We start from the raw sequence: 72,089 nt of genomic DNA, 5'->3' as shown, positions 1-72,089 counted from the left end.
TAATATTTTAGACAATACAAGACTTGTGCTAAGCCAACACATCTGTATTTGAAAACAAGCTGTATTAGTCCATTCTCACTCTGCTATAAAGATAATGCTTGAGACTGGGGAATTTATAAACAAAGAAGGTTTAATTGTCTCATGGTTCCACATGCTGGGACGTCTCAGCAAACTTACAATCATGGCAGAAGGGGGAAGCAGGCACACCTTACATGCCAGTGTTACAGGTAGTTAGGTATGAACAGGACAGGAGAGGGCTCTCCTCACCACTCACTAGAAATGTCAGGCGATGGTTTGGCAATTATCGCATTGCCTCTCTAAAAGTGAAAAATTGGCAGCCAGTGCCAGGGATAAGTCATTTCCTGATGATCCACAAATGTTAACATCAAGGTGTTAATTGAAGGCAGGCCCCAGGGAGAAGCAACTTCCTGTGCATGAACTTTAAGAGACAAAAATGGCAAAGTATGATCTTCTGGGTACACTCCACCAGAAAAGGAAGAAAGCCTCAGACAGGCATGCATACAACTCCCTAAGCACACTGCATGTGCTCAATTCCCAAGGGTAAAAAGGGCACCAGGCATGCTGAAAGCACACCCTAAAGGAAAAATCATGGGAATGAGGCAAGCCTGTAACGTCCCAGGTTCAAGGTTAAATGCCCTGCTTTTTCTCTATTTGACCTTCAGGTGCCCACTTGGATCTCTTCCAAGGGTTCATTCCTTTCTTTCCTGTTATAAACTCTTTTAAATAAACTTCCACTCCTGCTCTGAAATGTGCTTCGGTCTCTTTTTCTGCTTTATGTCCCTTGGTCGAATACTTTCTTCTGAGAAGGCAAGAACTAAAGTTGCTGCAGATATATAGGAATTTTCTACCTGTACCTTGATGTAACTTGAATCTCTTCCACCAATAAAAGCAGTAGGCCAGATGTAGCATGTGTGAGAGCGTAGAAAAGCTACCATATATAAAACCATTAGATCCCCTGAGAATTCATTCAGTATCATGAGAACAGCATGGCGGGACTGTCCCCATAATACAATCACTTCCCTCCCTAGACATGTGGGGATTACAGTTCCCTCTCTTGACATGTGGAGATTACAATTTGAGATGAGATTTGGGTGGGGACACAGAGCCAAACCATATCATCTGTCCCAACCTCTCCCAAATCTCATGTCCTTTATACATTTTATAACTAATTTATAACCATTTTATAACCAATTATGGCTTCCCAACAATCCACCAAACTTCTCATTCCAGAATTAATTTAAAAGTCCAAGTCCAAAGTCTCATCTGAGATAAGTCAAGTTCCTTCTGCCTACGAGCCTATAAAACCAAAAAGCAAGTTAGTTACTTCCAAGATACAATGGGGTACAGGCATTGGGTCAATGTTCCCATTTCAAGTGGGAGAAATTGGCCAAAACAAAGAGGCTACAGGCCCTGTGTAAGTCCAAAATACAACAGGGCAGTCATTGAATCTTAAAGTTCCAAAATGATCTCCTTTAACTCCATGTCTCACATCCAGGGCATGCTGACACAAGGAGTGGGCTTCATGGCCTTGGACAGCTCCTTTGCGGGCTGTCATCAAGTGCCTGTGGCTTTTCCAGATGCATGGTGTAAGCTGCTGGTGGATCTACCATTCTGGGGTCTAGAGGACTGTGACTCTCTTGTCACAGCTCCACTAGGCTATGCTCCAGTGGGGACTCTGTGTGGGCGCTCCAACTCCACATTTCCCTTCCACACTGTCCTAGCATAGATTCTCCAGGAGGACCCCATCCCTGAAGCAGACTTCTGCCTGGACATCCATGAATTTCCATACATTCTCTGAAATCTAGGCAGAGGTTCCCAAACTTCAGTTATTGACTTCTGTGCACCTGCAGGGCCAACAGCATGTGGAAGCCACCAAGGCTTGGGGCTTGCACCCTCTGAAGCAATAGCCAGAGCTGTACCTTGGCCCCTTTAAGTCAAGGCTGGAACTGAAGCAGCTAGAACACAGAGCACCAAGTCTCAAGGCTGCACAGAGCAGGGGGGCCCTGGGCCTGGCACATTAAATCATTTTTCCCTCCTAGGTCCTGGGGCCTGTGATGAGAGGGGCTGCCATGAAGACCTCTGACATGCCCTGGAGACATTTTTCTCATTGTCACAGTAATTAACATTTGGCTTCTCGTTACTTAGGCAAATTTTCGCAGCTGGCTTGAATTTCTCCCCAGAAAATTGATGCTTCTTTTCTATTCCATCATCAGGCTGCTAATTTTCCAAACTTTTATGTTCTGCTCCCCTTTTAAACATAAGTTCCAATTTCAGATCATCTCTCTCAAGTTCAAAGTTCCACAGATCTCTATGGTAGGAGCAAAATGCTGCTAGTCACTTTGCTAAAGCATAGCAAGAATAACTTTTGCTCCATTTCCCAAGAAGTTCCTCATCTCCATCTGAGACCACCTCAGCCTGGACTTCATTGTCCACATCATTATCAGCATTTTGGTCAAAACCATTCAGCAAGTCTCTAGTAAGGTCCAAACTTTCCCACATCTTCCTGCCTTCTTCTAAGCCTGACAAACTCTTCCAACCTCTGCTTGTTACCCAGTTCTAAAGTTGTTTCCACATTTTTGGATATCTTTATAGCAGTACTACACTCTCTGCAGTACCAATTTACTGTATTAGTGTGTTCTTACACTGCTCTAAAGCTACTATCATCGACTGGGTAATTTACAAATAAAGGTGGTTTAATTGACTCACAGTTCCATATGGCTAGAGGGCCTTAGCAAACTTATAATCATGATAGAAGGGGAAGCAGGCATGTATTACATAGTGGCAGGCCAGAGAGAGTGTGTGAGAGAGCGCTAGAAAAACTATTTATAAAACCATCAGGTCTTGTGAGAATTCACTCACTCTCATGAGAACAGCATGGGGGAAACAACATCTGTAATCCAATCACTTCCCTCCCTTGAAGACACGTGAGAATTACAATTCCAGATGAGATTTGGGTGGGGGCACAGAGCCAAACCATATCACAAGCCCCCTCTTCCATCAGCTATTTTGTGGCTAGAACTCAAATTTTCCAAAGCAGAGTTATATTTTCAAGTCAGAATTAAATATTTTTTTCTAGAATTACCCTTACTCTATTTGAGTTAAACAAAATTTTTATCAAAGTATAACACATATACAGAAAAGTATAAAATAAGAAGTTATTTTTTTCAAAATAAAAGTTTATAAATGAATTTTGACTTACTGAAGTTAAGAAGTCATTTATTTAAAAATGTCTTCCCCATGTACAACATACAACTAGTGGGTGGTTTACTCAGGAAAAGTAAACAAGAAAACTTCTGTTGGATTTCTGTATATTGTACAGCAAATTTACTAGTAGAATTTCTCAATTTATCCATTTCCTTTTATGTGTACATATTGGCCAGAATGTCTTGCAAAGGCTTAACAAAGGCTATTAAAGAGATGAAGTTATGTTATGTCCTATTCATATTTTTGAAAGCTCAGTGACATACAACAATAATAGTATATGGGGAGCTCTGATTTATAAAAGTAAACCTGGACCTAAAAGTACCCCTTAAACATCTATGTATTCAGTTACTAAAGTTTGATAGAACAAATAAGAGAAGTCTTTTGAAGCACTGAAAACATACTCAGAAAGACTATACTTATAAAACTTGTAATATGAGTGGTAAATGAACTACAACTCAAGACAAATTACAATTAATGTGACTAGCAAAGAGAAGCATGTTGCCTATTAACAACAGTTAACTATTTGAAATTAATTTACATGAATAATAAACAAATTGGTAATTAAATGGGAGAGATGGGCACCATAATTTTAATTAGACAAATTAAAAATAGCTTGTATTTATATATTATAGTGCTTTACAAGCAAATAGTTCAATGGTTGATTTTGAATCACTTCAGAACATTGACCATGATTTTGAAAACTAGTTTCAAGGACTGCAAAAAATGGGAAATATAAATTGGACATTTTAACGGCTTACATGGTGATATCTAACTTTAATTTTTTGAGAATTAAATTCTAAAGATGTCTTTAGAATTCTTTTAGAATTAAATTCTAAGGATGTCTTTAGAATTCTTTTAGAATTAAATTCTAAGGATGTCTTTAGAATTCTTTTAGAATTAAATTCTAAGGATGTCTTTAGAATTCTTTTAGAATTAAATTTTAAGGATGTCTTTAGAATTTTTAGAATTAAATTCTAAGGATTTCTTTAGAATTCTTTTAGAATTAAATTCTAAGGATGTCTTTAGAATTCTTTTAGAATTAAAGTTAGATATCACCACGTAGCGATTAAAATAGAAAACAAAATTGCCAGCCAATTTTTGCAAATCCAAATGCAAAATTCAATGATACGCAGTAAGGACAACCAATCTGAGTTTAAATCAGGAAGGTAATGTGGAACTGGTTCTAGAATGCTACTGGATCTTATAGAAAGAGCTCTTGTAACCTCAGGCCATCATGTGCCAATCATGTGCTAGGTTCTGTCAGAACCATTAAGTCATGAGGTTAGGCAAGCCCTGCAGCAACATATTTAAAATTGAATTGGTACATATATTACTTGACATGAGCAGGGTCATAGCACAAGTAAATTACATGAAGAGGTGGACTGGATTCTAATGTCATCTACTACTATCATACCAGCATCTTTCACTCAACTTATACCTGTGGTTGCATGGGGGATTTTTTATGATCAGCCAACAGAAAATACAAATACAAATCTTGGTTCACAAAGGTTCAATATGGTATATGTCTTCAGGCCAAAAACCAACTGCTGTTTCACTTGAGCTCCACAGGAAGAGCTTAAAGATAGTGGGTATCTTTAAGCTCTCCACAGGAAGAGCTTAAAGATAGAAGGGAAATCTTCTTCATAAAGCACATCTCATCAGTTATTTGGTATGAAAGATAATTGGCTTGAAATAAGAATGTATAATTCCATGAGCAAGAGCAAATGGCTTGACTGGTTGTTCACTGGCCTGGAAGGAAAAATGTTGTGAGATTAGAGTCAAAGACCAGAGTAGGAAAGTCTAGATAAATATATGGGTTTGGTTATGAAGTGTGAGATTACTCCATGGAGAGGCACTGAAAAATCAAGTAGATAGAATGACTTTGCTAGTTGACATGAGCTAGCTGCAGTGTGGTAAACAGTCCGATTAATAGAGTAGCTAAGGTGGCAAGGATGGAAGTTATTTTGGGGGACATCTTTATGAGTTCCTGCTTCCCAAGGCTCCCAAAGCTTAAAGTCCAACTATCAGTTAAGAAAAACTCTGTGCTGAGTCCCTAATTTGGCCCTATCCCTGTAAGACAGTATTTGGTTCGTTACACTGGGTCCCTTTCTCCCTGAAAAAGGCAGAAATGCATCTTGAGTGGAATCAAATATATTTTTCAAATAACTTTTTGCTTTTTCTTCATGCAATATCTCCGCTTGCTTGATCTGACAAAATGTGTCATCCAATATCAGAAGAGACCAGGAGCCTCACTTTAAAACAACAGAGATGCTACTGTGGACATATGGCCAAAAGAATCTCTAGTTCCATTGAGACCCTTCAGTTCAGAAACTGCCTGCCTGGTAGATAAATGGAACAGTCATTTGCAGGCTCAGCTTGGACTTCAGCTTGGAGATGACATCCTATACGGATGGGACACCATTCTCTAGGAAATAATATGAATTGTAAATTGATAGATATTATTTTGTGTGTTGTTCCTGTGGGTGGAATACATATTGCTGGCAACTAAGGGTTAGAATTAGGAATGGCACCACTTAATGACTCACAGTGACCCAATTAGGAAACTTGGGCTTCCTTTGGTGTAGAGCTGTTTTGGTGTAGAGCTCCTGATCCTCAGAAGCAGAACACGTCCATTAGGGAGCACAGCAAGAATCTTACTAAACTTCAAGCTATGGCTGCTACTGCTCACTTCCGCGTCCTTGTGTTAAGAGACCAGCAGGAAAGAAATGGAGTCACCATCTTGATGAGGAAATTAACTATAATTATCAAATCAATTACTTGATCCTGTTACATACATGTAATATTTAGGCAGGCAATATATTTGGCTCCCACTGTCCAATTCTACTTCTTTACTCCCATGTAGCTTAATACTTAAGTACACTTCCCATTAAACTTCCTGCATGCAAATTTTTATCTAAGTCTGTTTTCTGGAAAACCTGTCCTAGGCCTAACAGGACTTGGTGTATCAGTAGAGCATGCCATTATATGTGTTGAATAAAAAGTGAATATGTGAGTAAATTAATTAGCTAACATTAGAATGTATTTAAGTTCTTTATATATTATTTGATCCCACAACAATCCTATAAAGCCAAATACATTGTTTTCTCTATTTTATAATAGAAGAAATGAAGGATTAGAGAAATTAAATAACTTGCTCAGCACTGTACATAAGTTACAGAAGGCGTTTTTCCTCAGTTATGCATTGTTTCCCCACCCATTTTAAAGGCTATGAAGGATTTAAAGCCTTTTTTACAATTGTTTCTATTCTTCTCCTTCATAAAATTAAAATGGAGAAAATTAAACAAAAAATTAATTAATCCAAGGTCTTCTTTAATGGTAAAAAAGTATTACTTCCAAGCTTACTTCTGCTCATTTTCCCTCTTCCTCACTTCAGCTTCCTCATACCACCCCTGCCTCCCCTTTGGACTTTGTCTTGGAGATCTTGTCAGCAATGGCCTTTCCCTTACTTAATATGTAGGCCATTCTAATAAGAAAATATTTAGATGCCCCAGAACAAACATTGCTCTTATGCTATCTATAAAAGGCAAAGGGGCAGACCTAAGATTCAATACAAGCAACCATTTTCCCGTAGTTTCTCGGCTCGCTGGACATTCCCAGGACTACGTGCTATAGATTAAGATCAGGCAGCCAATAATATTAGTTGATGCCTGTTTTGTAGTCAGGAAAGATGACTTTACTTTCTACTCCTTGTGTATTAGTCAGGATTCTTGAGAGAAACGGAACCCACAGGGTGTGTGTGTGTTTGCGTGTGTGTCTAGATGTTTTTATAAGGTATTGGCTCAAGCAGTTTTGTTGGTGGAGAAGTCCCACATTTTACCATCTGCAAACTGGAGACTTCAGAAAGCTTATGGTGTAGTTTGAAGGCCTAAGAGCTGGAAGACTGTACTTTCCATTCTGAGTCTGAATGCTTGAGAACCAAGAACACCAAGGCCAGAAGAAGATTGATGTCTTCGGTCAGACAGTCAGGTGGAGTAACAGCAAATCCTTCCTTCTTCCACCTTTCTGTTCTATTCAGGTTCTCAACGAATTTGAATAATGCCTACCCACATTGAGAAGGGCAATCCTCTTTACTCAGTCCTTCAGTTCAAGCATGAATCTCTTCTGGAAACACTCTCACAGACAGACCCAGAAATAATGTTTAAGTTAGAGAACTGGGTATCCTATGATCCAGTCAAGTTGACACATACAATTAAACATACCTTATTTGTTAGTCATCAGAAGAACATCTTTATGACATGCTCAAATCACCTAGTGCATGAATGGTAGGCCGAATTTTGCTCAAAGCAACGCTGCTGAAATGTAGAATTCATAAAAATACTTTCTGAATCAACTATGAAGAGAACTGAAATCCAGTTGTTCTTCAACCAAAAGACACATGATGTCTCATTTTCAATTGATTGACCACAACAGGGATAATGAGACAAATGCAGACCTTAGTATTCAAAAGTAATGAAAAATAGATATTCAGAAAAATAGACAGGAATAATTAGAATACTATGATTTTAACTAGTACACTGTATATTTGATATTGTGATATGCTATTTTGATCATCCTAATAAGTCTCTTGTTTTTAAAGTTGGCTCTGTGGGATTGTTTCATTTACTTTAAAAAATCCAAAAGGAGGAAAAAGAAGGAAATACATCAACCTGAAAATTTTAAGAACATAAGGGAGAGGCTTAAAAATAGAGACCTACAAACAACAGAGGGCTGGGAGAGCCTTTCATCCTCAAACAGTAAATACTTTGAGTTGCCTTTAGTGGTTTCCTTTTTCCATTGAGATATAACATCAATAGGATCTCGTATCTTGTTAACCATGCATCATTCATCAAATGCTTTTAAAGCACTTACTAATATAAATTAATATTGATTAATCTATAGCTATTCAAACCTATATTTTATTCCTTTAATTTATGTTTTTCATATTTATTTTTGGGTTTTCCCCTCCAAACTTCATTGACTTCCTTCTTCCTTCAATGAAGGAAGTTCCTTCATTGACTTCCTTTTTAATTCTACACATTCAGCCTTGTATCTTTTGCCCTTCTCAAATATATTATTTATTGATGAGTATGTTTTTGACACGTTTACCAGATTATCCCATTATTTTTTCATTTGCATACTTCTACTTATCAATATTTTATTATATAAAAATTATGTGATCTGCTCAGGCTTTTTTAATATACTTACATGAGCCATATTGACTGAATGCTGTGTTCTCAACCAATCTTCACAACAATCCTGGCAGTATATGTTATGTAGACTTTAGGTTCAAGATATGTAGCTATTTTTATCAAACATTAAATATTATTTGAACATTTGTTTAATGTTTGGGGCAAGAATATGCATTAAACTAATTTACATTAATCACTGATCACTAAAAACTTGTAGTGGTATATTAGTAAAAACATTACTACCCTGTGATGTCAATTTTTAGATACAGATTTACATAAATGATTTCCTATATCTGTTCCTGGAGAATTAAATGAGATAGCTAGAGAAAGGTACAGCTCAATCTGGCAGTTCATTGTCTAATAAGATTAAAAATCCACATGGAATAATCTTAATATATTGAAAATCCATTTTTTCAACAGCTGATTTCCCCAAAAAGGACACAAATGGTTTAAGAGCAAAAGACTCTTTGCTTATATAGATTGTGGTGTATACATGACATATATATAGAAGGAAAGAAACAAGCTTTTGAAAAATCTGAGTAGAGAATTTAGCTCCCATGTTCTTTTTGATATGAAATATATTTTAGAACCAAAACATCTTGTAGCTAATAAATTCTAGTGTGAAAATGTATAAGGATGCCTGAAACTGGTAATGCTTTTTTAATCTCTCTATCACTTTGGGGAAAATTGATGAGCAGAATGCACGAAAAGTGCAATCTGCATTTTGAAATATCTAAAAATTACAAGTTAATCATTTATCATCATAATTCTTTTACTTATAATGGCCCCAAAGCCTCAAAATGTCTATTTCAATGAATCAGTTGAGAACTATAAATAAAATATCTGAAATAATAGATATTCCTTCTGTCTTCTGGGGAATTTCAGCGGTGGTAATAGAATATTTTCTATGACAAAGCCACCTATCAATTTAGTTTTGTGACACTGTATCCCCTTGGTACATCTTTTGCAGTAAGCTTTACAATAAATATTTTTAAACCCAGAATTAAAAAAAAATCTATTACAATTGTGTTTCTCAATCTTGATTGTGCATCAGGATCACCTAAAGGGCTCTCTAAAATATATATATTTTTGGGCCCCACTCCCAGTTCACTGATTTAGTAGGTTTGAGGTGCTACTTCAGAATTTGTATTTTAGCACACTGATTTAGTAGGTTTGAGGTGCTACCTCAGAATTTGTATTTTAGCAAATTCCATATTATATTGATGTTTATAGTGCTGCACTTTGAGAACCACTGTCTAACAGAAATAGCATTCACAAATGAACAAAAAAAAATCAAGAATTAGGCTGTACGTGTGTGTGTGTGTTAGCACTTCCAGCACCTGGATGAGCCAAAGTCTGAACGAAAAAATAATGAAAATCCTTACCACCAACAAGCTTATCTTCACCACATCCTAACATCTGGTCAGCAGAAATACATGCCTTTGGTATTTGCTTTCCTTCTAGTCAGAAGAATAGAGGCAGCATATAAAAGGACTATTAAATATCTAGGACCAAATTAAAGCCTTTATCTTTTAGCAAGTAAAATTATGTAAAACAATATATATATATAGTCACTGATATAATTATTAAGATGACTGTGGGAAATACACATAGTATATATAAAATAAATTTTTTAAATCATGACATGGAAGGGGAGGAGGCACTGAAGTGTTTTGCAGCAGAACAAGCTGTTTTGAAACGAAAGAGTTTGGCAGATTATTCAGTTATCCATTTTGTAGGGTAAGAAAACCAGTAAATTCCTCGGGAACAAAACTTAGTTTTATGTTGCTCTAGAAATAGTAAATAAACAGTAGGAAAAAAACCATATTTAAATTATACTAAGCCTGTACAAACTAGAGTATATAGTAAAATTAGCCATCCACTCTCTGATATTTAAAAGCTTGATACAGTTTGAGGTCTCTGAGTTATTAGGATTGTTTATGGAAACTTTTCAAATTTCCTCCGTTTCTTAAAGTATGTATGGTGTATGCCTTCCCCAGTAGCTCTACAACTATGTTAATTTTTAGTGGATTTTTCCTCAAAAAAAGAAAATTATTGATATCATAATTCAACACATATTCCAATTTATAAAAACTAAATGTAAAAAGTTACATTGTGCACAAGAGTACACTAATTAGTTGTTTTCTAAAACTAACATATACTTCGCACAAACACTATATCTAATTATTTAGGAGCGTTTTAGCTCCTTTAAAATTAACAAAAAAGAATTATGTTCAATTGTGAAGGAACCCTACCTGCTACTATGCTGAAATATGAAAGGTCTAAATCAGAGAAATTAAAAATGCATATTGCTTCGTAAAAATTGGGAAGTTAGTAGGCACAACCTTACAGTATATTGCTGGTTGTCAGAAGAATAGAGATGACCTGGATGAGAATGGAAGATAGATGTCAATGGATTGACCAACCAGTCATTGCATCAGACTGATTTTCTATCATTTTTTCCTACCCTTTTCTATTTTAATTATGGAGAAAGACCGAGGAATAGGACCTAGATTGGAGGCTATGTGTAAAGACACACACATACACACACACACACGCACACACATACACACAGACTCACTCTCTCTCTCTCTCTCTGTCCTGGGTCATGCCACGAGTAACACTCATAAGGAAGTTTCTTTAGCTGTTTCATTTTGTGCGTAATTACTGCAGACAGGAAGCAGAGAAATAAGCTGGTATTCACAACTTTTATACAATGCAACATCAAGTTCAGTCTTAAAAAGTCAAAGAAGTCTAAATTCATCTGCAATCAAAGGCCTTGGAGCTGTCGGAGGTTGTTTTGAGGCTTGTTCCCTGAGTAAGAACTCTAGGATCTAGACTTTGAATAAAAGAGGGCAGTTGTGTTGTAACATGGCTTAGTGTATAACAGGGGATAAATTTGAAATATTACATAAGGCTTTCGACCAAGAAAAGCATTTCATTCTGTTGGCTTATATATCCAAGAGAAAGCAGATTTGTTTTGAGAGAGCACTAGAAAGCAAATCCCGGCTGTTTTCAGCATATGTTTTAAATTTAATAATAAAAAAAAAAAGATAGCTCCACATTGTTATTTCTTTGTCTGGTAACTATTACAAACCAGTTATGTAAGTTTAAAAACCTATAATTTTCCAATAAATTATTTTAGTTTGCCTAAAAACGCCCTTTATTTCTGAAGTTAGAAGTAATTAATCAATACTTTTGGTGCAAAATTGAGATCACTTGACCAATTTTTCTAACTGAATACTGTTTCAGTTACAAAGACATAATGAAAGAAATTAAACAAATATATAAAAGTTCAGTGAATGAATATTAGGAATGAGCTAAACTAGCCACGGTGTGTTCCAAGGAATATGCTTTTGTTAATATTAGTTAATAGGGAATTTTTGCAACAGATGATGTTAACCACAGCTCCACAGAGTCCTCAATTTCTCTAAGAAATTAAAAACATCTAAAAATGAGGTGCTCTGTGCAGTGTTTGTTTTCCAAATTTATTTGAGAATAAAATGTATGTTCTTGGCTGAGAATATTTAGGAAAAATTGGATCAACTAAATTAGTGTGATTCAATTATTTCATAAGAACCTGAGAAAAAAGAGATCTATAAATATAATTATATAAAAATAATTATTTTAACTATAATTATAATTTAATTGCAAATTTTATAATTATATATATTTACATATATTATATATACACTATATATTTTATATATATATTAATATATTTATATATATATATATATATATAATTTATTCAATCCAAACTATAAATGAGGGGAGGACAGGAACACAAAGTGACTACATTTTTCCGTATGAACTTACATTTTATGAGGGGCTGGTCACATTTTCTTATCCAGGGGACAAAACCTGGTAGGCCTAACAGGAAGAAAAATATGTTAAAGGAATTTAGCCTTTGAAGACAGAGTTGATCTGCTGAGAATGGCAGAAAGGACAGATAGTATGTTTTGGGGCCATTGAATTTATAAACTCTGGGAATTTTTCTACCCAAGGATTTACTGCTGTGTGAGAAAATAAATATCATTATTAATAAACAGTTTAGTAGGAGGTTTTCCTTACTTGCAGGTCAACACATCCTAATAAAATACTTAATTGTATTTGCCTATTCAAATTATTACATTAAAATCCATAATCTCAAGGGAGAATATTTTTAGTCAATCCAGTGATTATTAAAAGCAAAAAAACAAAAAAACAAAAAAACAATTGATTTAAAACTGACATTCATTCCTGATAATAAACTTTATAAACTGATGAAATTTATGGCCTACATACTCTATATTGAGAGGGTAGATGTGAATTTTGATGGGGTTCTTACTCTAGAGTGATATCAAACCCAGGGTCATTATTTTCTGTCACAGTAAATTTTACCTTGTGCAGTTGTTATTTTATTTTGGTTTTTAATTTGTAAAACTATACCATTGGTGGAAAACATTTGATTCAAGTAGGATTAATATAATTTTGGAGTTTCTTGATATTAAAAGGTCCCCAAAGCAGCATTCCAAAATTTTATTTTATGACCAAAAATGAATTCTTATTATACTTTTATAATCTAATAAATTGAATTACTTTCATTCAATAAACATGCATTGATCACATCACTCTTCTAGTACTTATAGACATGTGAATAAAATATAATACATAAATAAAATTTAATCTTTGATTCTTAGGGGTCCTAACTTCTGAATCTTAAACTTGGATATTGGATTATCTGTTGATTGTCTATTCTTCTTCAAGGCCTTTTGATTTTTTTTATTCTCATTAGATACACTCTTTGACTACATCAAAATTTCAGTTCTCACTGTTCTTCATTTTCTTTCAGCTTAGGAGTTCCTTAGTTGGCCTTGCTTTCTTCTTTATTCTACTCGTACCTTTTAGGTGAGCCCATAATTATTTATTCCTTTCCAAATCGCCTTAATTCCTATATAATTGTGCTGAATGTACTCTATAAATTCTGTAGTCTAAATAATCAAATTTTCTTTTCTCTGCTCCTATCCTTGAACTGTTACATTTAAGAGAAAGCTAACTAGTGACTTCTAAATAGAAATAGTGAGTCCTGTCTCTCAAAAAGCCCTTCTTTCTTTCTTTTACTCTCTAATACTACTGTCTTCCTTTAATCTATGTAATATTTTCAAGTTTCTCATATCCTCAAAGCAAAGCAGCAGCAGCAGCAGCAACAACAACAACAACAAAAACAACAAAATAGCCTTGAATAAAAACCTTTCCCTAAGAGCTGCTGCTAAATCTATGTATTTTCTAAGTCAAGCTTCCTGGAAATATAATGCAATTAGTTTTTATTTTTATTTTTTACTTTCTCCAGATGCTTTCACTGAAATCACAGCAATTTATCTTCTTCCTGTTACAGGAATTAAAAATATATATATATAAAATATATATAATATATAGGAATATATTATATATGTATATTATAGATGTACATAGTAAAATATATATTAATTTATATTTAATATATGAAATACAAATGCTTCATATGTATATATGTACATACAACATGTAAATTATATATATATGCTCCTTGTAGCAGTTTTTCCTAATGATGAGAAGCAGAGTTTAACTTTGAGTGATGACTGATCTTAATTTGAAAAATACATCATTGAACTTTTTTGTATATGTGAAGGTCAAGTTGATAATTCTAGTAACCATAAGTAACTATATAACTGTATAACCATAAGTAACATAGAAACCATCAAGTAACCATAAAAATAAAGAGGTGTTTCTCCTGGGTGTGTCACTGTTAAGGTGATAACTGATTCCTAGTTTTACCTGGTATTTGGCAACCTGGTCTCAGGGAAGGGGGAAGGTGAGGGAGAGGTTCTGAACTGAGAGGGAGCGGGGCTCAGTGTCCAAAGGCAAAGGGCTCAGTATCCGAAGGCAAAGTTTGATAGATAGTTGGGAACTCTGTTGAACTAGACTTGTCCTATAGATTTTAAGAGAAATTATGTCTGAGATCTAATTGTCTTGTTTTATAATTCCCCTTCACAACTTCTCTCCAAGCTTCAGTTATCAATCTGTTAAGGCTTGAATTGGGGTATCTAGTAGTACCTAGCCCCACTCCCATCTGTTCTCTAGAGAAACATAGAAGCAAATGTGGCATTTCAAGGCAAAGTAGAAAATCTCAGAGTAGGATTCTGAGCTTGGATGAAAAATAATTGGGAGATTTAAAGTACTTCTTAGAGAAATTTAAAAATGTTAAGCAAGGGGGTTGCAGATTTAGTCATTACTAATGTGGAGATTTGAAGTTTTTACTTTAGAAAAAGTATTGAACCAAGAAGGTTATAAAACTGTTTTTTAAAACTACTTAATTAAAAATTAATCTTAGATATTATCTTTTTTTAGCCTTTAGTGCTGTTTATTGCTTTCTTAAAACTTTCTCTTTGAATTACACTAGCTAATGTTGAGTTTTGATTACTGGCAAAAGCAAATCCTGACTGAAAAAGAAATTGATTTCTAGAATTAGAACATTTAAAGTGAGAGGCTCAAGATTATGGAAGTGATTAAGTCAGTATAAGTGGAAAGGAGTGAATACCTTCTATCCCATAAGAAATAGGGTAGTAGTCTTATTCTTGGCCTTTGCATTCAGTAAATCTGGGCTTAACTCTGTTTTACTGAAAATATAGCGACAAATCATCCCAGGTTGCCCAGGAAGGTCTCAGTTTTAGCACTGAAAGTCTCCTGTACAGGGAAACTCCTCAATCCTGCACAAACCAAGATGGTTGGCCACACTAGTTTTGGATAAGCCTAAGTTCCCTTCCTTGTAAATTGGCATAGTAATAGTTCCTATGTCCCATAGATATAAGAGAAACTAAATTACTTGAAACAATGTTATGTATACTTAATATATACAGCTGAGTGCTTTAAATATATGTTCATATGTATATAAATATATAATTCAGTATCAAGTCTGGCAGTCTAAATGTTAGCTAAGTTATCATTATAAATATTTATCCTTATTTTCATGGGTAGAACATAGTATTTCCTGTTGTGCAAGTTAAACAGTTGGTAAACTGGGCATTTTTGATATATATCATACACACTGAGATTGAAGCTATATGCCAAATGGCTACTTTGTGTGAGTTTTAATGGAGTTCAACAAAATAATAAAAAATGACATAAGCTAACCCATCTGAAAGAAGACAGAAAAGAGCAGCTTCAGTGGGCATATACCTTTGTTGAGAGATCTGTCTATGGCTGGGAATCCATGACTGTTGAAGGTCGAAAGAAATAATGTTTGCTGAGTTATGAAAGGTAAGTTTGTTGAACTATGCCACATTAGAAAATGCAATGTGACTGTCTTGGAAAAGTCAGAGGAATTGAGGATGTCTTCTGTTTTTCATATTCCAACTAAGCACCTCAACTTTGCACTCCTACCTGGTTACAGTCATGGGCAGACTTCCATGAAAAATCAGCTCTATTTTATATTGAAGTATCTAATTTTCCAATATTCCAAGATAAAATAAACTAATTTTAAACTAGAGTATTAAAAAATAAATAGAACTTCCATCATTGTTGCTCAATGCCAGAAGAGGAACAGAATCCAAATTTATATATCAATGTAATTTCTGATTTTAATTATCCAATAGAATTATCCAAAGAAAATTAATTCAACAACCTAGTAAGCTTTTGATAGAGTTGCATTTCCAGATAATCACCATGCTTGTTAAAGAAGAATTTTGTATTGCTCAACTTCTAAGGCATTCTCACCACCCTGTATACCTGCCTCAATATGAGAAGAATGAATACCGCTTGGCACCTTAATAGATGATATATAAGAGGGAGGCAATGAGGTGCTTCACCAGAAGCAGCAACTGGCAATGACCGGAACCTGCTTCACTTCCAAGTAAGTGAAAAAACAAAGTGATGTCTCAGGATCTTTCATGAAGTAAAGTACAATTTTCACCATGGCTAAGTGCATTTTTAAGATTTATCATGTACATATCTGGGGCCCGGTCTGTGAAGATTTGAACAGCTGGATATCCTTGGATCTCTCTCTAGCATGCCAAATGTTTCAAGCATTGCAGTTTCAGGGTAGCAAGACTTTTTACACGTTGGCTCAGAGTTCCTAAGGTACATGATGAGAAAGAAAGAGAAAGAGAGAAAGCAAAAGAAAGAGAAAGAGAGAATAGCACATGAAAGTCTTATGATCACTTATGATCTACCCTCTGTAATAACTGAGTGTCACGTTTGCTGCATTCTATTGGTCAAAGCAGCTGCAAAGGACCACCTATACTAAAATAGGAACATAGACTTGACCTTTTGATGGAAGAGTCTCAACTTCACATTATAAGACCACGTGGGTTGAAAGTTATATCGATATGGTTACCTTTGAAAAATACAATCTGCCACAGAAAGCTTTCACAGAATGATTTCAATACAAAGAGAAAAAGAGATGAAATAGGGATATGGAGAGCCCTATTGCATTTGTGTTTTGGATGCTGGTTGCTCATGAAGCATAGTTGTATTCCTGCCATTCTCCCATTGGGTCTTAAACTCGCTTCTCTTCCTTTCTTCCTCATCTTTGCGGAATTACCTTTATCAGGACTCCAGTAGTAGACAGCATGAACTGACTTATCATCCTGATACTACTCTCCATTTCCAGGAAGAGCATTTGTTACTATTCTTCCTATTCCACATTTGTAGGAGGTATCATATTTTCATAGTCCATGTTTTAGTCACATTTCGTTGGGCCCAGGTAAGTCTGATTTAAATTTGACATAGTGGTTTTCTTTTTTTCTGGAATTTTTAACATGGGAACCACATCAGCAAAATGAGGCAGTTCTTCTAAGATAGTCCATTTGAATGGCTGATGAAGAAAAAATTTCCAGAAGAAAATTTTGAAATTAGCTTTGAATTCATTGTGTTTAGGCATTTGTGTAATAACTATGAGGAAATATTTATGGGGGGGCAAACAACAAGAAAATATTTATCAGGGAGGAGGCGCAAACAACAACAAAAAAATGTAAAAGAGATGTAAGAGTGGTATTTAATTCATTGGCAGGAGTTAGAGTGATGTCTAATTGAGCAATATCACTTTCAGTAACAGCTTCCTTTTAATTAGTTTTCCAAGTGCAGATTTTAATCTTTTCAATGTGATGCTCCAGTAAATTCATAGATGGGCATCCTAAGAACAGTTAAAATTCAAAGTACATAAAGATAAATAGACAAATAACTTTGTGTTTTGATAAAAATAACTTTTATTGTAACTTAGGTCTACTTTTCCTGAGAGAGTGTTTCAGCTCAGCCTAATGGGTGGCTCATATTTGTTGAACAAGATGCTGCTTCTTAATGTTTGGAAACATAGACTGCATATGCTGTTTCCCATGTAACACATCTCATGCAGTACATTTATCTACAGCCCTTCATTGGCAGGAACTTTTAGAAGCTCCTGAATGTCACTTAATTCCTGAGAACAATGACCTCTTGCAGCTGTCTGAGGAGAGGGCAAGGAAATAGAAGCTCATGCTTTCACTCTGCCAAGCCAGGAATGTTGAAGCTAAAATACCATATTAGGGTAAATACAGATATGGAAACATGGCAAAATGTAAAGGAACATATAACTGAAAATAGAGGGAATATTTAAGAAACTGAACTAGAACTTAAGAGGCAGGTATTCAGAGTAGCACTTCTGAAGTTGAGCCTATTTGTAGGCTGTTTTAAGATGGACAGAGATCTTCTGATCTTTATTTGCTTCCTGTAATCTACTTAGACTTCAAAGAACAACTTTAAGGCCCTCAAATTTTGATTGCCTACTTCAATATGTTGCTGAAAATTGACTATCAATTTACTACCTTGCTGGGTTAAAGATTTGATAATGTACTTCAAAGGTTTCCTATGAAGTTACTTCACTCTTCTAAGTTCAAAAGAATACTACTATACCTCATCTGTGTAAATATTTCATAATTAGAAAAGCCCCTTACCACAAATAGTTAAAAAATAGGCACAAAACTACAGAATAGTTAAAAATCCAAAATAAGTATAAATTAAGCTCTTCATTTGTTTCTATAATCATATATTCGAGGAAATGAAAGAATTTTACCCATTTCATCTCTAAATTTAGTTTGTTTTCTTTTCTCAATGAATGGACTGTATTCTGTCAGTTGAGTATGCAAAATTATTCTATTTGGGAAATTTTCAGGAAGAGTAAGATTCTTAAATAAATAAATTTAATGGATATAGGAAAAGTACCAAGAAAGAATTTTACGGGATTAAGAAACAGAGAGAACAAGTTTTGAATCATGAGAAACTCTGAAAAATAAGAATGTTAAAAAGATGTCAAAGAAGGAGAAGAATTACATAGGCTTTTCAAACTCTGGTGTTTGATGTCATAAAAATAGAAATACAAAGGTGAATGAAATGAAAATAACTCTTCCTGAAAATCTTCACAAATAGAATATTTTTGTATACTCGAGTGACAGAATAGAGGCCATTCATTGTGATAAGAAAACAAACTAGATTTAGAGATGAAAGAAGTGGGACAAGAAGACAGGAGAGAATTGTCAGTACTGAATGTAAAACTCCTTAAAAAACATAAGTTTATGTACAATGTGTTGAGTCTTCCAGTACAAACCTGCATTTTTTTTCAAGCGGAAAAATAAAAACAAGGAAAAATCATTCAAATGAATTTTTTTTTTGTTAGTTTGTTAATAGTAGTGTTTGACATAAGTAAAAGAAAATCCCTCCTTGCCCAATTTATTTTCATTTGGCTACCAGAGTAGACAGTTCACTGTCCTCTTTTCCTCTTTCTTCAATGAATCTTCCTTTCCAGTCCACTGGATGGCTCCTCCTCCCATTACCTATTTCTATTCAGATTCCACAGGGCTCCATTCACAGTCCTAATCTTCTCTCTATCTCCATTCTTCTTAAGTAATCACAAGTTGCATGCATTTAAAAAGCAGTTGCAAACTAATGACCTTCAAATGTCTCTCCCCATCTTATATCTATTTCCAACAGCAAAACTGATACCTACCTCAAGATAGGCATCTTGAATTTAATATATCATAATCAGAACTGTTGATTTCTCACCCACATGTCCTTATTTCCTCAGTTTTTCATACATCAGAAAAGTACATCCCCATTCACTCTTATTCATTCAAAACCCTAAAAGAAACAGTTTTACTGTGAAACCAATGAAATCTAAGTTTCAAGGTCTTATGTTTGCAAAACCTCATTCCAATAATAAGGGTCTAGTTTATATTTGTAATGTTGTATTATTTGGTTAAGAGGGCCATTGAAACTATTTAAGCTTTGAATCTCACCAAATCCTGAGCAATCTTTGCTAGGGAGTCCTTCTTGTCTTCTTTAATTCCCTCAAACTTCACAATCTGTCCACCCTCAAATTCTATCAGCTCTATCATCAAAATGCATCCTTAATCTAATGAATTATCACCAGCTCCATCCAAAAACCCTAGTTAGGTCAATATCATCTCACCTTGATCATTGAAACTGCTTCCTTTCTGACTGCCTTGCTTTAATTCTTTCTATAGTTTTTCTCCAAAAATACTTTAAAAATATAAATTGATTGCATGCAATAATTCTGAACAAAATGCTAACACATCAAATCCAACAATGTATAAAAAGAATTATACACCATGACTGAGTGGTATTTATTATCATTGCATGACCAGTCATGCAATGACGATTCAGCATTCAGAAATCAATTGATGCAACCCATCTCATCAATGGAATAAAGAAGAAAAATCATATGATCATATCAATAGATGCAGAAACGGTGTCTGACAAAATGCAATATCAATTTATCATAAAAATGCTCAGGAAACTAGAAATAGAAAGAATCTTCCTCAACTTGATAAAGAACATATTTTAAAAACTTACAGCTAACATAATAGGGAGAAGCTAGAATCTTTTGCACTAAGATTGTGAACAAGGCAAGAGTGTCCTCTCTCATCACCTTTTTTCCACATTTTACCGAGAAAGAAAAAAGCATACTTATTTGAAGGAAGAAATAAAACTGCCTTTGTTCACAGTGATGTGACAGTCAGTGAAGAAAATCTGAAAGAATCAACAAGAACATCCTAAAACTAATAAGCTACTATATCAAGGTTGCAGGATACAAGGATAATAATACACAATCAATTTTGTACATGCCAGCAATGAACAAGAGGAATTTGAAATTAAAAACACAATACCATCCATATTAGCATCTCCCACAAAAGAAATTCCTAGGTATGAATCTAAGTCTCTCTCTCTGTCTCTCTCTCTCTCTCTCTATATATATATATATATACACACACACACACACACACACATACTATATATATATATATATATAATCTATTTGAGGAAAACTACAAAACTCTGATTTAAAAAATCAAAGTTGAACTAAATAAATGAAGAGATATTCTATGTTTATGGAATGAAAGACTCAATGGTATCAATCTATTCATTCTTTGCAAATTGAATTATGGATTCAAAGCAATCACAATGAACATCCCAGTCAAGTTGATCTTTGACTGGATAGCTGACAAACTGCAATTCTGAAAGGGTAATCTTATCAATAGAGTCTAAATGTGCAACAGCCAACACAAAGTTGGAGAAGAAAAAAGTTGGAGGACTGAATCTACTGACTTCAAGACTTACTATAAAGCTACGGTAATCAAGACAGTGTGGTACTGACAAAAGAATAGACGACATGGCAGGGTGCGGTGACTCACGCCTGTAATTCCAGCACTTTGGGAAGCTGAGGCAGGCAGTTCGCCTGATGACTGTCTAGGAGTTATGAGTTATCAGGCCTGGTCAACATGAAAGCAAAGACTCTGTCGTACTACTTAAAAATGACAAACAGTTAGCTGGGTGTGGTGGCATGCACCTGTAATCCCAGCTACTTGGGAGGCTGACGCAGGAGAATTGTTTGAACCTGGGAGATAGAGGTTGCAGTGAGTCAAGGACTAGTATCCAAAATCTACAAATAAGCCTTAAAGCTCAAAGCTCAACAGTAAGAAAATAAACAACCCAATTTAAAAAATGGGCTAAAGTCCTTCACTAATGCCTTGCCACAAAAGATATATAGATGGAAAGGAAGCATATAAAACCTGCTCCACATCATAATTCATCAGATAAATGCAAACTAAAACAACACTGAAATATTATTACATAACACTTAGAATGCTGAAAATTCAGAATACTGAAAAGACCAAATGCTGGCAAGGATGTGGAGCAGCAGAAACCCGCATTCATTGCTGGTAGAAGTACAAAATGGTAAAATCACTTCTTTGAAAGATTGTTTGGTGTTTTCTTATACAATTAAACATTCTTGCCATATGATCCAGTAGTTGTGATTTGGTATTCATCCAAAAGACTTGTAAACTTATATCCATATAAAAACTTGCCCACAGATACTTATAGCAGCTTTATTTCTAATTACTAAATCTTGGAAGCCATCAAAATGTCCTTCTCAAGGTAAATGGATATGTAAACTGTTATATCTAAACAAGGGAATACTAAAAAAAAAAAAAAAAAAAAGAGAATTTATCAAGTCAGGAAAAGGGATAAAGGAAATTTAAATGCCTTTCACTAAATGAAGAAAAGCTAAATATGGTATGATTTTAACTATGTGACATTCTAGCAAAGGCAAAGCTATAGAGACAGTAAAAGATCAATGATTGCCAGGGGTTATGGGAAAAGGGGGTATGAAAAGGCAAATCACAATAGGTTTTCAGGGTAGTGGAAATAGTCTATATGACATTATAATGGTGGATTCATGCCATTATACATTTGTCCAAACTCGCAGAAGCTACACCACCAAGAATAAACCTTAATGCTAAACTATAGGCTTTGAGTAAAAATGATTTGTCAATGTAGTTGTTCACTTGTATCCAATGCACCACTCTGATGGAGGATGTTCATAAAGTGGGAGGCTATTCATGTGCAGGAGCGAGATAGATGGACACATTTCGTACCTTCCTGTCAAGTTTGCTGTGAGCCTAAAACTTCTCTAAAAAAACAGAATATTTAAAAAGTAAGTAAAAATACTGAGCTTTTAGAAATTTTATAAAACAATGTATCAATAAATATAAATACATACATATAAATAATGTTGATGAAAACCTCTTGTTCAAAGCCCTCTAGTGATTTCCTACCATACTAACAGTAAATCCCAAATTCATGTACTCCAAGCCTACAGTCCATCATTTTTACCATCTTATATATCCAGAGGTAGTATAATATAAATTCGAGAGAGGAAATTTGTTTTTTGGTCTTCTATTTCTATATCCTAGATAACTATCTGGCATCTTAATAGGCATTAAGCAAATATTTGTTGAATTAAGAATATTGAAAAAAAAATTCTGTTTTGTAGCTGTTCTATTGGAATCTTATTTTGTCAGCATTTCTAGAAGTGACTACCTGTATCTCAGTTAACCTACTGATTCAATATTTTCCAAAATTATTGTTCTGTAAATTATTTTCCTTGCTTCTATGCAACTCTTTGACACTGCCCTAATTCATCTGGGCTGCATGTAATTTTTGTATTTATACATACGGTGTTCCTGGAAACAAGAATGGAAATTGAACATATAAAAGTACTTTTTTTTTTTTTTTTGTCACAAATCCTCTAGAGAAAAATGGGGGTTCATTTTCAGGTAATAGAAGTATATTATAAAGTGCTTATACTATTAGCTATGGATGCTTTCACATGTTTATGATATTTTAAAAAAGAAACAAAAAACAAAAGGCTTATATAAAAACAAATAGAATTAACTACCTCTGTATTAGGTATCATTGCCTTGTAACAAATTACCCCCCACAATTAGTGTCTCAAAACAACAAACATATACTGTTTCAACACTTCCTAGGGTAAGAAATTGGGAGTGGCTTGGGTGGTTCTAGTTCAAGGTCTCTCATGAGGTTGCTGTCAAATTGTCTGCCAGGGCTACCGCTGTCTCAAGGCTCAATGGAGGCTGGAAAGTGCACTTGGCAGATCACTCACTTGGTTGTTGCTAGGCTTTTAGTTCCTTGGTGGCTGTTGCCCAGAGGCCCCAGGACTCTCCATAGGGCTGCTTACAACATAACATCTAGCTTTCCAGAGTGAATAATACAAGAGAGAAAGAAAAAATAAGAGCAAGGATTTACCATGGCAAACCTCTTGTATACACTCCTCTAACGACTGAGGCTCTCGGGGGAAGCCCTGTTATTACAATCAGTGTTACCAGGAGTACAGACTAAAACTGAATTGTTGAAAAAAAATAACGAAATTATTTCTATTATTGTTGACCTTTTATGAAAGGAAAACATTAATTAAAGCCAGGTCAAATAAAAAAAAATGCCTCCCTGATCTCTGAATAAGAGATCCTAAAATTATAGGTAATATAGTATAAAAACTAAGTTCCGAAGAAAATGGGAGAGAATATATGAAAGAAAGTAAAATTCAATTATATTTTGTTAAAAATCACCAGAATCCACAATGATTGAGCTCAACATTACTGTGTGACATTATTCTATAATAACTGATTTGTAAAATTTTCTATTTTGGTTATTCTATTTTTAAAACTATCTAAAATCTTATAGACAGAGACAAGAAATAAGTTTTAAAAAATGATATCCTAAAAAAATATAAAAAGAAAAAACAATGAGTTCCTAAAAAGAAAGATGAAAAGAGGACAGGAAAAAAAGAAGAAATAATAGTTTATTAGAAATGAAGAGCAATCTCACTCATAAGTGGGAGCTGAAAATGAGAACATGTGGACACAGGGAGGGGAACATCACACAATGGGGCCTATTGGGGAGTGGGAGGCTAGAGGAGGGATAGCATTAGGAGAAATACCTAATGTAGGTGACAGGTTGACGGGTGCAGGAAACCACCATGGCATATGTATACCTATGTAGCAAACCTACATGTTCTGCACATGTATCCCAGAACTTAAAGTATAACAATAATAAATAAGAAATGAAGAGCAATGGAGGTTGCATATAAGTAAAGGGGTTTTCCCCCATTTTTAAGCCAAAAATCATTCAAATGGGGCACTCTGGTGGGTTCTGGAGTTTTTCTGCTTGAAGATATTCATAAAGAAACTAAGAAAATATTTTTACAAAGTATTTCACATGTTTACCTGCCTAAAGGCGGGCAGCTTGAACAGAAAATTTCTCAACGCCCTTATATATCTTTTATCTTATAATTCTATAATTTCATGGTAATTCAAACCACTTTATACTGTCACTATTCTCTATTTATGTGAACAGGCATCAACTCCTGCATCTTATTTCATTTATAATACAAGAGCTTGAAAAGCACCTTCAGACAGCAATTTGTACATGATCTGATATATTTTTACGGTTTTGTAAGCATGAAAGATTTAAAAGAACTGTACCAAGGGCTGCATTATTTATAAAGGGAAGGTACGAAACAGCATGTTGTAAAAGAAATTAAAACAGAAAAGCAGTAGAATGCTAGTAAAAGTCTCCATTTTTACTGTATTTTCAGACAAAAAACAAATCTAAACTTGGAGATGGCGATGAAGGATCATATGAACTTCCAGCAACCACTAAGAAAATTCCTTTGTTATCATAATGAAAAAGATCACATGATATACCCAAAAACTTTGCTTTATTTTCACGTAGGGACATACTGAGGCCTTGGCAAAGTAAACATCAATTGGTTGGTTTACTATGGCCTAGCCTTTTCCTTATGCTTCCTGTTAACAACAAATTGAGAAACAAATTAAGCAGCAAAAAGGAACTTTAACATTTACTAAAATACTAACCTATGTGTGTCTCCATTTCCTTATCTGTAAAGTAGGGAATAATAATGGAACTTACTGTATGAGGTTGTTGAGAGAATGAAATGAGTTGATCCATTTGAAGGCTCATAAGTGCTTATTTATGTTAATTATTACTATAGCAAAGACTTTCTTAACCGATCACTGATAATATATTAACAAAATTAACCAATGTTCTCCACATCCTATGTAAAACATAGTAATTAATACTATGACTAAATTAAACCAATTTAATAAACCAAAGCAAACTAAAGTGTATGTAGATAGAAGGCTCCCATTACACTCATTAGAAAAATCAAGTAGACTTCTTTTTTTATTTGATTTTGGAAAAAGCTTAAATGTTGTACACAGTGCTTTTGACTGTAGTTCATGCCAGAAAGAAGACACACAATGTCAAGTTCCCAATCTGATACATTAACATCTGACAAATTAATATGCAGTATATGTTTCAAGACTATAATGTTTAAGATACATGTATATATAATTTCCCATAATTTTTAAATTTAACTTTTTGCATTAGCTGATTGTATGCTGATGTACATTATCTAGTATAGAGGAAGATATTAATAACAAAGAAAGCAGAGAATAACCAAGGAAAGAAAATATTTGGCTAAGTTAGCATGATTAGGTTGCAGAACAAAAGTGCAAACTTTGTAATGCATGTAATACATTTGCAAATAAATAATTTGAATACTTAATAAATAAATTAATATCAATAAAGAGAATGCTATTTACTTGGAAATTTTGCTGAATACCTTTGATATTTTTACAAAAATGAATTGTGATATTCTAAAATATTGTTGCTTAAACCAGAGAATACATTTAGATGATTTAGATGAAAAAATTCTTTAAAAATAAAGATGCTTTCTGCTTTTAGATCACATTGAAAATTTCTTTAAGTTCTTATTCTACTTGAGTTTTTAAAAAAGCCTTAGACATTGTGCACAGTGCTTCTGATTGTAGTTCATGCCAGAAAGAAGACACAGAATGTCAATTTTCCAATTGTGGGACTCATCTGATACATTAACATCTGGTAAATTAACATGCATTATATGTTTTAAGATTATCATGTTTAAGGTATATGTACATATAATTTTCCATAATTTTTAATTTTTAATTTAGCTAACATTTTGCATTAGCTAATTAATTACTGATTTCAATTCTGTTTGAAAGAGGGCTTACAAAGTTTTCTTTCTTAAATTGGAGTAAAAAGCATATGAATTTCCTTTATATCATTATTTTCTCCTGCATTCATGTATTTGAATATTTCATAATATGTATGTGTGAATGGAAGACAGGGGAATGGAGACAGTGCTAAAGGAGAGGATTCTATGAACAGTGAAGTTAGCTGAGGGTTTATGATTGGCAAAGAGGGATTTGGGGGTTTTTATGGCTGTAGATCAGAAGACTCAGAGTGCTGAAAGTTTGTATGCTGATGTAGATTATCTAGTACGGAGGAAGACATTAATAACAGAGAAGAGAGAATAACTAAGGGAAGAAAATATTTGGCTTAGTGTGATTGAGTTGCAGAACAAAAGTGGATTGTGTATTTGACTTTGATAGAAGAAGGATACTCTTTGCTTTAACAAGAAATGTAAAAACAAAATTCCCAGAAACCTATCTATCTGTGTCTCTATCTACACACACACACGTTATTTATAAATAACACAATTTTTGGTTTCTATCTCCAGCTCCATCTGGAGCTCCAGCTCTAACTTATTTGAAAACAATTAAAATCTGCAACTGGATGAAATGTGAATTCCTACAAGATTCCAAATAGATCTAGTTTCCATAGTTCTCCACATTTTGGAGTGTTCTTTGTCAGAATTACATATGGATGAACAGAGTTAGAGATAAGTTTGACACATATTATCAGAAGATCTAAGGATATTTGAACTAATCATATTTTCTCATCATAAGTGGTTAAATGGTCAGTATATGTGAAAGCAACTCAGTAGAAACAATGGAATCCTCTTGCTTCCTCTCTACCTATGATTGGCCCAAGCCCTTTCAATGTTTTCTTCTAAATATCTTCAAATCTGTATTTACTTATCTAACTGCACTATCATGGCTTAGTTCAAGCTCTCATTTTATCTTACTTGGGTGATTGGTGTGGTTTTCTGACTGTGTTCTTGCTTCTAGTGTCTCCACTCTTGTGATCTTCTGAAAACATAAATATAATGGCATCATTTGCCTATCTAAAACCATTTTGTGACTCTGTGACATGTAGGCCTCACAGGACAAAACCCAAGACCCCAATATGGCATATATGGCTAACCATGATGTAGGTCTCACTCAGGACAAGCTATATAATTTTCCCAAAGCAATGAAAATTATATATGAAAATGTGGGCCGGGCGCGGTGGCTCCAGCCTGTAATCCTAGCACTTTGGGAGGCCAAGGCGGGCGGATCATGAGGTCAGGAGATGGATACCATCCTGGCTAACATGGTGAAACCCCGTCTCCACCAAAAAATACAAAAAATTAGCCGGGCATGGTGGCGAGCGCCTGTAGTCCCAGCTACTCAGGAGGCTGAGGTAGAGCTTGCAGTGAGCCAACATTGCGCCACTGCCCTCCAGCCTGGGCGACTGAGCGAAACTCCGTCTCAAAAGACAAAAAAAAAAAAAAAAGAAAGAAAACGTGGGGGGTGACATTATTAATAAATTCAGAATTTCAAGGTGGTGACAGAAAATCATTCAACCTAGCATGAGGTTTTCCAAGCACAAAACCCCGTGCTATCGAACATGGTATCATAACCATGAAGCTGGTCTTGATCTCACCACTTACCACATAATCTTTTAAAATTTCCTGACAAGTAGCCTCTGGTGTAGGAATTGCTGACAATCATGTGTCACTTTCATACGTGTTTATACTGCTTATGAAAGTTCTATGTGTCATAACTTAGTATGATTTTAGATCAAATTATATTTGTTTGGGTTGTAAATGTTAAAAGAATTTGAAACAATTTTGTATTTGAAGATAGTTAAAATGGTCAAATGGTGTTATTAAAATGTTTTATTACATAGAAAGCATGTAGTGTGAAACTCAGTTTGAAACCCACCCTAATTAAATTGAGAAATTAGAAAAATTTTCTGCCTCTAGCAAGGGACGATGAATCAAATTAGATTTTTATGTTTCTATTGATGTTTTCATCTCTACCATCTCTATCATTATTTATTCTTATATTAGAAGTTTTCCAGAGAGTGTATGGATAAGTTATTACTGTGAAGCATTAAATCAAGTCTAACCAGAAATAATAATTTTGAACATCAAATGGTTAAACAATATGAGATATTATAGGCCCTTTAATAGAAGGACATGTTATAGGAATTGGAAGGACTCATGACATCAAAGAAAACGTATCAAAATGGTGATGATAATGATTGAAGAGTTATAGTAGCATTAATTTTAAAATAGTCTAATTTAGAATCATGAGTAAGTTTGAATTCATGAAATAACACTTTTTTTGGGTAGTATATTAGGTAGACATTCTCCCTGCTTACATATAGTGTGAAGTGCATGGCAAATAAATTTTGCTTTGTGAACAAGTCTAACATAAGAAAAACTGTTTTGTTTCATAGTTTTGAAAAGCAAAAACAAACTAAAAATAGTTTGAAACAAAAATTGAAACAAAAATGTTTAAATTTTATACTTCCTCTAATAAGCCAATGAATGTTATTTTATTTTAATATCTCTAGTTAGGATTTACGCATCAGAAATCATTTTACTTAAAAATATTTGGCCCTTTAAAACTTGTTGTTATTGAAGATATTTTTATCTCCTTTTATGATACAAGGCCTTAATAAAGGAACTTGAAAAATTAATAGAAGAAAAATTTAGTTGTCTAAAATATACGTAAAATTAATTTATATAAATAAATTAGTAGGAAGTTAATATGAAAAAACAAAGGTTAGGGCAATTTGGTAGACGGTTATAGTAATTTCAAATAAAAAACTAAAACGATTCAATAATGCATGCTGAAATCCCCAGCTTCTTACGAGCTGGTATTTTTAATAACTGACTAAGGTGTCCTTGAGGTTCCTAGGAATGCTGGTCCAGTAATGGTCCCATTTTCCAAAGCCTGGAATAATTCCATTATAATACAAGGAGTTTTTCACAGTCTTATCCTGGAAAAAAAGATTGTTAAAAATAATTAATCCTATCATCCTAAAACTTTAAGGCTTATAATAGTATTATTAGCTTGAAATCTATATATAAAGAAATAGAAAAAAAAAACCCCCAAAATTCACAGAACTTCTAAGGATAGAATTTTCACCTTAGCAAAATATATAGAAAATACAATTTTTATATAATTTTTTATTTAAGAAACTATTTCAATGTTTATATCTATAAATTATTTCTGTATGAGGCTAATTTTTAAGTTTTAAAAACAAATATATGGAGAAATATGAATACAATTTTATGTTAATAAAGCATGCTTTTTTTCTGAGATCCTTAAACTCTACATGTGGTATTTGGTTTATCTTCCTGTTATTGATACTGAACAGATAACAAGAAATTATTTGCCTTATTTTTATATTTTGCCAAGATAATAAATTCTTTCAATTACTGGACTAGCTTGCATAATCAATTTAACATTTGATGCCTTCTCTTTGGGACTGCCATATGGGTACATCTCTATGGTGCCCCTGCATAGAAGAGGCTTAGACTTCTCTGCAACACTGATGCCAAGGGTAGCTGTGTAACTTGCTTTGGTCGATGCAATGAGAGGAGACAGGTGGTGTGCCATTTATATGAAGCAGCCAACAAGCCTTTCCTGCACTGTCTGTCTTTTCTCCCCATTAATGTAATACTCTGTATCCAAGCACGATGCAGTCAACCATCGTGCAAGTGACAAGTGAATGAGAAGTGAATCTTTGTTGTTGAAAGTAACTGAGGTTTTGGCAATCATTTGTACTATTGCAAAATTTAGCTTAATCTGAAGAATTACATTAATATTTTTGAAACATATCTTGTTCTATACTTGATTTTGTTCATATTTACTTTATTTGTAAAAACAGATAATAAAATAAAAGCCATAGGGAGTAAAACACATTTATAAATAAGCAGAAGAAATGAATTTGTATTGATTGCCTACTGTCTCAACCTCATAACCACCCTGAAACATGGGGAGTGTCTGACTGATTTTTAGATGAGGACGCTAAGGCAGTTTTTAATTAAAAAAAAACTCTAGCTGACTCCTGGGATAATAATAATTACAATGTCAAATGTATGTATATATAATTAATACATATGTAATATGTAATATATATAAAATTAGATTTTAATTTTTGGAACAGAAATATTTTGCAACGAATGCCGCATCAACAACTATGAAATCAATTATATTCATGTTAATATGAATTTAATTGAGGGATAATATAGTTAAGCTGAAGCTGTATCCAGCCTCATAATGAATATGGTACCTATTATTAGAGCACAGTTTTGTGTTTATTACTGCTTCTAGTTCAGTAAGCTTACATTGTTGTATGTAGTATGTTAATTTACTTATTATACCACATTTCTCCTTTTGAAGGATTGATACACTATTTTTTGGACTTAACATCCTACCATTGGAGTGTTTTTCCATCCAATTGGTCCAAAGGAGAAAGTTACATATGAAATTTCTTAACTTTTTCCCCATAAAACTTAAGTAATTAAAACAGTACTATTTAAAAACAGAGACAATGACTCTCTGCAGTAAGTGGATACTTAAAAGTGGTAATCCAAATAGTTTAGGATACATTTACATTACTTTTCTGTAAACATTGAAAGTGACAAGCAGTCTTAATATATAGATTTACAATAAAGAGATATGTGATATCATACAGATATAGTGGTTTCTTGAAATCTGAACATACGGAACCTATGAAAACAGTGTTAAGTAGCCTGTTGAGTCATACAGCTCAACAGTGTTGTGAAGCCCAGATTTGAATCCGATTGAGTCTTCTTTTCATGTTCCCATAAAATTAAAAGCTCTGACTATAGCATGATCCTGTTTAAGTAAATAGCTCAAAAAGCCCACAAAACTTATAATCTAATAATAATAACTGAAAACAGGAAGAACTGTGTTGACCAAAAGAATAGCAGAATGTCAGAGAAATATATCAATATGGAGAATATAAATCACAGATTCAGAAGCAGACACCAATAGAAGTAACAGGTTTTTTGGAGAATTAATGTCAAACTCATTTATATTTCCATATCTTTTATTTATATTCCTATACTTGTAAAAATGATTGGCAATAACATACAGTAAAAGAAACAATAAAAATAAGAAAGACCAGTAAAGCCAGGTAAAAGGACAGAAGAAAAATAACAATAAAATAAGAACACTAGTTTGACAGAAGTTACTGTACTTTAGCACAAAACATAATTCTGACTTCATAGTCAAATTAAAATGATATTCTGTAAATTTTACACCTCCCATTTCTTAATAAAATTAATCTATTAAAGTTAGACACCATTGATAAGATATAGATAGAATAATAATAGTGTTTCAGGGAAAGTAAACTTATTCAGTGGTTCCAGAATTTACCCTACTATTGAATACAAAAAAGTAACATTACTTTTATTTTTCTCAATTAAATTTAATCTACTCCAAAAATTCACTCTCTGGACTTATAGGAAATTGAATTTAGTCACTCTTAGATATCACTAACATTCTATTCACAATAGTGTCAATGTTATGAGCCTGATGTAATTTAAGCCTTTGAGAAGGCATGCCTGGTTTCTCTGCATGGTCAATGAAATGCTTTGCTTTGAGACCACTCATCTCTTAACTGCGGGTGGCCATCCTCATAAGATGTCATTGTCTGCAGTCCACCCTCTCCAGGTGCACCACGAAGTAATTTTCTCAGAAGTGTGCTGCCTCAGTGGGTACTATGAGGGAGCTGGCACAGGGCTTCTCTCTTGTAGAACATATGAGATCTCAATTCCTCTTGAAATTTTGTGAGAAGCTCTTGAGATAACCTTCTTTTTCTTCATCTTCCACCAACTACATACACGCTTTCCTATATCCTCTCCTTCCCTGAATTGATTGTAAATATTCTCCCACTAAAGTCCCATTATAAAGACAATGCTTTTGGGAGTCGGAAAATTGGATGTGGTATTCAGTTTATTCTTTTTATGCTTACTAATTTATTTTGTCAGATACACTTTTTTTAAAAAAAGGTTAAGTCTTAAGGATAGTCAGAGTTAAGTTTTACTGATTTGTTGCTGGTGTTATGTCAGACTTGGAATTATAGCATTTTACTACTTATTCTGTTTACACCAGTAAGTTTTAATTATCGAAGACAGAGAAAATGGAAAAATTAAAAGAAAATTATTCTTCTCCCAAAAATAAGGTGCTAGAAAATGGCCCGAAACATATTAACTTGTCTTATACCACCATCCATTCTCTTTTTTTCTCTCAATGTGGTAAAATATACATAACATAAAACTGACCATTTTCATTCTTTTTAAGTGTGTAGTTCAGTGGTATCAACATTGTGGGGTAACCGTCATCACAGTCTACCTCTAAACTTGTCATAGTTCCCATCTGAAACTCTCTACCCACTAAATAATACTTCCTCATTCTGCTCTCCCCTCAATCACAGATAACCACCATTTTTCCTCCTGTCTCTGTGAATCTGAGAAAGATTTGACTCTTCCAAATACTTCATATAAGTGGAATCGTACATATTTGTCCTTTTGTTTCTGACCTATCTCACTTAACATGATGTCTTGATGGTTGATCCATGTTAGAGTGTGTATCAGGACCTCATTCACTCAGTTGTATTCAGCTTATTTATTTAGCTAGACAATATGACTATGTTTGTTTGGCAACAAAGTTAAGAAAGGAATTAGAATTAATGAGCTTAGTGAACAGCAAATTAAAGCATATCTTTTGAGAGAGACAGAGAGGGAGAGAAAGAGAAATGGCCTGGGGAGCAGACAGGGAAACTGCAGAAGCTGATATTATAGTACTTGTATTTTTTTCCATTGCACTGGAAAATTAATTTGAACACTTTTCAGCACTTCTTCATTCGTGGTTTACATTGGACACAGAGCTTTTTAGATTTATTGCTTGGTTTGAAAATGGACAAAAACTTTATAACAGCCTCCCTATCCATCCTCTCTTTTCCAAATCTTGTGAAAAACAGCAGGTTTTTCTATTAAACACCTAGTCATGTGAATCCTGTAAGAAGATGTCATTGTTATAAAACAATATAGTGAGTGGTGAGGACAAAGACTGCCAAGTTAAACACAAAGGGTGAAAAATCTGTCCACATGTTCCTACACCCTTAGACACTTATTCCAGTGTGAATTGCCTGTGAGTTTCTTATGACAAAACTTGGCCCACCAGGCAGTTCATCCTCAGAAGGGCTCAGCTCTCTCCAGAAACTGCATTCATATTTCCCAGATGATTATGGCTTTTATCAAAAGCAGAAGTTGAAGAACAGGAAAGCTCAGCATCAGAAAAGTAGTCCAGCCCTGAGGACGAGTTTCACCTGCAGGCCAGTAATGGTAAGGGCTAGAGAGCAAGGCAGTTGTTGGGTTTGGGTGCTCAAAGATGGGAAAGGGCAGTGCTTATCAGATCACAAATGATTTTCTTATTCTGGAAATAAACAGCGTATTTGCAATCTTAGTTTATGTTTTTTGTCTTTAAAATATATAAGGCAAATGTATCAATAAATGCATAGTACTCAGGACAAAAATAAAGTACTCTAAATGTGTGCATAATATTGGTATAGCTATAGATGTGCCTCTACCTATAGGCCCATAATATATATATTTTAATAGGTATTTGTGAATCCTTCTTATAACTTTCTTGCATATACAGATAAACTTATTGGAAATTTAAAGATTACCCAGCAGATGTAGCCCCCTGCTGCAATGACCAGTCCATGCAGCCCTAACTCTGGAAAGCAGCACTTGTCAACTTCATAATTTTTATTGGCTACATAGGTATCTCGTCCCACCATGAGGATGAGATCAGAAAGCCTTTTTCTTGTTGATGAGCCTACCCTGTGATTGCTGTTTTGTAAACCCACCTGCCTGTTTTGATACTTAAGAAATTACATTGAGTCTCAGGGGCCAAACAGCATTGCCACCCTTTGCTTGGGGTGTACGTGGTGACTTCTAAATTGCAATTTGTGCCTATCAAAATATTTCATTTGTGGCCTGGCTTTGCCTTTTCCGTACTGAATCATGCTATATAAAACCATTTGTCATTTTTTCCTTCATATGTATGTCAGACTTGGTTTTCTAAGTTCAAAATATTCAACCAGACAAACAATAAACCCTAGAGCATTGTCTCCTTATAAGGCCTTTAAGCCTTTTCTTCCACTGGGGCTTAATATCCTGGCTTCTCTCCTCAATATTTGTGGTAATAATGCACTCTCCATTTCATATGAAGTGACTTTCTAACTATCACTGATTAAGCTGTTCTTCCTCAGTGCCCTGATTTATATCCCTGAATTTTTCATCCTCCTACCAGTGATAAACCAAAACAAGCCCTTTGCATATAATGAATTGGCCTATGTACAATGCAGATAGATGTGTTATATCATTAAACACTGTGTTAAATAACTCTTGAATTACAGTTGAACTGAGGAAATACTTACATCCTTATATTAGGAATCATGGAAGTTGTTTGGGGTTTTACATTGAAGGAAGAATCACAGAACTATATATATTCAAGATAAGACAGTACTATTCATAATGCACAACATCAACATTAAGGTTTCTTTCACAAACAGAAAAATAAGGGAATTACAAATGCTCCCCATAGAATGCAGTTCCTTGATTATATAATGTTACCACTCTACAACTTCCACATCATATATTAAAATCTAAAAAATTCTAAGCTCTGAAAGAAAAAGCTGTACAATAGAAACGTCCACATTTAAGATGGGTTGCAGTATAAAACAAGAAGCAATAAAGCTACAAAAATAAAACACCTCATATATAGTTTGCTCTTAGTAGGCATATCTTAAATGTAGTATTGAATTGAAACACATTTTAATCCGATAGAAAAGTGGTGAATGTGAGAATTTAGAATTATCTGTGTCTGTGTAGAGCTTATATGCCCAAATATCTCTACAAATAATTTAGTGGGTCTGATATATATGTCTATTCACATACATGAAAGAAAAGAGGGGAAAAAGGATTATCAGAAGTATTAAGCAAATAGAATAAAAAAATAAGTTATTTTAAAATAGCCATTGACTATAGGTTTATTCTTAAGATAGTGAAGGAAACTCAGATAATTCAAAGGAAAAACTGTCAGATGAACCCATTATTTTGCCTCATATTCCTAGTTCTTTTCCTTTACAGCACCCTTTAGAGCACATCTCACAATGCTATATATACACTTATTTGGGGATACATAATTTTTGTAATTTTTATGTTCCCCATTAGATAGACCCTGAAAATCTATATAAACAGGAAGTGTTTCATTTTTATTTACAGCTGATTACTTAGCCAGACACAGAGTAGTGCTCAAAAAATACCAGTAAATTGTATTAAAGTTTTTCTTCTTTTTTACATTTCAGGAAATAATAACTCATCTGTTTTTAAATAAATGTTGTTGTGTATATTTAAGGTTTAACAACATGATGTTATAAAATACATATAGACAATAAAGTGGTTACTATACGGAAGCAAATTAAAATATCTATCATATCACAGTTACTTTTATTTTTGTGACAAGAGCAGCTAAAGTCCACTATTTAACAAAAATCTCAAGTATCTCCCAATTTTATTGCCTATAGTCCTCCTGTTATACATTAGCTTTATAGACTTGTTCATTCTACGTATCTGCTACTTTGTGTCCTTGCCCAAATCTCTGTTTGCTATACCCCTAGCCCCACCCATGGACTCTTCTATTTTCTACGTGTTTTGAATTATCCAAGGATTTATTCATTTTCATCATTTAACTCATGTTTACTGAAGGCCTGCCTATGTATCATTTCTGCTTTTTATACTGTACATGCCTCTATAAACAAGATACCTTCTCTTCAAGGAGCCTAAATTCCTAACGTTCAGAGGAAGAGACAAACTGAAGGACAAGTTTGGCCCTGAGACAACGTTCACAAAAAGATGAGAGGAATGAAAAAAAAGCATCAATTCTCCATTTAAAAGCTATAGATATAGCTTAAGTAATTAATGATGAATATTTCTTTTCATAATATTCTCAATGGGAAGAATAAGCAAATGTAAATTTTATGATAAAAAGATCAACCAATAGTTGGTACAATAAGCAAAACAAAATTTTCACTGTACAGTAATATATTTCATTTCAGTCATGAAGACTAGCCTGAGGCATCAGGTCAATTAATGTAATAACTTGGTACATAGAGACTTAGCCATAACAAGTAAAATTTAATTTAGTGGTCTCATGCTAATCATCAAGGGTTCAGAAGACAGCAACAACATAATTAAAGAAAAGGAAAATAGAATTTATGAGGTTAACTGAAGGAACTACTGCAATATAGCCCAGAAAAGGAAGGCTAAAAGATGTTTAATTTCATTTTTTTCTAACACTTGAAAGAATATAGAAGAGGTATGATATTAGGGCCAAAGAACTGGTATGAATGTTAATACAAGTGTGCTAATAAAAAATGTGCAACTAGGGAATTTGGGTATTTTATATTTATTAACATTTTTTCCATAATATTATGTGATTTTTGCTCTGGAGTTATGGACAAGAAATAATTAACCATAGGCTATAACATAAATGAATAGAAAGTGCTCTGTTTTCTCTGTGATTATTTATTTATTTATTTATTTATTTTACAGAGATGGAGTCTACTCTGTCACCTAGGCTGGAGTGCAGTGGCATGCTCACAGCTCATTACAGTCTTGAATCCTGGTCATGTGATCCTCCTATCTCAGCCTCCCAAGGAGTTAGGACTCTGGGGTGCTCCACCACCTGGTTGTGAGGGTATTTTTGTGGGGTTACTTGAGTTGTGCTTTTGTAGCACAGATTGGAGATGTGCAATAAATTGTGACCATGCTGTCTCTTCTTGAAAAGAAGTATCAATAAATACTTTAAATAGGTTAAAATAAGCCTAATAAACTGCAACAGATACCATTAATCATTTAGTATGCCCACTAAAAATTAGACTACCAATTTTTCTCACTGGACTCCTTTTCCTAAATTCACAAAACCATTTAATGCATGAGAAATTCATAGCTAAATACCAGAGCTGAGTCCATGATTTGTACTTTTATTTCTGCAACCTATTGAATATTTACATTAAAAATTTCTGAATACAGTTTGTAAGCTAACGCGGAGTGATTACTTCAGGTATTTTGAAAAGTAATTTCATGCTCATTTTTTTCTAGTGGTTTTATATGCTTTAGTTTCTTAACACTAAAACGATTTATTCTCTGACTCACAATTCTACTCTGATTCATACTACTTTAATATTTCATTCAAAGATGATTAGATTAACAAAAAAAAAACAAAAAAAAACTTATTCTGAATACAAATGAGTAAAATAGATAGATGTTACTGTTATCATACTATCAATTTTAGTTCAACCTGCTAAAATGACTCAACTATTTTAAGATTATGAAACCAAAACGTGATAAAAGCATTAAACAATTTATTTCTCAAAGTAATTTTTTTTCCAGTTCTATAGTCAAGTTAACGTTGAGTCGTTATTAGGTTTCCCTGTGTGTTCATGGTTATTTGATATTCTATGGTCTCTGTTCACAAGTACCTTAAAGTATATTTTAAAAGATAATGGGAGGCATCTATATAAAACATTAGGCAATATTAATTCAATACATAACCAAGTGCCTAATTGTATATTATAGACTATATTTGTTCACTAAGAGAGGACGATTAGTGCTAGTGAGGGGCAATCAGGGAATGTTTTATAAAATATGGAGGATGTTGTAGCTTGAAAGAAAACTGGAATTGGTTGAAGAAAGACTGAAATTGGTTCAGAGAAGTCAAGGAAAATACAAATAACAGACTCAGAATTTGTGCTGGAAGATTAAGAAAACTAAACTCAAGGCTGGATGTGGGTGGCTCACGCCTGTAATCCCAGCACTTTGGGAGGGCCAAGGCAGGTGGATTACGAGGTCAGGAGTTCAAGACTAGCCTGGCCAACATGGTGAAACTTGTCTCTACTAAAAGTACCAAAATTAGCTGGGTGTGGTGGCGCGTGCCTGTAATCCCACCTACTCTACTTGGGAGGCTGAGGCAGGAGAATCGCTTGAAGCTGGGAGGCGGAGGATGCAGTGAGCTGAGATCGCGCCACTGCACTCCAGCCTGGTGACAGAGCGAGACTCCGTCTCAAAACAAGAGAAAACTAAACTCAATAGGATGGTCATAAAGGCAAAACTTTGGGAAAATTAAGTGCAAAAACCTGAATGGTTCATTGAAGAGTTCAAACTTGCTCAGAAGAGCCAAAGAGTTGATTACAGACACGAATGCAGGGACATCGGGTAGCAAGACTGCATGGTATATATTCTCTAAATGAAAAAATAAACAAGAAGCATAGGCATCAAATACTGTTCACTGGAAAAGTTAATTTAGGAGAACCAGCAAGAAAATATAGAAAGATGGCCGGGCGCGGTGGCTCAAGCCTGTAATCCCAGCACTTTGGGAGGCCGAGGCGGGTGGATCACGAGGTCAGGAGATCGAGACTATCCTGGCTAACATGGTGAAACCCCGTCTCTACTAAAAATACAAAAAACTAGCTGGGCGTGGTGGCGGGCGCCTGTAGTCTCAGCTACTTGGGAGGCTGAGCCGGGAGAATGGCGTGAACCCGGGAGGCGGAGCTTGCAGGGAGCCGAGAACGGCCCTTGACCCCCACCCGGGGAGCAAAGCGAGACCCCGTCCCAAAAAAAAAAAAAAAAAAAAAGAAAATATAGAAAGATTATACTGGCAAATCCAAGATATGTTTGTGTTGCTGTTAGCAATACAGAAGATATTGTTGCTAGTAATACTAATCTCATTGATGATATTTTTTTCTCCAAATTTCTACCTTTTACTTAATCTTCCACAGTAGGTCTAAGTGGTTGCCCCATCTCTCCTAACTCCACCCCCACCACAGGTGCACAATCTCACAGGAAGCCCTGGTGGGTTGGAGTGGGCTCGCAGTACTGTTAGGGCTGACACCTTGCATCTCTTCCCAGCTGCATGTAAGTGGCTATAACGGGATTATTTACAACATGAAAACTGGAAAATGCTACAAATCAAGAGTTTTGGCAGAGTAAAGGGAAACAGTTTTGTAAACACTGATTAACACACCACTGTGCACAACTATGTATTTTACCATATTCTTTTCAATTTTTTCTTAGTTACAATTTTGGTTCTCAGCTTCTTAGTTTTTACGAACCAATAAGAAAAATGGTTATAGAATATTTATACTGCTTAAGGCTAGTAGACTAGAAAACATGAACATGAAAGCTCATAATCTATTCTTGTTAGTGGAATGTAATGTCCACAGACTATGAAATCTGATGGAGTTACTCTCATAAAAATGTTTTCTAAATGCCTAGTTTTTCCAATATTCCCTGACGGATACACTATGGGAAGAAAAAAAATCAAGATTGACTTCCATGATAAATCTCTGGTGCTAGAACGGATATCCTGCAAGAAGCAGTCATCAAATACCAGGTAACAAGACATCTTTAACAAGAATTCCTGTTTCAGGTAAATTTACACAGTGGGCAAATCATCCAAATTTTAGGACTTGGGATAAGAGCAACAATCTTCAGACAAATCTCTGCAAATCACTCTTCATAAATTGCTTTCAAAATAACTTTAATAAATCTGAGATCCTGATATATCCAGCTAGGAGATCACTGAATCCTTTTGTAAACATATGATGACACTGTGACTGACAGCAGGGTATCATTAAAGAAACAACTGCTTGAATAAAGGAAGAAACTTGAGCTCCCAGATTTGCCAGGAAACTTACTTCCATACAGATTGGGGGTGACAGCAACAAAGTTATTGCCCATTTTTTTATGTGCCACTTCAGAAGTAATAGCATCTACAGATGATAGGCATGTCATTCATTCATTTACTCAACATAAAAATTAAGTTCTTATTATGTGGCAGGGAATGCACCTGTCACTATCTGTCGCCTATTGAAATTATAGTCTATTAGTGAAAAAGACAATTAGCAGTTACAAATCAGTTCAAGGTAAAGGTGTTTCAGACAAGAGAGAGAATGTCCTTTTAGGGAATTGAAAGAAATTCAGTAGGGCAGGAGATGTTGTTAGGGGCAAAATTAATTACCAAACTGCATGTAATTCAAAAAACGAAATTGGTATGTTTTCTTAAGAAAAATAGGAAAGTATAAAATGTTTTCTTTATTTAATATGACATACAGGAGTAAATAAATGACATTTTATTTTAGAAAGAACTAGAATGTAAAAGGAACAATATGTGTATATTTCAACAATAGGCTTAGGCTTCATATTTTAGTAAATTAATATATTTGGAAAAATGCAGATCCCTGATGGGAACTAAATAAGTCCTCTAGACTGACAATAATATGTGTAAACTCATAAGAATTAGCTTACCAGGAACAGAAAATTAGAAATTTGTCAAGGCAAGAGCAAACTGCCCTTCTGCCAAAGATTGCATCATTGCAGATGGTTATGTAAGGTGGTGTTTTAACATGGGAATTCATCCCACTTTTTGCTTCATTGTCTGCCTCTTAACAGAAACAAATATCTGGAAAGTTTTCCTGCCCTACTTTTTCATACTAAGTCGGTGAGTGTCCCTACACTTTTCTGCATGCCTATGACACAAAGAGAGGAAGAAGCTTAAAGCCACATTGAAGATGTGCAGCACTTACCTATAGTGTTCCAGGCTCAGAGCCCAAGGTGGAGCTGTTTGAAAAACGATTACCCTTCTATTTATCTGAGGAGTCCACTGGAGGATATTTGTTTAAAAGAATGCCCTACTTAAAATCTCTGCCTGCCATTTTTAATTTCTGTTGATGGTGTGGTATCTCATAGATATTAAGCTACTGTGTTAGCCAAAAAATTAAAGAGAAGCTGTTTCTTTAAAAGACAATATATTATCTTAGCTCTTTATGTTGTATTCCTTTTGTATTTTCTACTACATGAGAGACTGTATTTCTCAGCTGCTTAAAAGTCTCCAAGTTATCTTTATTTTTTTTCTCAATATATTCAAAGATGTACTTAACTGAGATCTTTAAAGAGTTCCACCCACCGTGTGTATCTTACAGAAGGTGTTGGATAAGCAATGAAGACATGAGACATAATGACAGTGGTGATGATGATTCTGGTAGTCAAATTTTCAAAGTGCAAAAAATGTGGATTAATCCCATATCAGTATTAAAATCACCATAGTCACTATTTTTTTCCCTTGACATGCACATTACAAAATAGTTCATTATTCTCGCTTGCCAACTGCATTCTATAGCAGAAAGCACTATAAAATTGTGACGAGCTCATACTTTCAATTGGGTAAACCTGAGTCAGATTACTGGCAGTTTTAGTAACTACTTATGTTACTCAGACAAGTTCCTTAATTTCTCCAGTCCTTAGCGGCCTATTCCATAAAATAAGAAAAGGAACAACTATAGTTAAAGGCGCTGAATGAGACAACATACATAAACTGCTTAGCATATTGTAGGTACTTAATGCATTTTCTTCCCTCTAAATTTGGAGGAAAAAATGTGGACTTATTACAAATTTATTTTACATGCTCTTTTCAGATATAAAGGACTAAAGAATATGTTTTCAGTAGAAATATATTCTTTAACATTCATTCATTATAAAAGTTTAATTTCCCTTAATATTTATATTTATCACTAATTTAATATATTCTAAGAATAATTAATTATACTATTTATTTTGTTGGTATATATTATTATACCTTGTAATCTTTCCATTCTTTTTGTTGTTCCTTTTTCAAATATTCATTTTTGACATCCTCCTACAAAGGAATACAAGATTAGATTGAATAAATGAGCCCTTTTTCCAATTATTTAGTATTCTATACCATGGATTCTTCCACTAAATTTATAATTAAAGCAAACCTTGACATGTTTAATTGTGGGCTGCTGGAAAATAACAGCAGAGGCATTGAATAGGCACATGGTAAAAAGAAATAGGATAACTTATTGGAACAACCCAAAAATGTGAAGAATAAAGTGAAACTTTCAGAAAAACAGCATAAAAAAATAGTTGTATTGGTACTTATATGACAAATTATCATATATAAAGAATTTAGCTATGTTTATATAAAGCAAGACACACCCATACCCTCCCCACTCCAAGTACATACAAGTCTTCCCAGGCATTCTTGCATCTTAATAACACTACCATTTTATAAAATGGAAACAAGTAAAAAACAGAGAAGTGAGATTTTTTAAGATTTGTTCCCCATTTTAAAATTAAAGATTTGACCAACATGGTCTCTATATTGCTATGTGACACTAAGATCATTATTCCATTTCTTCTGTGTATATCATCCTTTTTGTTTTGCTGTTTTAAAATTCAAATTGCAAACATGAGTGAATATAAATCTACACATAAGTTGAATAAATGTTTATATACTATACATACAAAATTTCAAACCCACAACTTTCTTACCAATAATCTAACACAGAGCTTTAGTTCTCAAATGAAAAAGGGCATTTTTACATTTTAGAAGGGTGTGATTATGCTTCTACTACATTTTACATATTTTAGAAGGACTCAATTAAATATATAAATGTAAAAACAGATTTCTTAAGCAGAAAAAGGAGTACACTACTTAACATTCCAACTATTCATATAAAAACCTGCAATAGTACCTTATGGCCTGTTGATGATCAAAATAAGTCAAATGATAGTGAATCTGATTTCATACACTGTCACATATAATACAAATATAAAAGGCATACAATGTACAACAGCTTATTTCTCTTCTTGAATATGGTCTGTCACTTAACATGGTAAGTTTTCAGCTCAACATGACAATAACTTGTCACAGTTAATTTTTTAAAAATCAAACAAATTAATAGAGGGTAAGCAACACGGACTATTCATTTCAAGAAAATATGAATGAATTCAAACAACACTATGCATAATTTAAATATTAGCTAATTCTACAGACACATAAGTATCTGCCTGTATTCACAACTTACATATGTTTTTTAGTGTTTGAAAACCAGTTTACAGTAATTCCTGTATGATAAATACTGAATGAAATCACTTTTGTTTTTTCTCAGAGACTCATCATAGGTTGGCATTTTCTTTTAAAATTATGTCTGTAATAATTCTCAATGTGAAGGAAACTTTAGGATTAATTATAGTGGATATAGCTTTTTTGACATTATTATTCCTCAAACAAGGACAATTTACTGGATAGCTTCACATTGTAGAATAACTAATGACCCCATCTCTTTTTGGCACTCCAAATTAAACATCTTTCAATGAAAACAAAAAACAGATGTTCAACATTAGCAGATGTCCAGGGTGACACACTAAACATATGCAGGGAGTGGAAATCCTAGCTCCACTCACATGTGTGAGAAATGCTGACCAGTGCATGGAGGATTTCCAAGCACCATCACTTGGTTTTGTAAGAATAGAATTTCATTCATGTATTAGATAATGAGATCCTCCCACGTTCCAATGTCTTTCATGTGCCAAATCTATTTTTTTCAACAAAGTGTAATGATCTACTAGAAATTTTAGACCACAGTTTTCTTATTTTTGCATTATGTCTACATAAAAGAACAAAATAAGCAAAGAACTATAATATACAAAAATAATTTTTCTGCACTATCAAAATAAATTCTTAAATTTATCTAACATCCTTAAATTCCAAGTGGCTTCCACCATTATTCACTTTGAGCCTACTCAAATGCCATCTTCTCAGTGTAGATTTCCCTTGTTCAATTCAGGCAGAATCTCTGAATTGAACTATCTACTTTTCTCCCCACTAGAAGCTTTGTGAAGGCAACAAGTCATCTGATTTATGATTCTATTTCCAGTGCCTAGAATAGAGGAGGTGGTAGATACTCAACAAATTACTTGTTGATTATTTGGAAGAAGATATAAATGGTCATTATTGCCTCCTCCCTTTTTCTATTACTTTACTTTGGGAGTTTATGGGAGGTCATTCCTCACCAATCAGTGCCACAGTACTTTAAATAATGTCTCTAAGGTTTTTCCATGTTCTTACATGTAACAGTTTGTTATTTTTTACAAATGAGTAGTATTCCAGTATCCTCATGAACTTCACTTTGTTGATTCATTTTTCTGTTGATGAATATTTCTGTTTTTCAATTGTTCTATTATTAAGACTTAGACTGCTATGAACATTCTTGTAAAAATCTTTTGTGTTTCTTTTTGACACTTCTGTTAAATATTTAGGAATGGAGATGCTGAGCCATAGGGTATATGTAGGTCTAACTTTAAAGGAAATAGTCAAAGATTTCTCCAAACTTGTGTAATTTTACACTAACATCAGCAATGTAGAGTAGTTCCAATTGCTCATCACCTCACCCTGTCACATGCCAACTTATGACACCAAAGTTATAATTGCCTATGTTTAGTTCTGGAATCTTTATGGGTCTGCACTTTATGTGCAATGTGTTTGATCTGTCTTGAATTACTATTATATTATTCTTTTTTTCTTAAAGTGAAGCTAATGATTATTGTTCATTTTTCCCATGCAAAAATATTTATTTGTATCTTACCTCTATCATATTTAAATTTTAGCCATATTGGAAAATATAAAATAATATCACCTGTGGTTTTAAATCAAATTTCCCTAATAATTAATGTTGTTGAACACTACTTTATGTGTTTACTGGACATTTTCATATCTTCTTCTGCAAAGTGTCAGTCAGGTGTTTTGCCCATTTTATAATTGGGTATTTTTCTTACTACTGTTGGTGCATAATAGTACTTTACACATTCTGCATACACATCCTTATTCATATTTATGTACTGTGAATATTTTCTAAGACCTTTCTGCTGATTATGTTAATCCTGTCTTCTTATGAGTAGATATTGATGAAGCCCACGGTGTAACTTAAGAAAATTTTATATCAGTGGCTTTTTTTTGCCCTGCCAAAGACGTATTTCCCCACACCAAATTCATAAATATATTCTCCTATGTTTTATTCTAGAATCTTTAAGTTTCTGGGATTTATGCTTGTTTGATAAGTCTTCCTTTTTATAAAGATAGAGGTTTAAGTCCATTTATTTTCCATAGAAATGTTTTGTTATAAAGATTATCCTTTTCTCTTTGAATTGACTGGAGTTTTGTAAAAAATCTATTAAGAACACAAGTGAGTCTAGTGTCGTACTATATTTGTTCCATTATTTTACTTGTCTCTGTGTATGTCAATATGAAATTTTGTTGATCATTGCAACTTTATTGTAAGTCTTGAAATAAAGGGCGATTCCTCCAGTTTTGTTCTTTTTCATTATTTATTTGATTATTATGCATCATTTGTCTTTTCCCTTGAATTTTAGAACAGCTTGATGGTTTCTTCAAAATAAACATAGAGAGCGATTCCTTTGTGTTCATAAATAAACTTGGAAGAATGAACATCTTAAACATATTAAGTCTGTTAATCCATGAACATGGTATTAATTTTCATTTACTTCAGTGCCTTTAAGTTCATGTAATAATGTTTTCTAGTTGTCAGTGTAGCCATTATATACCTTTTCTTTATATTTATTGTGAAGTTTTGCACATATTGTTTTAGATTTAATCCTAAATGTTTTATGTTTTCTGATACTACTCTAAATGTTATCTTTTTTCCCAATTGTTCTTTGTTATTACATCAAAATACAACTGCTTTTCGTATATGGATGTCATAGTATCATTTGAGTAGGGTATTCTACATATACAATTGTGTTGTCTGGAAACAGGCAGTTTTACTTCTTCCTTTCCCAACTTTATGTTTTTAATTTATTTTTTTCTTGTCTTTTTGTGCTGTATTGGCTTCCAGTGCAATGTTGAATAGAAATGGTAACAGTCTTGCCTTCTCTTAGGTGAAATGAGTTTCAACATTAAGTGTAATGTTAGGTTAAAATTTCTACTAACATTTATTGGATTGAAAAGTTCCTTTCACTTCTAAGTTTCCTGAGAGTTTTTGTCTAAAGATTGCTTATTTTTTCTGCAATCTACTGAGATGTTCATATGTTTTTATCTTGTATTCTGTTAGTGTAGTGAATTATATTGATTGTTTTAAATGTTACAACAACCTTGTACTTCTGATAAAATGACACGTTAATTATATATCATCCTTTTTATACATGGCTAGATTTGACTTGCTAATATCTTGTTAAATGTTTTTATGTATCTTCAAGAGGGACATTTCTAATTTTCTTTTCTTGTAATGCTATTGTTAGGTATGAATAAGGGTAATGCTAACTTCATGAAGTGTGTGATATATCCCCATACACTATATTTTCTGAAAGAGTGTACATTACTGATATTATGTCTTCTTTGAATATGTGATGAAATTCATTATTGAAGACATCTGGGCCTATAGTTTACATTGGGGGAAGTTTTTTATTATTATTATTACAAGTTTAATTTCTATAATAGATGTAGTATCACTTAGGATTTTTTATTTGTCTGGTTTTGGGTATAATTAGCTCTTTTTTTAATATAACATTTTTTCATTATACTTTAAGTTCTGGGATACATATGCAGAATGTGCAGTTTTGTTACATAGGTATACACATGTCATAGTGGTTTGCTGCATCCATCAACCCGTCATCTACATTAGGTATTTCTCCTAATGCTATCCCTCGCCTAGTCCTCCACCCCCAGACAGGCCCCGGTGTGTGATATGCCCCTCCCTGTGTCCATGTGTTCTCATTGTTCAACTCCCACTTATGGGAGTGAGAATATGCGGTGTTTGGTTTTTGTTCCTGTGTTAGTTTGCTGAGAATGATGGTTTCCACCTTCATCCATGTCCCTGCAAAAGATATTAACTCATCCTTTTATGGCTGCCTAGTATTCCATGGTATATATATGCCACATTTTTGTCCAGTTTATCATTGATGAGTGTTTGGGTTGGTTCCAAGTCTTTGGTATTGTGAACAGTGCTGCAATAAACATACATGTGCATATGTCTTTATAGTAGAATGATTTATAATCCTTTAGGCATATACTCAGTAATGGGATTGCTGGGTCAAATGGTATTTCTGATTCTAGATCCTTGAAGAATTGCCACACTGTCTTCCACAATGGTTGAACTAATTTACACTCCCACCAACAGTGTAAAGGCGTTCCTATTTCTCCACATCCTCTCCAGCATCTGTTGCTTCTTGACTTTTCAATGATCATCATTCTAACTGGTGTGAGATGGTATCTCATTGTGGTTTTGATTTGCATTTCTCTATTGACCAGCAATGATGAGAATTTTTCATATGTTTTTTGGCTGTGGTGTGCTATATTCAGGAGACCCATCTCACATGCAAAGACACATATAGGCTCAAAATAAAGGGATGGAGGAATATTTACCAAGCAAATGGAAAGCAAAAAAAAAAAAAGAAAGAAAAGCAAGCAAGCAAGCAGGGGTTGCAATCCTAGTCTCTGATAAAACAGACTTTAAACAAGCAAAGATCAAAAAACACAAACAAGGACATTGCATAATGGTAAAGGGATCAACGCAACAGAGGAGCTAACTATCCAACCAATACAGGAGAACCCAGATTCATAAAGCAAGTTCTTAGAGACATACAAAGAGACTTAGACTCCCACACAATAATAGTTTATGGTTGATCATATAAAAGTAGAGATAAATAAATTTTTGCCAAGTTCATGTTAAACAATGGGTTGTTTTTACAAAACAAAAACAAAAAGTCATTAAAAAATGGGGAAATTCTAATCAACATTGATATTTTAAAGTAACAAATGTCTTTTTTTGGCAGATGACATGTTGTAATAGCTTTATTCAAATTTTGTTATATGAAGTTCTCTACATAAGGCATTTTCATACAAAATGCTTTTTCTCCAATTCTTATTTAAATAAAATTAGATGATTTTAGTACAGTTATAAATACAGGAACTATAAAATAATCTAGAACTGACGATATTGATTCTACTCTTAGGTAGCAAATGTTAGTTAAATAATTTTATTCCTATTTAAAGTAGCCCAATCATCACCTACAATTCCAAGTCTCTCACAAAATATGGTCTCTGAAAAACATGAGGCACCTGGAGGAAAATAAATAAAATGGTAATTGCATATACACTTTAAAAAATATACAGTAATTGTGAGTGAAATATAATAACGAAAGGATAGATTCTGATCATCTAAGCATAGCATTCATGTTCCAACAAAGCTGTTGCATTATCTGACAGATTAAAAAGTCATAAATAATAATAAAATTGTATTGTACTGTTTCTTTGATTTTATAAAGAATCTCCATTTAGAGTATAATTAATGAATAAGACAGACAAAAAGGCAGACACACAGAGACAAAAATGAGAGAAGTTACTTAAAAAAAAAATACAGTAGAATCTTTCATTCAGCAAAAGCGAAACATCAAGTAGCTTTTAAAATAATTACTCTAATCTGAAACAAAGAAACATGACTTTTGACCCCAGTATTTGTACAGAAGAAAAATGTAGGAAAATAGAATATTTGAAACCAAATCTTAGATACCACTAACTCTAGCTCTACATTATTTGAATTCCCTCTATAATAGTCCTCACATATGGCATTACGGTGCCTGCTTGAACACTTCCAAAGGATAGGGTATTACTACTTCACAGGTGAGTATGGGCCAGTCCTGGATAGATAGGTTCTATAAAATGCTGTCTATAGTTACTTGAAATCAAACATCACAGAACTTTTAACCATTAGTCCTTATTCTGTGATCTAGGAAAATGAATACATTGATACTTTCTGCATGAGAGATTTTAAAATATGAATGTTGGATATAATGTAATCCATCTTATTTTCTCTATTCTGAGCATCTTTCTATGTTTCAATAAATACTCTGATATTTCCAATTAAATTACTGGTTCATCCCTCTAAAATGCCTGTGCTATTTCTAACCAGAAAAATACATGTGGAATGAGAAACTACCTACTTGGCATTTATGATATCATGTTTAACATAGAAATAATGCAGTAAAAATAACATACAACAATACTGAAATCTGTGAACCTCAGATCTCTCATAGAATTCTGAATAAACATATCTTTTGTTTATATTCATTACATATATTTTTCGAAAGAATGATGACATTGTTATCTCATGGAATTTGGCAACCTCAGTTTCTCAGTAATATATACATGTACACACACACACACACATATATATATATATATATATGACATAGAGTTATTAGGATTTGGATTACCAGGCATTTTATGTGCAGTAAATTATTTTAAACTTCTTTTTTACAGTAAAGATAGTGAAAGTAATAGATAAAATTCTCTAAGTTCTATGATCCAAGAACTTTGCTTCTCTAAAAACTGTTCCTACTTATCATTTGATGATGTGGAATAAACTTTGGAAAACATTCTTGTAGTTTCAGAAAAACATACCATTTTAAGTAAATCATTGTATGTATTTGCAAAACCTAGTATTAAATTCCATCAGTATTCAGACTAACATGTTTAACCAATGTTTTGTTGCTGTGAATAAAAATAAATTGATTTGCTTATTTATATTAGAAACTCTGAATGAAAATGGGAAAAGTGAGTACCTGTGAACAACAAAGAAAAAGTTAGATGTCAACCTTTGCCATTTGAATTGATACACCTACTTACTCTTAAAGAAATGCCAAGTGTACATTTCCACTCAGAACCATATCCAGAAGAAAGCTTCCTCAAGTATGTAAGTGTTCCTGCTTAATTAGTCCTTGACAACTATTGTTCATGAACCCTAAGCTGGAGAGGGTTCATAATTCTTATGAACATTCATTGAGATTCCCTCCATTCATTGAGGGAAAACATTCATTGAGATACCTCCAATTTGACATGGCTAGCAGAATACAATGACCATATTTCATTGAAATGGATGAAAACGTACTAACATAAGATCAAAATGATAGCATGTTGGTAAGGAGGGGAGAACAGACCAGTAAGATGTTGTATAAGACAGAAAACACATGAAATATGATAAAGATAATGATAATTTCATTTTGTAATTTTAGATAGGAAAAATAATACTTTTCCTAGAGAAGAAATATTTGCTTGGGAGATCAGCTAGTTAATGAATATATTAGGTGGCATCTGCAAATATTTCTTCATGCTCCAAGTGCTGACTTCAGTATGAATCTTCAGAATAAAGTTAAATAATTCCACAATTGGAATTATAAATGAGTTTTAATTCAGAATAAGCCCAGAATAGGTTTTGTGTCAGAGACACAGTGTAGCATATCAGAACTTAAACCACCATGTCACCACAACTCTGCATAAATGTCTCCCAGAAATCTCAAGAACCAGGCTATATGACAAGGGTAAACACTGCAAAATCTCCCTGTCACCCACTTTTTATACATGGCAGCAGGGCTAAGGCTCCCATAAGCAGAATTGGCATTTCTTGATTTTCTACAAAGTTAACATCGAGTTGAAAATAAGCACTTCAGCTACCAAGCTAGAGTCTTATCTACAATGATGGATATAAATTCAGGAACCAAAAATAAAAAAAAAAAAATTCATGAGCATGATAGATATACTTCACAACATATTATTCTTAGATATTAAAAACACAACTAGGTAAATTTTCAATGTTATACACTGGATGATTAGTAGAATTGATATTATTGATGATTCACCCTGGTAAACTGTAAGATTGAACTGAAGTTTTACCTCAACACATTAAAAAGTGCAAAGAAAACAAAATGAAAAGAATGAGAGTAAAGTTAGAAATGTGGAGAGTAAATCAGGGATTTTCAAGATTCATTTCACATGTGCCAAACAGAGATAACAGAGAGATTAGAGCCGTTAAAGTATGACGACTAAGTGTTCACATGCCACCACTACGTTTCTGAATTAATCTCCTTCCGTTTTAATCTATGCTCATTCTATGCCAGCCACACTGGCTTATTCTCTTCTTTAAACTTGTTTACCATGTTCTCAAGTCACATAAAAGGTGAATCTTTGCATGTGGCTGTTCCCTCTTTCTGAAACACTTTTCCCTAAAATGTTTGGCTCATTCACTCAATTCCTTCAGGATTCTATTCAATGTCAGCATATCCATAAGACCTTCCCCACCTACATTTTATAAACTAACACCCTCCAGTGCTGGGCACTCCATCCTGGGTCTCCACTATATTTATCCCCACAATGGGAAATGCATAAATAACCAAACCATTTAGTTAAGTGTTTATTGTCAGTTTCCTTCACCAGACTGCAGGCACTTCCTCTGTTTGGCTACCTACTATGTTCTCTGTAATCAGAGCATTGACTGAAACACAGTAGGAACTTGCTTGTTAAATAAATGAATTAATGATAGGCACCAAAGAAATGTTCCCAAGCTTTGAAACTTAGGATGGAACTGTGGAACTATGGATTTGGAACACATCTTAGTGATGAGAAAAAACAGTTCAACTTTTATCATCAAAGAACCCACAATACCTGATCAACATGGAGAAAACCTGTCTCTACTAAAAATACAAACAATTAGTTGAGCATGGTGTAATCCTAGCTACTCAGGAGGCTGAGGCAGGAGAATTGATTGAACCTGGGAGGTGGAGGTTGCAGTGAGCCGAGATTGTTCCATTCTGCTCCAGTCTGGGCAACAAGAGCAAAACTCCATCTCAAATATATATATTTATTTTGTTAAACCAATTACCTCAATACTAAAGGACGGAAAAAACAGAAAATAGACAAATAAAATATAAGAAATAAAATCAGTCTGGCTTCAGATCATTTATCTGTAACAATGAGCAATGATGCATTAATGTAATATTGAAGGCTATTTACCCAACTTAACTGACATTATAAATTGAAAATAAAAAATTTAGGCACATAAAAACTGTAAAAAAAGAAAACCATTAAAAAAATCAAAGTGAGAAAATAGAACGTTGAAAGACCTAAGAAATAGAGGTATAAGAAATAAATTCAAGGCTAAAAATAAATATTATTTATTACTAATAAATAAATAATTATCAATCATTGGAAATGTGGCTTTGAAACATTTAAATTAAGAAATTACTGATAAAAGAGAGTCAGGATTGAAGAAATTACTAGTATTCCTGTACTAATTTTCCACATAACTTAAATAAGAACCATACACGAAATGGTAGGCAAAACAGTAATGTACTTTATTCAGATAATATCTGTTAATATTTCAAAATTCATTGTGAATGTGGAAAAAGAAATATATGTCTGAACCATTGAACAATATGCTTATTGTGATTTCTGTACACAGATGTTTCTAGTAGAAACATTTTACTTTATTTTGCGTTGAAGGGGAAATATTAGGGAGCCAGGAGGGCCTTAGATTTTAATTAAGTTGTGTCTGTGTATTTTATCATTGAAACATAAAAGTCATGATTTTGGAAAAAGTTACTGTATTTCTATAGACAAGAGTATTAAGGACAATCTGTAAAGAAAACTTTTTCAACCCCAAATTATGTCAAAACATATTTTTTTGTAACAAAATAGTTTTTAAGGGATTCACTTTGAAAACATCTATTGAACCATTTCAGTCAGATATACTATTTATTTTCTATATTTACCAAAATAATAAAAGTATATATTATTATAATGGTTTCAAAAATATAAAAATAAATGAAATTAAAATAAAAATTCCTACCTTCTAACACCTTCCAGTCCCACTTCCACTTTATAAGGACCAGTTGACAGACATTGACAAGTTCTAGGAACATGCAACTTGAAAGTTTGATAATGAAAATACAGTTTCCTCAAGACATACTGTCAAATAAATTGCTCATAAGGACACCAAAAAGATTTCTTGAGCGAATTATGTGATTTTCTTGTTCAAGACAGGAAACCAAACCAACTCAATGCTAATTGTTCTGAGAACATGAATCCTCAAATTGTGTACTTTTTATTTTATTTTATTTTTATTTGAGACAGAATCTCGCTCTGTCTCCAGGCTGGAGTGCAGTGGCACAATCTTGGCTCACTGCAACCTCTCCTCTCACTGCAACATCTCCTGCCTCAGCCTCCCAAGTGGCTGGGACTACACGCATGTGCCACCATGCACAGCTAATTTTTGTATTTTTAGTAGAGATGAGGTTTAATTGTCTAATGCATAACTAATACATAAATGCATTACTAGAAGAAATGTTGCTGGTTTGTACTTTGATAATTCTAAATGAAATCAACTTAGTTTTTATGTTAAAATAACGGTCTTAAATTTATAGCAATTATCCCTACTTACAAAATACGACAGGTGTACCAGGTTGACTTTTACATTTACCTCATGCTAACACATTAGTAGAAGTTAGACATATAAAGAGGAAGATACTTTTCCTGTACTTAAGCAGCTTATGTTTTTTCATTTTTAAAAAATTTTATTGATGCGTAAGAATTGTTCATATTTATGGGGTACATGTAGTATTTTAATACATGCATACAATGTGTAATGATCCAATCAGGGCAATTGGGACATCCATTACCTACTAGTAATTTCTTCAATCTTGACTCCCTTTTATCAATAATTTCTTAATTTAAATATTTCAAAGCCACAATTTCAAAGATTATACTTATAATTTCTTTGTGTTGGGAACATTCTAAATCTTCTCTCCTAGCTATTTTGAAATATACAATAAATTATTCTTAACTGTTGTCACCCTACTGTGCTGTGAAACACTAGAACTTATTCTTTCTATCTAAGTATATTTTTATACCTGTTAACCAACCTCTCTTCATTCTCCCTCCACCCTTCCCAGCCTTCGGTAACCACTATTCTACTTTCTAGCTCCATGAGTGCAACTATTTTAGCTCCCACACATGAATGAAAATAGCGAATATTTGTCTTTTTATGCCAGGCTTATCTCACTTAACATAATGACCTCCAGTTCCATCTATGTTGCTGCAAATGACAGGATTGTATTCTTTTTATATCTGAATAATATACAATAGAATAATATACAATAGAATATTATTCAGATATAAAAAGGAATAAAATAAAATTTTATATATAATAGTTTCTTTATCCATTCATCCACTAATAGACACTTAGTTTTCTTCCATATCATAGCTATTATGAATATTGCTGCTATAAACATGGCAGCCCAGGTATATGTTTGACATACTGAGTCCCTTTCCTTTGATTATACATCCAGTAGTGAGATTGCTGGATTACATAGTGGATCTATTTTTAATTTTTTTTTTAAAGTAGTACAACCACTACTAAACAGTGATGAAACCACTGTTTTCCATAGTGGTTGTACTAATTTATATTTCCATTAACAGTATATTAGCATTCCCCTTTCTCTGCATTCTCTCCAACACTACTTGTTATCATCTGACTTTTTTCAAATTCAGAAATGGTGTCTCATGTTAGCCTGGCTGGACTCGAACTCCTGGGCTCACATCATCCTCCTGCCTCAGTCTCCCAAGTCATGAGGCTACAGTTGTGTGTCACGGTGCTCAGTCTCCTTTGACTTTTTGATAAAGGCTAACTTACCAAATAGAAGACGATGCCTCATTGTGATTTTTATTTGCATTTCCCTGATTATTAGTGATGGTGAGAATTTTTTCATGTACTTGTTAGCCATTCGTATGTCTTCTTTCATGAAATATCCATTCAGATCATCTGCGGTTTTTTTAATTATTTGGTTTTTTTTGTTTGTTTTGTTTTGTTTTGTTTTGTTTTGCCATGGAGTTATTTGAGTTCCTTATATATTCTGATTATTAATTCCCTGTTGAGTAGCTTGCTAATAATTTCTCCCATACTATAGGTTGTCTCTTCACTCTGTTGAGTATTTTCTTTGCTGTCCAGAAGCTTTTTAGTTTGAAGTCATCCTATCGGTCTATTTTTGCTTTTGTTGCCTGTGCTTTTGAGGTCTTGCCCGAAAATCCATTGCCCAGAACAATGTCTTAAGATATTTCTCCAAGCAGCTTATATTTTAGTAGAAAGAAATGGTTACATACAAGTTATACATAAATTTAAATTATATGTCAGGGACAAAAGCAGAATATAACACGTAAGAGACAGCAAAACCTTCACAGCAAGTGGCTGTCATGGAGCAAAGAGTGCTGAGGACATTGGAAAAGAAAGACTTCAGAGAGAAAGTTTCACATAGGCAGGATTTCAAAGGTGGACTTAGGCTAATGAGAGAATGCAACATAGACAAGGCACAGATGTGTGAAATAAGATGGTGTATTTAGGAAATTTCAAGCAATTTAGCATGAGTAGAGCATTGATATGGTCTGGCTCTGTGTCCCCACCCAAATCTCATCTTGAATTGTAATCTGAATGGTAAGCCCCATGTGTTAGGGGAGGGACCTTGTAGGAGGTAATTGGATCATGGGGGCAGTTTCCCCATGCTGCTCTCATGATAGTGAGTGAGTTCTCATGAGCTCTGATGGTTTTATAAAGGGCTCTTTCCCCTTTTCTCTGCACTTCTCTCTCCTGCTGCTTTGTGAAGAACATCTTTGCTTCCCTTTCCGCCACGATTGTAAGTTTCCTGAGGCCTCCCCAGCCATGTGGAACTGTGAGTCAATTAAATCTCTTTCCTTTAAAGATTATCCAGTCTTGGGCATTTCTTTATATCAGTGTGAAAACAGACTAATACAAACATAAAGAATAAATAGCAGGAGAAAATGCTGGAGAAATCGGCAGAGGCTTTTAGTAACTAAGTCACTTGGACTTTCACATATGAGCTATGGATATGAATGAATGGGTTTTAGACGTGATAGGCATTTAATAATATGCAAGTCTATATAAGACTTTCTAAATCATCTATAATCATGTATTGAATGTGCTGTGTAAGCAATATGAGCTTCTCTTACATATCTCACTATATGTAACCCAGACCCATGGGTAATAATTTTTTCATCTATAAAGTAAATCATTAATTTATTCATTTAGAAACGTTTACTATGTATTTTATTATGTGCCATATACAAAAGTAACATAACTAAACATGTAAAACCATCCTCTCAGAGAGTTTAAAGTCTGGTGATTGTAGGGGAAAATATACAAATTAAAACATCCCAATAAATATTTACATCATATGATGTAGATGATGTAGAAGCAAATGGGGAAGGTGATCAGTGGTCAGTAACTTCAAGGATCAGCAAAGTCTCACGAATGCAAGTGACACTGGAGTTTATTCTGAAGGATAAGTCTATCTCACAAGTTATGAAATTAAAAAAGAATATTCATGGCCAAGGGCAGTGGCTGATGGTTCCGGCACTTTGGGAGGATGAGGTGGGTGGATTGCTTGAGCCCAAGAATTTGAAACCAGCCTGGGCAAGGTGATGAAACCCCATCTTTATAAAAAATACAAAAAAAATATTTAGCAGGGCATGGGGGTGCACAACTTTCATCCTAACTAGTTGGGAGGCCGAGGTGGGAAAAATCACTTGAGCCTGGGAAGTGGAGGCTGGAGTGAGCCAAGATCATGCCACTGCACTCCAGTCTGGATGAAAGAGCAAGATTTTTTTTCAAAAAGAAAAAAAACAGAAAAAGAAAAAAAGGATATTGAAGGCAGAGCAAGCAGCGTAAGTACAGACACAGATACACAAGTCAGCACACTTACAACCAAAAGGAATTCAGTGTGGTAGGATAAAAGAGTTTCAAAGTGCTCAGTAAAGAGAGATAAGGGGCAAGAGAAATGGGCAGGAGCTTATCTGTTTTTATACCATGTTAAGAAATTTAGTTTTGGTTCTATAAGCAAAGAGCAGTCACTGGAAAAAATGTAAAACATATAACGTGTCATAATCAGAGGTGTTTATTTAGACAGTTTTCTCTGGAAACAGTACAGAGAATAATTAGTAGAGGTTAAAAGCATTGTGTCTAAAATCAGACAGACAAGCATAGCTTTAAGTGTCATTTCCAGCCCTGTCAGCTGTGCAGCTTTGGATAAATCCTTCATCTTTCTGAGTCTCAGTTTCATCATCTTCAAAATGGGAATCATAATTCTCTGTGTTTCATAGGATTGTCATGGAGTTAAAAAAAAATAGATGTAAACCGTTTAGTACACTTTCTAGCAGTTTTGTGGATGATAAAGAACATTACTCCCACACGTAAGAAAACAACTAAAGTATACATCAGTGTGGCCCAAATTTTACCTCCATTAAGGTATTACATAACTTTATCCTCAAACAGATTATGAAATCCGCTAAAGCGATGGGATTTTCTTATTTATTTTTAATTCTTGTATTCCCAAGAATTTAAAAAAAGCTTTTCTAAATGTAAGTGTTCTATAAAAGTCTGTTAAAGACTACAGATAAAATCTTAGACACATAAATGGCTACTTTTGACATTTTAATCTAACATTTATGAACAAGTAACTTCTCAGATTTGCTTGATATTCATCTTTTCTAAACTATAACCTTTTACAAATATCCTTTTATTATGTTTTATTAAATTTAGGATAATTAAATCTCATAAGCATCATTTATTTTGTAACAAGTTACTTTTGTAATTCAGTAGTTTTGCTATTATGGTGAGAATAAATGAATCAGTAAATTCAGATTTGCTTTCTTTCATTGTCAGAATTATGACAGAATTATGCACAAAACATCATTTTGGTTCCTCTAATAATGTTAAATGTTATTATTTTTCAGCTTGATATACAATGTTATCTATAAATACGTATTATCAGACAGTCTGTAGTATGTATGTGTCTATCTTGAAATATAAAGCATCATGTTTAATCTTGAGGTCTGAAAAGTGGCTCTTTAGGAACACGCTATATATCTGTATCTACATCTGTATCTATCCATGTCTATAAAATATAACCAACCCTCATTTTTCCAATATTCTATTATATATATAGCAACTATTTCTCAGATCTCCCTTCCTCCAACTTCAGCATTTTTAGAACGGGATAGCCCCTTTCAGAGTCTAGATATGAAAAAAAAAAATAGAGGAAAACCTCCGAGCAGGTCATCCACATACTCAGGCAAGTTCATTGTAGCTTTTGTTGTTCTGCAATGTTATTCTATTATTACGTACAGCGCTACTATTTTTTCTCACAAGCTATGTATCATCTTTGTTTAAAAGCCATGATTCCAAAGGAAGAGCTAGGTGTCTACTTTCTCCTGCCTTCCACAGGGTTGTTGAACGGTTTCTAGCTTGGCCTAAATTTGTCCTGATTGTTTTGTGGTTGGTGTTGGTGTAATAAAAAGAATCCTGCATTCGAAAGTAGGAAATTGGATAATATGCTTGTGCTTTTGGCTGCAAAATATAGGCAGGCTGTCACACTTTATGCAATCTACAACCTTCACGTGGCCTCTGTGCACACTGACTAGGCTGCATTGAGATAGTCCAGATGTGACAGATGCATGAATCCCACTGAGCTGATCTTTATTCTGGAGGAAATCCCAGAATATTCTGGCCAGATAGAGGTGAAAGAAAAAGCTTAGAGTTACATCATGTACAAATTTTAGTCCGGAAGTAATAATGAATTGCTTGCTTTGTTTATTTATATTTGATATTTATAAGACAACACCCATTGTGAAATGCCATAGGGTATATATATTATGAAAAATAAACAAAATGTTAAAAGCCAAAAGTCATTTTTCATTAACATATCAATTGTGAAAAGTTCAACAGAACAGATGTCTCTAGTTTTGTGCCCAGAAGTTCAATGAACTGGAGTTCTATAAGGTCAAGAGAAAAATAAAACAGTGCAACTGACTAAAGGCCTTGAGACTCTAAACAGGAGGACTCTTGTTGATTTTACCCTCTGTGCTTGTACATAGATATAGATATCCCTCTAAAACTATCAAAGGCTCATGCCATATGGAGGTTTATAGAATATATTAAAATTATATTACTGAAGAGTTACATTTATGTTATATCATTTCAATATACAAGTTCTGAAGCCACTGAACTAAGCATACCTGGCATAAGTCACCAACATCAAACCCTTCCTATACTCGTACCACCAATCCATTTTCACAAGTTATTTGCGTGAAACATGGACTATATAAATTCCTACTTAAAAATCCCTATGGCATTCTAGTGATGCTAGGAGGAGATTCTGATGAATAAAAATCAAGCCTCTTGCAAAATGTGACACCAGATAACTTCCCAGCCTCCTATCTCATATAAATCTATCACATTCTCTCCATTTCAACCTTGTGTTTTCGTTACTAAGTTAATGCTTCAATGTGGTGCTCCAAATTTAGATTATCACCCCACTTCCTACCATCACCATATAAAAAGGCCTGCTTATTCTTCTATACTTAGATAATATACTACATTTTTCATGTAGATTCACTCCCTCTACACTTCCTTATAATTTCCACCACCAAAACTATTTGTTCCTTCCTCCTAGCCTCCTGTTCTGGGAAAGAATGCATTGAAGCCTTATACGTTCATGGCTTAAAGAAATTCAAGGTTCATTCAATATATGTATATAAAGTCTGTAGGTAACTGGTCCAATTCATCAATGTAGTTAAGAAATGGGCTCTTGCTGTCTTTATGGTACAACATCTCTTTTTGTGCTACATGGTCACAATATGGTTACAGCCTGTGTTCTAGCAGAAAGAATGGGAAGAGCCAAAAACCTTTTTCTACCGAGATATTGTCTATTTCTGTAAAAGCCAAGCCCTCTACAGAGAATACCTTTAAATACTTCATTGGTTGGAACTACGCCACATGATCATCACTGCCAGCAAAAGAGTCTGAGAATATAAATATTTTTAAATTTCAGAATCTGGAGAAAAGACTGAAAACATGGGGATGTGAGGGACTTCAAACTATCTCCCAAACTGCCATAAAATTGAACAGTTTTGCTATTGGATCACAGGTGTGTTAGAGTCTGTGTCTAATTTCGAGTCCCTTGAAGAAAAGGGCCATTACTTTAATAATTTCATCCCTGATGTCAAGAGCATTTTCAAACTCTGTTTCATAAATTGATAGTGCCAAGAAGGAGAAGATGTCCTTGTTAAAACCCCTGGCTTTGAATGAGACACTAGAGGGCTATATACTAGAAGAGGGAGATCTGAAAATAGACTAGTCTTGATTAAATCAAAGTAATCTTCCCATCACTTTTCTGCCAACTAGAAAAAAAAGATGATACTCTCTCTGAAACAAAATAACATTATTCAGAGGTTTTGTAAGTATTTTATATACAAAGTCCAACATTCATCTAAATGTATCCATATTAATTTCCTATTATTGCTGTAACAAATAACCACTAACTTACTGGTAAATTATTCTCTTAAAATAAGTTTCATTGGACTGAAATCATGTTGTCAGTAGGGACGAACTCTCTCCAGAGGCTCTAGGAGCGCATCCATGTACTTACTTTTTCCAGATTCTGGAAGCTCTACTATTTCCTTAGTTTGTGGCCCCACATCACATTGTCTTTTCTCCCTCTCCTTGCATCACCACATCATCATCTTTCATTTCCTCTTCTGTCTTCAAATCTCCCTTTATCCTCTTATAAGTATACATTGCATACATAGGGCCCACTGGAAGGTCCAGATAATGGTATTAAAATGAATTTTTAAATAACTATGATATCAATAGATAAAAATATAATGAATACTCCAGAAAACTGGAATTATAAAAATAAATATCATAGAAATAAATATATAAATTTAAAAGAAAATTAGAAAAAGTATAGATTAGTAAACTGGAAGATGTATCAACAGAAAACATCTAAGTTACCACAGATAGAAAAACTAGCATAAAAAATACACAAAAGAGGATATACATTATAGAAACATATTAAATAGGCCTAATGTACTTGACATCAAAGTCCCAGGAATAGAAAAGAAAAATACTAAAGCAGAAGAAGTATTTGAAGAATTATTGGTAGAGATTTCCAAAAACTAACAATAATATTAAGTTATGGGCTCAAAAATCTCTCTTAACCTTAATAAAGATCTATCTTTAGATAGATACATCTATGGATAAAGAAAGACTGATTATAGATAGATAGATAGATAGATAGATAGATAGATAGATATCTAAAGAAATTCACATCTAGATACATAATAGTTTGAAAACCTAAGACTAAAATCTACCAAAATTGAACCATAAAGAAATAGAAAATCTGAGCAGAAAAATGATGAGAACCAAAACTGGAGTAGTAATACGTCTCCCATCAAAGAAAAGCCAAGGACTTGATGGCTTCACTGCTGAATTCTACCAAACATTTAAAGAAGAAATAACACCAATTCTATACAAACTATATCAAAAAATTTAAAAGGAAGAAATTCTTCCTAATTTATACTACTAACATAGCATTACACTGTCACCAAATTCAGATAAGGACATTTAAAAACAGAAGACTGCTGGGCAATATCCTTGATGAACATAGATGCAGAAATCCTCAACAAAATACTAGAAGACTGAATTGAACACACATTAAAAACATCATTCACCATGATCAAGTGGATTCATTCAGAGATGCAAAGATGATTTAACATATGCAAATTAATAAACAAGATATATCACATCAAAGGAATCAAGAACTATAACCATGTGATCATTTTAATAGATGCTGAAAAAGAAATGAAAAAAAATTCAACATTCCTTTATGACAAAAACTCTTAACAAATTAGGTATAGAAGAACATACCTCAACACAATAAAGGTCATATATGACAAACTCACAGCTAATATCACATTGAATGGGGAAAAAAATGAAAGCCTTTCCACTAAACTCTGGAACAAGACAAGAACATCCATTTTCACCACTTCTATTCAACGTAGTACTGGAACCCTAGCCAGATCAATTAGGCATGAGAAAAAAAGGGCATCCATATTGTAAAGGAAGAAGTCAAATTATCCTTGTTTGGAGGTGACATAATTTTATATTTAGAAAAACCTAATTACTCCACAGAAAACTGTTAGAAGGAATAAACGAATTAAGTAAATTTACAGAATACAAAATAAACATACAAAAATCAGTAGTGTTTATATACACTAACAGCAATCAATCTGAAAAAAATGTCAAAAAACAACACCATTTACCATAGCTACAAAAAGCCCTACCTACAAATAGATTTAACCAAAGAAGCAAAAGATCTCTACAAGGAAAACAATAAAACACTGATGAAAGCAATTAAAGAGGACACAAAGAAATGAAAGATATCCCATGCCTATAGATTGTAAGAATATTGTAAAAAAGTCTATACTACCTAAAGTGAGATTCAATGCAATTCCTATCAAAATACCAAGAACCATTCTTCACAGAGACAGAAAAAACAATCCTTAAATTCATATGGAACTACAGACAACCCCAAATTGTTAAAGCAACCTTGAACAAAAAGAGCAAAGCTAGACGTATCACATTACCTGATTATACTACAAATTATACTACAAAGCTTTTATAACCAAAACAGCATGATACTGTCATTAAAAACAGACACATAGATCAATGGAACAGAATAAAGAACTCAGAAACAAACCCATGTACTAACAGCCAATTCATTGTTGACAAAGACACCAAGAGCATACACTGGGGAAATGACAGACTCTAATAATAGTGCTGGGAAAACTGAATATTCATATGCACAAGGATAAAACTAGTGCCCAATCTTTCATCATGTATAAAAACCAACTCAAAATGGATTGAAGACTTAAATGTATGACTGAAACTATGAAAAGAAAACACTGGGGAAACACTACAGGACATTGATCTGGGCAAAACTCTTTTGGGTCAGACTTCAAAAGTATAGGCAACAGAAGCAGAAATGGAGAAATTTGATTATATCAAGCTAAAAATCCTCTGCCTAACAAAGAAAATGGTCAATACAGTGAAGAGACAGCTTACAGAATGGGAGAAAATATTTGTAAACCATTCATCCAATAAGGGACTAATATCCAGAATATACAAGGAACTCAAACAACCCAACAGCAAATAAATAAATAAATAAATAAATAAATAAATAATCACGTTTTAAAATGGTAAAAGGAAATGAATAGATATTTATCAAGCAAAGACATACAAACAGCCAACAAGTACATGGAAAAAAAAAAAAAAACTTAACATCAGTAATCATCAGGGAAATGCAGATCAAAACAACAATGTGATATCACCTCACATTTGGTAGAATGACGTTTATCAGTGAAGATAACAAGTGCTGAAGAGGATGGAGAGAGAGGAGAATGCTAGTACACTGTTGGTAGAAATGTAAATTAGTACAGACACTACAGAAAATATTATGGAAGTTCCTAAAAAATCTAAAAGTGTATCTACCGTGTAATCCAGCAATTCCACTGACGAGTATATATCCAAAAGAAAAAATATATATATTTTGAAGAACTATCTGAACTCCCATGTTTCCTGCAGCACTATTTATAATACAACATATGCAAGCAACTTGTGTCCATCAGCAGATGAATGGATAAAGAAAATGTGCTATATCCACCCAATGGAATATTATTCCATCATACAAAATTAAATCCTGTCATTTGCAGCAACCTGGATGGAAGGGGAGGTTCCATAATGTTAAATAAAATAAGCCAGAAACAGAAAGACAAATATGATATGTTTTCCCTCATGTGTGGGAGCTAAAACAGTGGATCTCATGGTGGTGGAGAGTAGAAAGGTGACTACCTGAGGCTGGGAAGGGAAGTGGAAAGAAAGGGATAAACAGAAGTTGGTTAAGGGGTACAAAAATACAGATAAATAGAAGCTATGAGTTCTAGTATTTGGTAGTATAGTAGAGAAATAATAGTGACTAAAGATAGTCGGTTTCAAAATAACTAGAAGAGAAAAATTGCAATGTTGCCAACACAAAGAAAAGATAAACATTTAGGGTAATGAATACTCCAAATTACCTGATTTTATCATTACTCATTGTAAACAGGTATCAAAATATCATATGTACTCCCAAAATATGTACAAGTATAATAAATCAATAAAAATAAATAAAATATTTACAACTAGTCAAAGAATAAACATTACCTTCAAAAAGGAACAAGACTTACACTGTCTTCTCAACTACAATGTAGAAGGCACAAAGTAATGAAAGTAAATGGACAGATTTCTTGAAAAATACAATTTACTAGAAGCAACATTAAAAGACATTTTAAAATATAAATAACTTTATATTAAAGGATTTCATCTATGACCCAGGGCCCACTTGGCTACTCAATTAAATTTTATAAAAATCTAAAAAAGAAATAATGCTATTTTAGAATAAACTCTTTCATAGAATTGTTTAAAAGCTTCTGAAAATATTTTAAAAACCCAGCATAACATTTGTACAAAATGGACAAATATGTTAAAAGAAAGAGGCCGAGCATGCTGGCTCCTACCTGAAATACCAGCACTTTAGGAAGCCAAGAAAGGATCATTGCTTGAGCCCAGGAGTTAGAGGCTAGCCTGGGCAATATAGCAAGACCCTTGTCTCAACAAAAATAAAATTAGCCAGTCATGGTGGTACACACTAGTAGTCCTAGCTGCTCAGGATGCTGAGGCAGAAGGATTGCTTGAGTACAGAAGTTTGAGTCTGTAGTGAGCTGTGATTATGCCACTGTACTTTAGCCTGGGTGACAGTGAGACCCTATCTCTAAAAATAAAAATTGAAAAAATTTAAGGAAAGAAAAATTACACGGCCATCACACTTATTTAGATCCCAAAATTTTAAATAAGGAATTACTATATTCAACTCAGATTTATAATAAAACAATACCAAATTGATTTTATTACATAAGCTAATGTTACTTTAACATGTGAAAAGGCATCAGAATCTTATTTTAAAATAACAAAGATAAATTTTATTATTCTTTCAGAATAATAAATGCAGAACAGTTTGTATAATTTAACATTCATTTAATAAAAGCCCTCAGCAAACTAAAACTTTAGAGAATTCTCTTGATCTGACAGGGTACATACATACAAACATCTAGCAAACATAGTGAAAGATTGAAACTCTTTTGTCATCACTTCATTCAGTTATCACCGGTTTGTTTGGATGTACAAACCAGTGTAATGAGTCAGAAAAATACATTTTAAAACATAAGGGATAAAAAGAACGAATAAATATGTCATTTTCCATATCCAAATAAGGCATGATTGCATTCACCAACACAAATACACAAACATTTATATAAACACATACACACATATACCCATATACATATATTTTATTTTGGATATGTGTAGTTAATTTTATATTTTATAGTAAAACTTATTCTGTATTTTATATAATTGTAATATATAGGTCTTATTTCAATCCCTTTGAGAATGATGACATTGTGTTTAAACAGGCAATAGCCTGATTAGATTTACGTTGCAAGTTCCAACACGCCCTGTGTGGGCTATGGTTCATAGTCTGTTCAGTTTTCAGTCTTTGAAGTGCTCCTTGATATGTGGCAATCCAGTGGCCAGCAAGGGTGGTGGTCTATCTGCTGACTCAGCTTCAGTCTTTTTTAATGCCTATAAAGAACAAATCTTTGCATGTGTGGCTCTAGTGTGCGCTTAGGAATTCTCAAATTTATGGGGTCACTTTCGTGAGTGCTTTCATTTATCTCTCTGTTATTTTCCAGTTCCCTGTGGTTATTCTTCCCATGTCTTTGGCCAGAAAGCCTAGGCATTAGTTACCTCACTCTGCTTTGTAATTCTGAGGCTGTGCCCACCTACTGGGCCAAGCAACGTGAATAACAAAGGAGAAAAACACTCATGCCGGTTTGGTATAATTTTGAATTCTGATCTTCTTCCCCAATTTAAACTTCATTGTTTACTTTTCAGAATGGTCAATAGTTGTGATATGCTTTCTGTTCAGATTCTATAGCTGCATTTAGAAAGAGAGTTAGGGAAGAGTCCAGGTAGTTCTTTCCTGGAACTAGAATTCACAGCAGTATTCTTAATAACTAAAAACTTAAAAAAAAAAAAACTGCTTATAAATGGTGGAATCAATTGTATATAATTGTACCATGAAATAGTAGCATGTTTACATCATGAATTATAATTTGTCAGTGTAAAAGAACCAACAGCTGCTATACACATCAGTGTTGATTGATAGATTACATAGACAGCACTAGCAAGGCAAAGCCAGTGGCAAAATAATGCACAGTACGTAGTACCATTTATATAAAGTTCAAGAACAGGTAAAACTAATCTTATCAGAAAATTAGACGGATTGTTAACTTTGGGGAAGATGAATGATTGGGAGTAGAAATGAAGGAGGTTTTTTTGAGTGCTAGTAGTATTCTATATTAGGAACTTTGAAGTGGTTACATGAGTGCTGCCACTTAATACAAATTCATTGTCCAGTACACTTAAGAACTGTATGATTTTATTATATGCATATGATAATTTAATCTAAAAGTTTACAAGTATATTTTAAGAATGGAATGCCACAAACACTGGTCATATCACATTGGTATTTTGATTTTTATGTTACAAATTTCCAGGATTACTGTAATTGCTATTCAGTTCATGTATATCATTGTTATAAGTTCAATTTTGCAAATTTCTATGTCTACCAGCCCATCACTCAAATTCTCTTTACTTCCTGTCTTTTCCATTCTCACCTTTTTTCTCTCTCATATACATATACGTAGAGTTCTTATGCAATTAAATCCCGAATCATTTTAAAGACAGATCTAAACATAGCTAAATATTTATCACTATGTGAAAGTATGTGGGAAAAAACCATGAATAAGTGACTTTAGATTTTTAGTAAACCCTCTAAATGTGAAGAACACTAATCTTCTAAGATATGAAAAAAAATCCAATTCTAAAGTAGGAAATTATATTTTTCCTTAGAATTGCAGCCTTTGGTCCTGAGAATAAATTCATGGCCATTAGAAAGTCACTACATATGTGGAAGTGATAAGCGCTGAATTAAGTCAGTGTGACTAACAATAGAACCTGTCCTATATTAGACTGTCAATATTTGTCTATGGAATAAAAAATAAATATTTCATATGGTGACCTGAATTTCCTACGAAATTGAGTTTAGACAATTACGATGGAAACTTTTGGGTCATTAGCTCTCTGGGGGTTGTCAACACAGTTAAGTAGTAGAGCTTTGGTAAACTCCTCTGTCATTTTGTTAAATACAGATTTTATCATATGACATGATTTATTTATGGATAAATACATTTATCAGTATTTCTTATAAATTTACAATAAGAAAAGCCTAACAACATTAATTATACATCGAATAACAGGCATAAATTCACCAATTTGCGTTCACTATCTGTACTTTGTGCATTTCGTGAGTAATAATATATTGTATCCTACATATACAAGTAAATGGCAAAAATGATAGTTTCATTGTAAATTCAAAAGCATGGCTGCCTTGTTTTTTTTCAAAACTACAACTTCTGTTAAAACAATAGAGAATCTTTTTATTGTTTTTAAATTATTTATGCAAAAATGATTGTTCCAATAAGGGAAATGTCTGGAAAACCTGTTTTTAAAAGCATAAATCATTGCCACATTCTGGAAATTTGCTTTAGATTATTTTGTCTTCTGGAAAACTATAATTAAAAGATAATTTCTCACAATAATTATGCATGAAAAGAATATTAAATCAAGAATACTTTTAAAAGAGATTTGTTCAAATTAGAATCAGAGTACTTTTCAAATGGAACTTAATATTTGTTTTTCATTTCTTAAACTTTATATTTATAATTGATATGGTAGAAATATAAAGTAACACAGTCATGCTAGAGTGTTGGAAAATTCTTCTGTGTTTCTAGCTTTTATCTACATTTCTCTTGAAGAAAATTTCAGTTTGCAATTTAAAAATCATGTATCATACAGTTTGAACAATCTACTGTAATTATAATGTTTATGACTGGAAATGTAATAGAATAAATTGACTATATTAAAAAATTAAGTGCTGGTCTATTGAGATTATTTAAAAGATACCTAAAAATAACAGTCTATTTTATCTACTTAATTAAAATATTTTATGAATTACATTAATAGTATAATTATTTCTTCAGTCCATTCTCCTTTATTATACATTATTATTAAGCAAATGAACAAAAAAAATACTGTTTCTAAAATTATCTGGTAATAATCTTATTTTTATATTTCTTTATTTATTATAGAAACCATAAATTAAATAACACACTAGTAATCAAAAGAATATTATCACAAAATTATATCATTTTGGTTATATTGATTACAATTAAAATGATTTAAATTAGATAGTTGGCACTAGGTAATAAATCTGGATTCAGTTTATTTATTGTTTGTGTTAAAAGATGTATCTTTAAAGAGCTTCTTATTGTATATATACATATATGTGTGTATATATATAGCAACACATTACATACATATATACAACTTCAAAATAAAATATATGCTGACTGAAAAAAATTGGGACAGAGGGAAAATGAGGATAGGAAAATGAGCTGATGTCAGAAGTGAGATGAGTATACTGAGCACATTACTAGTGTTCCTGTACATCTGATGGAGATGGGTCACAAATTTAGGCCAAAGCTTTCTAGTAGGATTGATCTAGAAGGATCAGTGATTCATTTAATGGGTCATAGTATCCTTGAAATAAAAACAAAGTAGCCATTCAGGAGAAGACCTATTCCTGGCACTAAAACCAGAAAAACATGTCCCATATTTCTTAATAAAAAGAATATTGGAAATTTCATCTGTACCTACATCCTTATAGTACTGTCAGAAGAGCTCTGACATTTCTGGTAATAATGTCCTCACATTAGGCTGTGCTATCACACAGAACACAATTCGGCAAAAGCCAAAGCAATCTAATATGGATGGACAGAGCCATCAGATAACATGGCTTCACCAAGCAATACACTGTGGTGTGCATATTTTCACCTTGTCTTAGAGGCTGTTTGTCTGCATGCATGTGTGCTCATGTGTTGATATGGATACCTCGATAAAAGGAGATACAATATCACTTTCAACAAAAATTTAGTCATTTATTATATCCATCTTTATTTTTGTATATTTTCCATAATATGTGCATTTTAAAAGGGTTTTTTAAAGGAGAATTTTAAAAGTTTTATATCTAAGCAAAGGGCTAAATGGCATGTTTTCAAAACTTTTCAACCACCGATTCTTAACCGAGTGAAAATAAGTGACAGTTATTTCTGGGTTATCCTTCCTGACTTTTTCTAACATTACTCTTTTATTTTTTCTTATCCAGTACAAAACCAACTGTTTTAAGAGCTAGTGGAACTAAAATAGGATTATCTTCATCTTTTGAAAGATAAGGGCTACAATAAGAAAAGTATACAGACTTAAACAGGCAACCTGGATTTGTCTAAGGGTCTTAAAAATTAGTTTGGCTTTTATTTCAGGACCAAACAACAAGAGTTTATTTATTTAAGTTTAGAATTGATGCCAGGAAAATGTTCCCAAGTTTGAAAGGAGTTTTCACATAATCTCTTATGAAATTTTTAAAAATGTAAGTGTCTGACATCCATTTGAAATATCCTGGGTTAGAAACTTCAGAGGGTCATGGGAGAAAAAATATAACCTCAGAAAGCCCCAGAGGGGAGCCTGTCATGTATTCCATGTTGAAATTCATGAATTTGTTTTGAATAAGCTAAATAGGAAAAAATATGAGAAAACAAAAATAATCCCTTTCTTTATTTTGAAAGTTCAGTCTGCTCTGTAACTTGTCACCCATCGTGTGCCAAAAAAGAAGCTGGAAAAGATACACATACCACAGGCATTGTGGGGTGAAGAAACATTACGCCTACAAGCTTCTTCCGTTTTGCTAGCCCATGTTCTTTTCTGTCTTTAAATGTCAACAACTCAAGTAAGCGGGAAATGCCAAGAGCACAGTCTCCAGGCTGCATGTGTTCTCCTAGCTGTGTGTTGCCCTCTTCACTATTGCTGTGCTCCTGACTTCTGTCATGTGAAATGGTAGACATTGGAACAGTTATCATAAACAGACTTTTTCAGAGAGAATTTAATCATTCCTTTTTTTGTATGCAACACATATGTTTTAATGGAGACTTTTCAGAAAATTTCAGCAAGCAACATATTCACTGGCAGATGAAACTCAGGACTAGGGAAGGCCCGAATAAGAAGAAACTTCTTAATTTTCCATCTGCCTTCCCATTTACTACATATTTCTTAAATAACTAGGGTAAACTTTTTGACATTTATCTTTAAAAACTAAATCAAATTGTTCTGCTCTGTTACAAATCTGATTTAGTTCAAGAGTAATCACAGAATGACTTTTCACCAGCTACAAAGTGTCCCAACTATCTTTTCACACTTTTAAAATTACTATTCTTCCAATAAGTTTTATTCTATGCCTAGGGTAAAATTCATTATTATTTTGGTAGACAATTATATTAAACTTGACTTACTATGTTTTAAATGTTTTTTTCTTATTCACTCTGCTCCTTTTTTCAACTTAGTGAGTCATCCCTAATTCAACGTGTGGTCTTTAATCTCTCTATAACTTTTTTTTCCACATTCTGTCAACAATTACTCTTATATCTATGTTATTTCTGTTGCTTTCCCTGAACCTCATTTATTTACCAAATCATGGGCACCAATTACCTTCCTTGAAATAACTCAATTTATTCTACACAGTATCAATTGAGAGAAAACAGTTTTGCCACTTCTTGCCCCTGGCAAAATCTTAGAATATACAAGTTTAAAAGACAGGATAGTTAAACTAATTGTCTTACATAAAATTATTCCTGTGGTGAAAGACATGTGGGTGCAGAGGAGATTCTATTTCAATGTTTCAGATACTGGTGAACTAACAGGTAGTCTTGGATCATTTTTGGGGAAAAACAATGTCAACCATTTTCTTCAAAATGTACTTTGAATTAGGCACATCCTTCAGATAAAAATCCATAATGAAGTGGTAGGACCAAAGAGAATATTAAAACTAACCTAGAGATCAGGTTTCACTTGATCTTTTTCAGTAAAATATATTCAGAATTTCTGCTTCTGTACAGAGTAGGTTAGTTTGTGATAGACCATTGCTCCCGCTGAGCACAATTATGCTCCTGCTGAGCTGGGGGAAAAATTATGTCCTTAAAGTCTTCAGAGATGTGCTAATTTCATGAAGTCATAAAGGTATGGTAATCTAGAGAAGCTGAAGTATCAACGTGGAACTGACTACTATTTTGGGGTCTGTTACTGATGCTGCTCAAGGAATTTGCCTCAGCAGAGGAGGTACATTGCTAGAGAACAGAGAAACCAGCTGAGCTTTGGGTAGTCTCGCGTGTCCACAATGACAAAATTAGAGACTTTAAAGGACTTTAAGGGACTCAAACACATGATTATTCCATCAAGATGTCTGTGCAGGACAAGAGGCTCAAAAGCTAAGCCAAAAGCTGTTGGAAAAATGCTGAGATTTCATCAGTCTTCCTTAAAGAAACAAAATTAGAGTTTAGGACTTGACAGGGGTGAGGCCCAAGTGATATTTTCCAATCCCATTGAAAACCCTGAAGAGTAACAGGGATGAAGAAGTAGACTGAGGCTTGCCACTCTTGGGACGTGGGCTCAATTTTCCCTGATTGCTTAAAGTGATCAATCCTCCATTCCAATTGCCTACAAAGAAATTAATAATCCTATCATGAAGAAGTTATTATTTGAAGTCTATAAAAGTTTTGTACAAAATATCCAGCATTCAACTGAAAATTACCAAATATAAGAAGAGCAAGACTATGTGACAGAGAATCAGGAAAAAAAATACAATTAGATATCTTGATGCACCAAAGATTCAGATATTAACATTAGTAGACAGAAGTTTAAAATAACTTTGATATGTTCAAGAAATAGTAGAAAAGTTGGACTAAAAGGTTAAAAAATATAGAATATCACCTGATAATTGGGATCTATATAATTGGAAATGAAGAATTCAATAGATAGATCAACCCCAAATTAAAAAGAGCAGAAAATAGAATTAATAAACAGGAA

General features: G+C 33.6%; 2 long non-coding RNA genes across 2 annotated transcripts; both read right to left on the bottom strand.

Annotated features, from left to right (window-relative positions):
* Positions 1-29,144: 29,144 nt before the first annotated feature.
* On the bottom strand, positions 29,145-42,097 carry LOC103886943. The gene is made up of 2 exons (XR_001905696.2): positions 42,038-42,097; positions 29,145-29,300 (listed from the first exon to the last, which is right to left on the bottom strand). It is a non-coding gene; the product is annotated as an uncharacterized LOC103886943 (long non-coding RNA).
* A 14,902-nt stretch (positions 42,098-56,999) lies between these two features.
* Positions 57,000-61,822, bottom strand: LOC116276377. Its single transcript, XR_004185872.1, has 2 exons — positions 60,547-61,822; positions 57,000-57,207 (listed from the first exon to the last, which is right to left on the bottom strand). It is a non-coding gene; the product is annotated as an uncharacterized LOC116276377 (long non-coding RNA).
* Between the last annotated feature and the right edge of the window lie 10,267 nt (positions 61,823-72,089).

The sequence above is a fragment of the Papio anubis genome, chromosome 8 (assembly GCF_008728515.1).
Source record: "Papio anubis isolate 15944 chromosome 8, Panubis1.0, whole genome shotgun sequence".
NCBI lineage: Eukaryota > Metazoa > Chordata > Mammalia > Primates > Cercopithecidae > Papio > Papio anubis.
The sequence above is the reverse complement of the archived record's forward strand: the minus strand, read 5'-3'. Positions and strand labels throughout refer to the sequence as shown.